Source organism: Lactuca sativa, chromosome 8, assembly GCF_002870075.4.
Source record: "Lactuca sativa cultivar Salinas chromosome 8, Lsat_Salinas_v11, whole genome shotgun sequence".
Classification (NCBI taxonomy): domain Eukaryota; kingdom Viridiplantae; phylum Streptophyta; class Magnoliopsida; order Asterales; family Asteraceae; genus Lactuca; species Lactuca sativa.
In genome coordinates this window covers 186,666,168-186,738,256 of record NC_056630.2, presented here as the reverse complement: position 1 = coordinate 186,738,256, position 72,089 = coordinate 186,666,168, and positions in this window count along the sequence as shown.

Genomic DNA, 72,089 nt, shown 5'->3' with positions numbered 1-72,089 from the left:
TAGAGTACTCCTTCCGACTTAATGCATCAGCTACCACGTTGGCCTTGCCTGGGTGGTACTTGATCTCGCATTCGTAGTCGTTTAGCAATTCCACCCATCTTCGTTGTCTCATGTTCAGCTCCTTCTGATTCAAGATGTGCTGGAGGCTCTTGTGATCCGTGAAGATGGTGCACTTTGTACCGTACAGGTAGTGCCTCCAAATTTTCAGAGTGAAGACCACGGCTCCCAGTTCTAGGTCATGGGTCATGTAATTTACTTCGTGCGTCTTTAGTTGGCGGGACGCATATGCTATCACTCTTCCACGTTGCATGAGAACGCAACCTAAGCCCTGATTCGACGCGTCACAGTAGACCACAAAATCTTCCGTTCCTTCAGGTAGAGATAGTACAGGAGCGCTACAGAGAGCTTGCTTCAAGGTTCGAAACGTAATCTCTTGTTGGTCCGTCCATTTGAATGGCACACCCTTTTGCGTAAGCGAGGTAAGCGACTTGGCAATCTTAGAGAAGTTTTGGATGAATCTCCTATAGTAGCATGCTAGGCCTAAGAACTGACGAATTTCTGTGGGCGTGGTCGGAGTTGCCCATCCTTCCACAGCTTTGACCTTAGAGGGATCCACATGAATTCTGTCTTGGCTAACTACGTGGCCTAGGAAATTCACACTCCGGAGCCAGAACTCACACTTTGAGAGTTTGGCGTACAGTTTTTCCGATTGTAGAGTGTCTAAGACTTGTCGGAGATGTTGGCCATGCTCCTCTTTGCTTCGAGAATAAACGAGGATGTCATCGATAAACACAATGACGAAGTTGTCAAGGAACGGTCGACAGATTCGATTCATTAGGTCCATAAATGCGGCAGGTGCATTTGTTAGACTGAAGGGCATTACGACGAATTCATAATGTCTGTAGCGGGTTCGGAAAGCGGTTTTAGGAATATCCTCTTCCCGGACTTTGAGTTGGTGGTATCCGGACCGTAGATCTATTTTAGAAAAATAACTAGCTCCTTGGAGCTGGTCGAATAGATCATCGATTCGTGGGAGTGGGTAGCGGTTTTTAACAGTGAGTTTATTTAACTCTCTGTAATCGATGCACATTCTGAAAGATCCGTCCTTCTTTTTGACAAAGAGCACCGGAGCTCCCCATGGCGAGTAGCTAGGTCAGATAAATCCCTTGTCCAGAAGCTTACTGAGTTGGCTGGACAATTCCTGCATTTCAGCAGGAGCCAACCGATATGGTGATTTAGCGAGAGGAGTTGCTTCTGGAACGAGGTCGATTCGGAACTCCACCTGTCTCTCTGGGGGTACTCCTGGAAGATCTTCAGGAAACACGTCCGGAAATTCACACGCTATCGGAATATCTTGAATGTTATTTTCTTCTTTGGTCTTGTCCACTATGTGAGCCAAGAACGCCAAATTGTTCTTTCGCAGATGTTTTTGTGCCTTGATGCACGAGATGAGACGAAGATTCGTACTGGGTTTGTCTCCGTAAATTACTAGGGTTTCGTGATTTGGGAGACGAAGGCGAACGACCTTCTCGTGGCACATAATCTCAGCATGGTGGGGGCTTAACCAATCCATGCCGATAATCACATCGAAACTCCTAATTGATACTGGCATTAGGTCTATTCGAAAGACGTGTTGGTTAAGGGTTAGGGTACATCCAATGTAGATCTCCCTAGTGGATTCGGTTTTCCCATTGGCCATTTCCACCGTATAGGTTTCATTTAGCTTCTGGGGTTGTTGTTTTAATAAATGTTTAAACTTCCCGCTTACGAAACTTCGCTCCGCTCCGGTGTCAAATAAGATGCATGCATAAGTGTGGTTTAGGAGAAACGTACCGGTCACAACTGTGGGGTCCTGAACTGCCTCACCCTGACCCATAGTCAGCATCCTTCCTGCTCCTCTGTTTCCTGAGTTGTTGTTAGGGCAATCTCGGCGGAAATGCCCCGTCCTTCCACACCCGAAGCAGGTGTGGCTAGGCCCTGCATTGTTGCCGCCGGCATTGGTGTTGTGGTCATTGCGGTGGTTGTTGTTGTGATTGTTTCCCTGACTTTGGTTCTGAGAAGGATAAGCCCTGCAGAACCTTGCAGTGTGTCCCCTTCGGTTGCAACTGGTGCAATGGAATTCCCTGCATTCGCCGTGATGGTGGAAACCGCACTTATTGTATTTGGGAAGATTACCGGAATAAGGTCTTGAAGCATTTGAAGCAGCTGAGGCTGGAGCATGTGGTGTGGCTGGAACCGGTGCGATGACAGCGTTAACTGCCACTGTCTGCTGCTTTTTAGAGGTCTTGGGGCCCTGACGTCCCTTCCTCTTGTTGTTCCTCCCTTTCTTGCCATCACCCTCCTTTTTCTTCTCAGCCTCCACTGGCTTCTCGCCCTTCTTGTTGTCATGATCATACAACCTCTTCGCCAATCTCTTCGCACTGTCAAACGTTTCAGGGTTCGCAGCTATCACATTCCCCTGAATGGGTGATGTTAGTCCCCAAATGAATCGTTCAATCTTCTTTCCTTCTGATGTGATCATACCCGGGCACAGCAGAGATAGTTCGCTAAATCTCGATATGTAGGCATCGATGTTCGCATTCTGCACAGTGAGATTCCATAGCTCTTGCTCCATCTTCTGTATTTCGCCTCGGGGGCAATACTCAGCCATTAACATTTCTTTCATTTCAGCCCATGGGATAGAGTTGGCGACAGGGAGCGTCATAGCTTCTACGTGTCCGTTCCACCAGGTGAGCGCTTGATCGACAAGAGTGCAGGCCGCGAACTTCACCTTCATCTGCTTGGGGCAATCGCATATCTCGAATACCGACTCTACCTTCTCGATCCATCGCTTCAGAGTGATCACCCCTCCAGTGCCGTTGAAAGTTCGTGGTTTAGCGTTTGTGAAGTCCTTGTAGGTGCACGTTTTAGTGGGTCCTTGATTTGTCCCGTTGTTCGAACTTCCGGATCCTTGCCCGTTGCCTCCTCCGTTGTTCCCTCGATGAAGCTGTGCCATAGCTGCTGTGACCGCAGCAGACACGGCTGCCTGGAAAGCAGTGGTGTCAACTTCAGGCGGGGTTGGTTCGGGATTTCTACGAGTAGCTCGACGAGGCATCTTTCTGTCATGAAACGGAAAGATGTTGAGTGTATGTGGTTTTTGTGAGGTTGTGATCCTACTAACTAGGTGTATGGTACGAACTTAGACATTACTACCATCGGGCATACAATCATAACGTCTCAACACATAACAACTTGTAATATCATAGCAAAACACACAGAGGTTCATTAATATTATCCGCATTTAATACAAGAAAATTTTGCTCGTAAGAGCATACATAAGTGACACTAATTCGACAGCATAACGGCTCTATGAGTAGTGTAGTCACTTTAAACATAGAGCCGGAGTACATAACATAGTTCCTAATGACCTATTATGATAAATCTATCCCTAACCGTGATGAGCTGCGTCTGGAGGTGGTGCCGAAGATGTGGATGCTCCCTGAAGACGAGCAACCAAGCGTTCTGCGTCCTGAAGTCGAGACTCCCACCTTACCTGCCTCATGTGAAACTCCCGAAGGACGTCACGCGTCTCCTGCTCCGCACGCTCAACCCTAGTCCACAACTGGTGTACTTGATCAACAGTGCCCTGAGCAAGGTCGCCGGTGTCCCGTAATCGTCTCACCATGACCGGTAGGGCTCGGTCGGCCGGTCCTCTATCCCTAAGGTCAAAGAACTCACGTGACATGCCAAATGGGGGTCGCTGTCCCTGATGTCTGCTCCATCTCCAAAGATCAATGCCCCAAGGAGGGGTAGGTCCAGTGGGGACCACACGATAAGCAGGCACCCTGATTGGGTAAGGGGGGTTGATGACCTCGGACTCTGCGTCTGAATCACTCCCTTCGCTGTCATCGAGCTCCTCTTCAAAATGCTCTTCGTCTTCTTCGGGTTCGGCAGGCTCGCTCTCGACTTCTGCCTCCGGGTCCCCGTTAGATTCCTCTTCAGGCTCTTCCTCAGGCTCCTCCTCCTCTAGCCACCCGTTGTTTCCCTGATTAGAGAAATAGGGGTCTCCAGGGTGATGAAAACCAGCCATGTTGTCTGCGCGAGTATGTAAATATGCTAACATTATTCCTAGGATGCTATGACTATTGTACAGACTAAGCAAACGTTCTCTTTTGGGTGATAAAGGGTATAGTTTTAGGTTCCCTAGCTATCCCGATCTCATCAAGACGTGTGTTAGTTTTACTTTGGAGAGAATGTAGTTGATCAGGCTACATTCACTCCTTGGTACCACTAAGAACAGTCCCGAATTAACTGAGATACCATCATTATTGTGTTTGATTCGGCGTTTGGTTCTTATTCCTAATGCAAGCAAGCGTGTTTTATTTACTTGTTTTGTTCAGAGTTATGTTAGTCCCTCTTTTTGGTTTATAGTTGCATATCAATGTGTGGCTCGACATGCTAGTTCACTATAAACAAAGCTCTGATACCAACCTGTCACACCCCCGAACCAGGCGGCGGAAACGTTCGGGAGCTGTCGTGACTCAATTGAATACCATAACATTGAATATATATGAAACGTAACAACATTCGTCACCATGCATTAATATAGTACAACCAGTAAAGTTTACATGAAGTACATTGTTTAAACATTACATTCCCAAAAATAAATTGTTCAGTTCGTTAATAAATAAACTGCAAGCCATCACTGAGTACGATTTCCTTTGATTCACTGGTTTCCTGAGAATACAAGTATTTTGAAAAACGTCAACATGTGAAATGTTGATGAGTTCATGAGCGGTATTTGAAAAAAACAATGTTTCGTATCGTTTGAAAACCATCAGAAAATCCGATATTTTCTGAAAAGAAAAGCTTTTGAAAACGTTTGTGAAGATCCATAGGTATGCTTGTTTGTTTCTATACTTGTAAAAATTGTTCATTAAAGTTGTATGCATTTCGAATCTGTATGTATTGAAAAACCCTAGGAAAACCCGATGTTTTCCTAATTCTTTGAATTCCATGAAGTTACATTGAAACCGTTGCAAAGCGTGTAGTGTCAGTCCCAGGCGACGTTGGATTATTTTTGAGCATGATTAATTACTACAAACACGCGTTACACAAACGACCAGTTTATAGCTATACTAATGATCCCATAGGCGTCGTCCGTACTAATCACGTTATCCAACCGCCCTGACTACGTGTAGTCCCACATCCGAGGAGAAAGAGGACACGAAGACCCCGATGACTCCATTAACCGGTTGGGGATAAAAAAATGTACGAGGGGTCCCTGACCCACCTCGCATGAAATGTCGACTTTACTAGCAATACCAAAGGACCCTTGGGGACCAGTAGTATACAAGCCATTGAAAGTCCTTTTACGTTGTGTTAGATCGGTAAAACCCAACACTTCGTAAGGTAGAGGTCTTCGGGCCTTAAGATCAGGTCATTGGGCTAGCTAGGCCCAACAAACAAGATTTTACACTTTTGGGGCCCAAAGATGGTGCATAGACGTCTGTGCACACTCGCATGTATATTGAATTCCCACGTTACTTGTATGAATCGTAGTATCGTCGTGTTAGTAGTTTCAGATTTTTATTGGTTCGAGACCGAACCAATTCGTTTAACAACGACTTTTGGTATTGTGGTGTATTGTATTTCGTCGATAGTCGCGGTGCCATTATTTGATCAATTTGCGTGTATTGAATTAGCCTTGAAAGTTTTTTGTTTTCAACCCCTCATTGTTTGTAAAATTTACCTTTTCAACCCTTTTAATTAAATACTTTCCGGTTTGGTCCTTAAATCAATTTTCTTGACATTTTAACACCAAAACTTATTGAAATTAATATTTTTCAGCATATTTTTCATAGAAAACAGTTTAAATCCCTGAAAATGCAGTTTTCTCGGTTATAACCCCTCTTTTTCGCAATTTTGACAATATTGGCCCAAATGGTAAATTTTTTGCAACTTTGGTCCTTTTTAAATTTAAAAGGCATTTTTAACCTTTGAAAAGGACTTGGAACACTAATAGTCCACTGTTTTACATAAAAACACAGTTTTGGCCCTCCAAAACAGAAAATCTCGCATAATGGGCCTTATTGGGCCGAAAATGTCATTTTTAGCCCATTAAGCTTGAAACTTATGTTTTTAATCCTCCAATTGAGTATATTTCCAGAAAATGTTTTATTGAAACTGTTTTGACACTCCTCATCCATCAGAATTCGTGATATGTCAATTTGGGCCCTTTAACTTTATATTTTTGACATTTTATGTCCAAAAATTGTGTTTTTAGCCCAAAGAAAATGTTACTAAGCCATTTAGCTATTTTTCTTGGAACACTTTGTATGTAGAAATATACTTGATGCTAGTATCATTTAACATAAGGTATATCTTGGTTTTGAGGGGTTTTATGGCTAGATCCAACATTATAACACAAAAAAACACACATATAAGCATGGAAATCATACAAGGCATACAAAACATATATAGATCTACACTTTCACTTGTATTCCCCCCCATAAAACTCATAAAAATAGAAAATAGGGGGTATGAAGTACACTTGTTTGAAGCTTTCTCTTTTGAAGAGAAGATGGAAGAAAAATGAAGTGATTTTCGGCTCTAGCACTTTTTCTTGATAGATCTCGAGTTTGGTGACTTCTAGGACACAAGTTTATGATTTCATGGGAGTTAAGAAAAGATTTTTGGAGATAAGAAGGAGTCCAAAGCATAGATCCAAGCATTAACTTACCTAGATAATGATTGTGATGATGGATTCTCCTTGTGAAGCTTCTTGATTCACGAAATTTTTGAAGGAGGAGGGAGGATTGTTCTTCAAGACTTAGAGAGTTTGGAAGAGATTTTTGTGGTGTGTGTGTGTGTTTCGGCCGAGAGTGAGGGAGAGGAGAGAAGAGAAGTGATCTTTGATGAGATAGGTGCTTGGAAGTATGAGTTCCATGCATGGATATCCTTTGGTTAATAGTGAGGTGGCATCCAAAGTCAACACTTCTCCATCTCTTCTTGGATTTGGGCCTTGGGCCGAGATTCTTGAAGGAAAAAGGAAAATTTTTGGTCTTTTTCCCTTAAGCCCAAAATTTGAGTTAGCTAGGGTGTGTTTTAACATAAAAGAAGATAATATGATTTTTACATTTTTGTTGGACTAGTTTGGGTTATTCATGGATCAAAGCTTTTAATTCATTTCATTCTAGGCCCAACATGGCCCAAAATGTTGAAATAAATTAATGTGGGTCCAATTAGAGCCCAATTAGGGTTCTAAGCCCATGATAGTCAAATTGGAAGCTTATGGGTCCATTTGGATCCAATGAGGAAGTTCTAGTCCAAGGTGGACCTAAATAAGAACTTCTAGAGTTTCCAATTGTTTGATGACTATTTGTAGCACTTGTATGATGTATTTGATTGAAGTTTTTGATGTTATAAACATAGGTGTCACACATGTTCTTAAGTTTTTGATTCACATTAACTTGAGTGTATAGATTACATGACACAAAATTTCCAGTTGTGACAACTTGCCAAAAGGGCTTGAGTGAGCTTGAACTATTCAAGCCTTCGAACTTATGGGTCAGGGAGAACAATAGGAGGAGGTGGAGGAAGTGAATAATGATCTCTTGTTCCTTGATCGAATCGTGGAATATCATCTTCATGTTAAAAGCTTGTTCCAAGGGATTTGGGAAGACCATAGTTAGAATCATACATCTACAAAACAGGAGAAAATTCAAGTCAGTTGATTAAGTCCTTAATAAAACACCCAAATGAGATATTAAGGCTAGGACCCAACACAATATTCTACAACTTGGAAGAATGATGCCATAATCCAAATTGCAGAACATTTGAAGTTAGGTAAATGACGATTTACCAATTTCCACCATGAAAAACGAAAAGGAAATTTTAGTTTTAAATGAATTAAAACTCCTAGATCCTTTGAGATTCATTGAACTTTTCAATGGCATGTTTAAATCTCTATTGTACCCTTCATTTGTGACTGGGATGTCGCGGATCACAAACAAGTTGTGGAGAACCATGCAAATTAGCTTGGTAATCTCGATGTTACGAATCAACTAATCAATGTGCCGGTTAACCACGCATGCTCCATTGATTTATGATAAACATCAAGCTACCCATTGCCATCCTTCATTGGTCCCATATTAGTGTGTCGGTTGACCACACACGCTCCACTAATCTACCAATAAGGATGCAGTGTGCAATTTCATGGATTTGCACCAATTCCACATTTTCCTAAAGTAACTAAGATTTGGGAATATATAAAAGTGTTTAGTTACTTCGTATTTCATTATACTTATAATGAAAAGTTGTGTCCTATCCTACCCATTCGGCTAACGACCCTCCACTAGTCAAGAGTGCGGTGGGTAAGAGTGGATACCCTTTCAATTGCCATTTTATAGGCAATTTCCTTAAACATCCCATAGAGAGCAGCTTCGTGAATGAGGCCTAATAACGGTAAGACTGACTCTTTACTTATACATATATAATATTAGACTTTTAATTTTATATATAGTATAAGGGTGTATTTTAAACTTTTAAAATACTAGGTGGTCTAATTTAATAAATTACACTTTTAATTTAATCAAATATAAACCATATCATTATGGATTTATTAACTATACTTTAATTATACATCTAATTAACTTAATAAAACCATAAGGGTGTAATTTGAACTTTTTCAAAAAAACTAGGGTTTTAGAATTTAATATTTCAAAATTGAACTTTTAAACAAAATTTTAAATTCCAAAACTTGAGGACAAGTTTTGAAGCCTTTTCAAAACATTAGGGTTTAGAATTTAAATATTTCAAAATTAACTTTTAATCAAAAAATTAAATTCCAAAACTTGAAGACAACTTTTGAAACTTTTTAAAACTATCTAGATCAAATTACAAATAATTAAATTAATCAAATAATTGGTAATTATCTAAATTTGACCTAATTCAATTTCTTACAAGATAATTCAAAATAAAATTACAAATAATTAATATTTATCTTATAAAACAAGTAATTATCTTAATTTTGACAATTATCTTCTATTTTGGTAAGGATAATCACCAAGTATTGATAAAATACAGATTTTATTAATGAAAAACATTGGTAATTAACCTTCAGCAAAAATAGCAAAAATCCCGATTTTCCCTCTATCTGACTCCCGGACTCGCCGAGTCACTGTCTGGACTCGCCGAGTCCAGCAAGTGACTCGCCGAGTTCAGTCGAGCAGAGGGCAGATATCGATTTTTCAAGCAATGGATGAACATGTAAACATCAAATACAACAGAAACCAATCAAGGCTCTAATACCACTGATGGGTGTTATACAAAAGAACATCCTATGTGCTCTTGCAAACCCTAAATCTTGGATCTAGGTTTCTCTATTGTACATGCAATTCATCCAAGACTTATGAACCCTAGATCTAGCATGCATATTTTGAAATTATCATATATAATAGATCTAGATGATTACCTCTATAAGAATGACTTGGATCTTCTTGTCTTGGAGCTTAGAGTCACAAATGCCACTCCTCTAATGGCTTACCAACACCATAAGCAAGAGAATGACTTATGAGAGGAGAAGAGGGCACCAAAAACGTCCATGAACCCTTAGGGATTCCTTCCGCACGTTTTTGGGGCCTTAGGGGTTCCTTATATAGTGAGGCTATTAGGGTTTTGAACTAGGAAACCCTAATCTGACTGCTTAGGCCCTAAGCAGCCCATAGACTCCCTCCTTAGAAGCCTTGGACGAATTCTAATAGGTTTCCCCATAGATTTCGTCCACTCCAACTTCGATGGAGTTCATTAGCCCAATATTCAACTATCACACAATTGACAGTTCTAGTCCCTTTTATTTAATTAATTTCTTTTAGCCACGTAATTAATTCTTAATTAATTCCTATCTAATACTAATTAAACAATATGATTTCTCCTTTAATATATTATTCATATAATATATTAATAAACCAAAATAATCTCTCTCTCTCTCTCTCTCTCTTCATAAATCATCCCATCAAGTTGCTTTGGTGAATGCAACCCAAAAGGACCATGCACAACTGGGTCAAGTACATATCAAATATAGTTACGGGCTTAGACACTAATCCAACAACAAGTTGGTATCAGAGCCTTGATTTGAGGGATTCAGACATACTTTCGGGTGTGTCTGAACTCAAACTGAGGATCTGTAAAGTTTCCAAAAAGAAAAATTGTAACACTCCATTTATTAAATAAATAAATAAGATTAAATTAACTAAACAAATGAACCACATGATGAGAAATGTATTTGTATATTATTTTATTCGAGCTCTAAATCCATAATAATTTAGGGATGTTAGGCATGGGAGTTAATTGTCATAATTTTTGGAATTGTAGGGTTAAGTGTAAATTTTGGAGCCACTTTTATGAGGGAATGGGCTAAATGGTAATTTTTAGACCTAAATGAATTGAAATTATGGAATCAGGGGCTACTTGGTAAAATTTGGATCTAATTTGTAAAGGACTTTTGGATGTAAGGTTTAAAAGGTAAATTATGGGTCAGTCTTGAAAAGAAAACGAGATGGAGGGACCAAAGGTGTTATTTGGACGCAAAGCTTGTGTGATCGGGTATTAAACCTGTTACCTTACTTCACCAATGCTAACCCTAACCCTAGAGCAAACCATCAACCGCCACCTTCACTACTCCCCTTCTCCAGCCGCCGCCACCATGCCACCTGTCTCTTCGCCATCGGAATTCCACTGCCACTGTCGGACGACATGCGTAACCGAGGAGGAACCACCGAGACTGGTCTAATGAAGTAGTACCGAGTGGAAATCGGAGATGCTGCTGCCTCCATCCTTCTTCTGTCTGACGTCTCTTAGTCGACATTACGTCTCAACCCCGTCGGCGTCGTTGTTGCCTGTATCCATCAAAGAAAAGGGTGTCATCGGGCTCTAGGCTTCGGTTGCTGCTATTAATCACCGTCAGCCATCGTTATGGCCGCTAGTACTGTCGTTTCCTTCACCGTCGCACGTCACCAGGTAGGGGTTTGTTTAGGATAGCGTGTGATGTTGCTATGATTATGTTTGTTGTGTGTGAGGGATAGCTTAGCCGAAGATCAAGAGAAAAACCCACCATGGAAGCCGACCATGGTGGTGTGCCTCATTTGTATTGTTACTCGTTTGGTATGCTTGGACAAAGTGGGCCCAATGAAACCCTAATGGGCCCAATAAAGCCCTAATTGACCTAAAAGCCCAAACATGTGACTAATGGGCCTAGTGAAACCCTAATGGGCCTAATGAACCCTGATTGATCAAAAGACCTAGCTATTGGGTCTATTAGGCTAAGATGGGGTTGGGAACCCTAATTAGGGTTTAAAAACCCTAATTAGGGTTTAGAAACCCTAATTTTGGATATATGGGCCTTAGACGTATCGGGACCCACATTTGGGCCATTGGAATGGAATTGTGAATTACACACAATCACACCATATGACTTATCTAGTAGAGTAATGGACTTAATGGATTAAGTCCTTAATGGGTTAAGTGAGAAACACTTAACCTTAATTGTCATTTTATGTGAAACCCTAATTTTGGGAATGTGATCGTGACCGCACTTGAATTATTCACTAAACTTAATATATTAATTAATAATCATTTGTAGTCAACCTAAGTCAATATTGGACTTAATGGATTAAGTCCTTAATGGGTTAAGTAGGAAAACTTAACCCTAATCATCATTTTATGTGAAAACCCTAATTTCACTTGGGCCTTGAGTTGGGCCATTCCATTGGGCTTTGGTAATTAGATAATTAATGGGCCATCCAAGAATAATCATATGGACTAGAATATGTTGATGGACTTAGGGTAAGGCCTATATGAGGGTTTGGGCCCAATTTGGAATATTGGGCCATAGATGGACCATAGTTTGGGCCTTAATGATTATATGATATTGGGCCATTAGAATGTCAAATGTTGGACTGGAATAAATGGTTGGGCCTTAGAGTGAGACCATGTAAAGGTTTGGGCCCAATTTGGAAAATTAGGCCATATGTTAGGCTTTGACTCATAGTTGACTATTGGGCCTTTGGATTGGGCCTTGGGCTTGGATCAAGCTAAGATTGGGGTAAAGTAGTCTTTTACCCTAATCATGGACTTATGGTTATGTGTTGGAACCCAATTATTAATTGGGTGTTATTTTGATGTTGATAGTTCGCGAACCAGTCATCCAACAGCTGGGGTTGGGTCTGCGGGAGTTCAGCAGTGTGAGGTGAGTTACCTTCCAGTAGAAGGGGTTGAGACGTGATAGTAGGGGGGAACAATCCCCGATAACTGGTCAAAAGGGCCGAAGGGGTAGTTTAGTACCCAACTATGCTAGACGGATTATGATATATGTGATATGATATTATGTGGTAGTAGTAAGGGTGAAATAGTCCCCGATTACCGGTCGACAGGACCGAAGTGGTAGGTTGGGCACCCAGATATGCCTGAAAGGGGTAGGTTGGGCACCCCGGTATGCTTAACGTGGGTAGGTTGAGCACCCCGGTATGCTCAGTAGGGTAGGTCGGACACCCAGATATGCTTGACATGGGGCAGGTCGGGCACCCCGATATGCCTGATAGTATGTGATTTGCATGATATGCGGTAGGATGGGGGAACTCACTAAGCTTTGTGCTTACGGTTTTCAGTTTTGGTTTTAGGTACTTTGTTTTCAAAGTAAAGGAGCCGACTCGATCGCAGCGCATCACACTATGGTTTTCTGCACATGAGATCTTTGGGATTTCACTCTGATATTGTTTTATAATAACGAGTTTTGATTATTTCTACTTTGGTTTTGACATGAGATGTTATTATGGATGTTTTATTACTTACGATTTTATAATAACTAATTTAAAAATGAAAATTTTGGTCTTGAATTTTGGGGATGTTACAAAAATGTTTTCAAGGGAAAAGTTTTATAAGACAAGAAAGGGTGTAGTGCATGAAATCGGCCGAGCTCAAGTAAGTTTCCCCAGAATACCCATATATGTTATCTGTTATGACTTGGTTTATGAATCTGAGAATCGCATGCTGGATAGGGCTAGGGGAGATGCCTTTATAAGTTGTATGAGCTGGTAGACTTGCATGCTAGTGTTGAGTAGTTAGCGATAGATTGGCCTGATATGTGGTGCTTGTAGCCTTAGGAATATTGGATGCCATGCTAGAATGAGAATGATTATTGGTAATAGTAACTGCTAAGTGTATGCTTTTAAAACTGTATACAGTTAGGATCTTATAGCCTCAGAATAACTAATTTAGCCTTATTTCTTGTTCCTTGTCTAGTTGTGGTCCTAGGATAGAGTCTATTATTCGACAGTTTATTAGATCCTCTTTTGTGTATAATTTGCATGCATAAGGCAGCCGACAGTGAAATGGATGTGGATAACACGAGTTGTGGTATGTAGGCTGAATGTTCTATGATAGTTCTTTGGATTGGAGTGCTACTGCACGGATGTTGCTTGCTTTGTGCTTTATGGAACTCTTGAGTGATGGGAGTCAGCTACTAAGTGGATATGACGATATCCAGGAGGTGGATGGTTAACATGATGGGAAGTTCTTCAGCAGATGATGGCAGGGTGAGGTTGGGAACCCAGGAAAACCTAGGATATGATCCAATGAGTTTAATGGGGTGGTTCGGTGAAGTTGGGAACCTAGAGGGAGCCTAGGAGTTGCTTTGGTGGGTGTTGTGTTGTTGTATAGTAGATATTTGCTGCACCAGTGGATTAGGTGACTTAGAGGATTCGAGAGGATTGCTGAGGAAAGTGTGGATAGGTGTGGAAGGTAGTATGGGTCTGTACTACTAAAAGCACAGGATCCATACTCGAATCGGTGAGAGTCTTGGAGAATCTAAGAAGTCAATAGGAAGGAGAATTTTTGTTTATGCTTGGATCATGGGAATAGTTGCCTTGCAGAATGAAGATGAACACGTATGGGAAGGACCAAGTTTGGTCTCGGCTCTGGTGGTGAGCGAGTTAGCGGAAGGAATGCAAGGATTTTGAGTTCCCCTTGGATCTCTTGTATCAGGCGGCAAGGATTAATTATGCGATCTATTGTGCTTTCGGATTGAGGATTGTGTCTTGGGAGTAGTTGTAGCCTGGTTTAGGGTAGAGGTTGCTTTAGCTGCTGTAGTTCAGCTGTGAACGATTGAGCTGGTGAATGTGTTAGGGTGCGAGACCCTGAACGATATGATTTCTAGAGCTTGAGAGCGGGAGACTAACTTGGAGAACATTTGGAGGAGGGGAACCGATTAGGTGTATATATTGGAGGGTCCTGAGAAGATACCCAAGATTTCGGATCAGGTTTCGAGAGTCCAGCAGGGCCGAATGCAGGGCAGCACGAGCGCAAAACCGTATGATGGAGTTATCGCTCCAGGACTATGGGTCGCTACAAGCGTAGCATAATTAATTGTGTCAGCAGGTGACATTACGAGTGGTTGCTCGATTTATGGTGTGTCTGATCCGATGGATCGGCGGTGAAGTTAGGACCGTTGTGATGAGGCGAGAGTGTTGTGAGACTGCGGAGTAGCTCGTAGCATTTACCGATCCATAGGCAACGGTAAGATGGTGGTAAATGTGTATTTGCCTTTGGAATTCTTTAGTAAAAGGGAGCCTTAGGAGGATCATCCGATTGGTTAAGAATACAAGAGTATTCTTCAAGATTTCAGAGCTGAGTGATCATTGTTTTTGGCTAACTATGGGGCGCTTATGTTGTTGCGTAGGATTTGGGCAGGTCACGCATATTGATGGAAATGGATCGGAAATCCATAATGCGTAAGAGGTGAAAGAGCATCGTCGAGTCCAAGTGCAGGAGAAATAAGTGGCTGGTTAGGCCTAGGTTATGATGGTGGGAGTTTAGGAAACTCCCAATCGCCTGTTGGCATTGCCTTGATTATGCATAGTGAGCAGTGGGAATCCATAGGTGCGACCCGAACCCCTGATGGGATATAGGATTTGGCTCAAGATGTGCGTCGATGTGTTAGTGGAGTGTGGAAAGGCCATGGGTGGTAAGCATGGTTGGATGGAAATAGTGTTAGACTGCGATAGGATCATAAGCATGCATCGGTCCGGATTAGAATATTTATGTGATGGTCACAAGCATGAAAAGGAGATAAGCTCATGCTTTGGGCACACCAGCCAGGGTTGGTAAGGAATTACTCTCTATTCTAGGATGAGGATCCTTAGGGTCTATAGGCGATCCCGGATGATTATGGGAATTCAGGATGAGAAGGGTTTGGATCTTGAGTTGCAGGATCATGTGGATAATCAGTATGTGACACAAAGGAGTCTAGGATGGGTAGCCTCGATATTGATCTCTAGGGAATCTGGTGTTTAGACCGGGTACAAGACTGGTAGTCTCGGGGAATGGATTAAGAGTATTTACTTATCAGTCAATTAAGGGATGTCGGGAAGTCGTTGTGCATTATGCAAGTCCGAGATTACGTATCAGTGATATGATATTTTGGGGCATCTATATGCCAAGGGCGTCAAATTCAGGATTCTAGGGTAATGAATGGGCTAGGTTCGATGGTAGCTTAAGCAGTTGTGATGTGTCTCGGGCTGGTTCTATCTGTAACAGAGCCACGACATGTTGTAATCAGGAAAAGATGGGTAGTTGGTGATCATATATGATATGAGGTATTTATGTATGCGTATTTTGGCTCAACAATCGGGTAGGTGTCCGGTGTTCCGGATAGTTAGCAAACGGGTTAGGACCAGGGAGATCCCGGTTGTTCTCAAGGAAAACAACTATAAGGCAACAAGATGAGTTAGATTGGTTTCAGTGATTTGGGGTTCGTGTGTGGAGTTGCTTGTCATTCGGGGCATATACTAAGTTATTTACAGTTGCATTAAATAATATCAGAAGTTGAATAGCCAGTTGGGAGATAATTGGAGTGGACTCGACCATGATTCGATATGGACAGTCTATTAGGGAATCAGACCATCTCAAGACTTCAGACTTCAGATTGAGTAAATGTGATCATGTTGTAAGGAATTCGTTCATCTTCGGGTTTTAGAACCCTGCAAGGGCTGGTTATGGTTGCCTTAGAAAAGGCTGGGATATGCTTGGGATTGTGGCCATGTCGTTCAAGTTGTCTTGCGTGTAAGGAATGGTAAGGAATGATTTCGAGGACAAAATCTAATTTAAGTGGGGGAGAGTTGTAACATCCCGTTTATTAAAATGTAATTTCTGGATTTATTTCTAAAGAATTTTGAAGTTTAAGGGCTGTTTGGTAAATTATGGATTTAATTTGAAAAGGATTTCAGAAGTCGGGGTGTGTTTGGTATCATTTGGACTTAATATGAAAGGATTTTGGATGACTGGGGATAAAAGGGTAAATTATGTACCTAAGTGGAAAAGGATTTGTCATGAAGGGGTTATATGGTAAATTCTAGGACTTGAATTGTTATGAATCTTGGATGTTGGGGGATGCTTTGTAAATTGTAGCCTTGAATTGAAAAAGATCTCATGAGGAGGGACTAAATGTGTCAAGTGTGCATAAGTTTTGAATGGGACGGGACTTAAAACCCGTCACCTTCACTCGTTGCCTAACCCTAACCCTAACTATTCATGGTCACCACCTTATCCCTCCATCTCTTCTTTAGATGATGTTTCTGATTCTTATAGAATTTGAATTGAGAAAATTGAAGAATATATCCAGTCTAAACAACATAAAAACATGTTGAAAGAAATTTTAATTGAAAAAAGATAAACAAGAAATCGAATTAAGTGTTATGTAGAAATATGACTTATTTATGCAAGCAATTGAATTTGGATAATACTCTTGATTTTGAGAATATTTCTAAATTTGATGAAAGTGAAATGAGTGAAATATTTGTAGAGGATGAAATTGATTATTTTGCTTTTGTACAAAATTTTGATGAACCAAAGAAAAATTTAAGTTATTAAAACTTAATCGAATTTGTTCGAATTATTGAAAACAAAGGTTCAAAAGTTTTGAAAGAAGAAGCCACAATTTTTCCAAAACTTCAAACAATTCCAAATCAAGTTTTTGTAAAGAAAGGACTGAATAAAAATGAAACTTATGAATTAACGTCAATGGTTGTTGACGATAATGTGAAAGGGTGTAATGAATTTTTCTGGTCAAAGCTAATAGACAATCTTTGATGAAACAAAAAGTCTCACGGAAATGACCTCTTGGAAAACAAAAGGGAAATATGTTTCAAAACCATTAAATCATGTGATAACAAATAGAGAATTCACAATTTTGAAGGTAGCTTATGTTGAAGGCTTGCAACACAATCTAATAAGTGTTTCTCAACTGGTTATAGATACAGGTCTAAAAGTGTTTTTTTTTTATGAAAAAGGTTCAAAAATCATAGAAAAGAAATCTAAAGTTGTTCTTCTAAAGTTAATAAGGAAAGGAGAAATGTATCCTCTGAATCTAAATCCAATCAAAGGGAAACCATCTATCTACTAGCTTACGAAAGCTTTTTCGGATGATAGTTGGTTATGGCACATAAGACTTTCTCATCTGAATTTCAAGGATATTAACAAGCTTATAATTGGTGATCTTGTACGTGGAATACCTCTTTTGGAATTTGAAAAGGAACATTTATGTGTTTCCTGTGAGCTTGGAAAACAAAGCAGAAAGAATCATTCATCCATCACAAATACCAAAATCATTGAGCCACTGGAATTATAGCATATTGATCTCTATGGTCCTTCAGCCGTCGAAAGTATTAATGGTAACAAATATATTTTGGTTATTGTTGATGATTTTTGTAGACTCACCTGGGTATTCTTTCTTAGACAGAAATCCAACGCAACTCAGAAGCTGATAAACTTCATCAAGCAGGTTGAACCAATTCTGAAAGTACCTCAACCATAGCCTTTTGATGCTCCAATCTTGGGAGAGAGTTCCACTCCAAACTTCAATACCAATGTTCCACTCCAGGGGGAGAATTCAATTTCGAATGTCGGGTCACACACAAATTTCCAAGGGGAGAATAATGAAAATAACGACTTGGATGCACAATCGGAATTTGAAGAAATCCTTGCTAAAATTGATCCAATCTACAATCAACACTATCCACCAATAACACAATAGACCAAAGATCATCATCATTCTTAAGTGTTCGAAGATTCTTCTTTAGGAGTTCTTACTCGTGATCAACAAAAAGCGAAGCAAACTTCATTATTTTCTAAATTGGAATTTTGCATGTTCAATTCTTTTATTTCAACAATTGAGCCTAAAATTGTTAAAATTGCTCTTGATCATGCAGATTGGGTTCAAGCTTTGCATGAAGAACTGAATGAGTTTGACCATAACAAAGTGTGGCGATTGGTTTCTACTATGTAAGGTGCATCTATGGTTGGTTTGAAATGGGTATTCAGAAATAAGATAGACAAAGAAGGGAATGCCATTCGCAATATGACACATTTGGTCGTTAAAGGTTACTGTCAAGAAGAAGGAACCGATTATGAAGAGACATTCGCACCTGCGGCTAGACTGGAATCAGTTCGCATTTTTCTCGCCTATGATGCTCACAAAAACTTTGAAGTATATCAAATGGATGTGAAATGTGCATTTCCGAATGGAGAACTTGAAGAAACAGTCTATGTTGAACAACCTCCAGGTTTTGTGAATGAAAAATTTCCGAATAATTGTTAAATTCTGGACAAAGCAGTATATGGTCTTAAACAAGATCTGAGGGCATGGTATGAAACTATGAATCGTTTTCTTAAACAATCTAAATTCAAACAAGGTTCTGTTGATCCTACCTTCTTTCAGAAGAAGTAGGATGACCATTTAATGACAGTTCAAATTTATGTTGATGACATTATTTTCGGATCAACTAATCCTATCTTAACTGCTGAATTCCGAAAATTAATGGAAACAAAATTGGAAATGAGTTCTATGTGTAAAATTAACGCTTTCCTTAGTTTAGATATAAGATAGAGTCCAGAAGGAATATTCATCAATAAAGAAGCCTCCACAAAGACATTATTTGCCAAATTCTAAATGGTGGGTGATTCACAAGTCAAAGTCCCTATATTGTTCGCAATGAAACTCATGTTGGATTAGGTGTCTAAGCGCATAACTATAATTAGTATGTACTTGACCTGAGAGTAGCATGTTCCATTTTAGGTTACATTCACCAGAACAATCTGATGGGATGGATGTTTGAGAAAGAGGTTATTTATGATTTATTAATATATTATAAGTATAATATATTAATTGTGGAATCATATTATTTAATTAGTATTGATCAAAAATTAACTTGGAATTAACTTAGTGATAAAAAGAGACTAATTAAATTTACAGGGGCTAATTGTGTAAATAAATGATATATATAGGTTGGGCTAATGATCCATGATTGATTAGTGATGGGCTAAGCTTATGTAAGTATCCATATATTGTTAGTTCATTACAAGTCCAAGTGTTAGAATTGGGGTTTACACATAACCCTTGGAATTCTACACCATATATATGTAACCCCTTGGCCTAGAATGGGGACATTAGTGATCTTAGAGATATTATAGCCGATTCTTGAGTGCCTCTAACCTCTCTCTCAAGTTCTCCAATTGTTGGTGGTGTTTTGTGAACCATTTGAGGCATCAAACTTAAGGTGCTAAGTTTTTAAAGGCCATATACAACAAGCTACAACAAAAGCATGGGCAAAGCTTTATTAGGATAAAGGGGGGCTGGGCCCCCCTGATTTTTTTTGGTTACAAATAGCCCCTATACTTTAAATTTATACATATTAGACCCAAAAATATAAAATTTTGGTTGTGCCCCCCTGCAGCGATTTTTATACATATTATATTTTGGGCCCCCCAAATCATATGTTGAAGCTTCGCCCCTACAAAAGGTAATCTTCTAACTAGTTTTTATGATTCATATATCAAGTTGTATCCTAGTTTAGGCTTCATGATTTAGAAAATTGTTTATTGCATGTATAACTAGAGAAAATTTAGATCCAAAGCATTAGGGTTGTATGTGCACCATAGAAGTGTTAAAGTGCTCAAAACCCATCAGTGGTATCAAAGCCTAGGGTAGTTTTCTTTTATATTGATGCATGGTTGTTTTTCAAAGCTAAAAAAATCACATTTCTGGCCCCTGACTGATGAACTCGACGAGTCAATGATTTGACTCGACGCGTTCACTCACATATTGGCAACTCAGCGAGTCTAGTTCATGCACTCGACGAGTAGAAACTTATGCTTGCAACTTTTCGAGCCTTTTGGCCAGAATTAGATTAGGATCATCACCACAAAGTATTTTGTATCATAAAATTCATTTTTTCTGATATGGTGATGTTTATCCTCATGCAATTAAAGGACAATTATCAAATTTTAAGATAATAAGTTGATTATTTGTATTATTTGATTTGAATTGCCTTGCTTTATGAGTTAGATTAGATCAATGATAAATTATAGGATAATTTTATTAATTAAAATTAATCTAAGTGTTTTTTAAAGAACTCCATAACTTATCCTCAAGTTATCAAACATCAAGAGCCTCATTCATTAAGATGCATTAACTCATAAGTTATGGAACCCAAAAGTTTTGAAGAGTTTCAAAACTTGCCCTCAAGTTTTGGAATTTGTAAAGTCTCACTTATGAAAAATTTAATTCCAAACCTTACAATTTTAAAAGTTTAAAATTCAACCCTTATACTATTATAATATTATAAGTTTAATTATTATATATATATATATATATATATATATATATATATATATATATATATATATATATATATATATATATATATATATATATATATATATAAGACAAGTCAATCTTATCATTAGTAGACCTCATTCACGAAGAGACCCGCCAATAGTCAAATAATTAGTGAATCTCGGAGAGATATTTCTATTATATAATTCGTTTCTTTCTCTTCTAGTTTTCTATCTCCCATCTATCTATTTTCTTTAGTTATTCACTAGAGCAATTATGATCTGGAAGTCGATTCGGGGCAAGTGTTCGGATCTATAATGACATAGCTATGAGGCGCTCAACGGACCTTTTGGATCTTATAAAACCCTTTCTGACTTTGAATTGATACAAAAACTACTTTTTGTGCAACCTAGTATATTTCAGATCTCAATTAGAAGTTATTAGATGGAACTGCTTCATGTTTTTTAGATGGTACTATTACTCTATTCCAAATCATGCGAGCAGCCATTAGCCATTACTAAGAAATTTTCATATATTCATTGATTCGAAGTATGGTCTATAAGGGGATATTAGGAAATTGCCTATAAAATGACGGTTGAATGGATGTCCACTCTCACCCACCGCTTCCTTGACTAGCGGAGGGTCGTTAGCCAAACGGGTAGGAAAGGACATTAATTCTCATTAAAAGTATAATGATAATTATAGAGTATCTAAACGTTTTTATAAAATTCTCAATCTTAGTTACTTTAGGAAAAATGTGAAAATGATGCTATTCCATAAAACTGCACTTTGCACCTTGCCAAGTCGTTAGTGGAATGTGTGTGGTTAACCGACACACTAGCTTGAACTAACAATGGTGGCAAAGGGTAGATTGATGTTTGTCATAGATCAATGGAGTGTGTGTGGTTAACCAGCACATTGATTAGGTGATAAATGACATCAAGAGTACCAAGCACATTTTCATGGTTATTCACAACTTGTTTGTGATCCTCGGTATCCCAGTCACGAACTTGAAGGGCATAATCGAGATTTAAACATGCCATTGAAAAGTTCAATGAATCTGAAAAGAAATCTAGGAATTTCAATCCAATTAAAACTTAATAATCAATTTCAATTTTCATGGTGGAAATTGGTAAATCATCATTTACCTACCTTTAAATATTTTGCAATTGGATTACGGCATCCATCTTCCGAATTGTAAAATATTGTGTTGGGTCCTAGCCTTAATATTTCATTAGGGTGTTATATTAATAATTATTATATAATCTAAACTTTGTCAATCTTTTTCAGATGTCTTCCAACACCGCTTCTGGCTCAAACCCTTCAGGCTCTTTCTCCCTCATGAACTTGTGTGGGAGAGTCATCTTTGATGGTTCGAACTTCAGTGACTGGATTCGAAACATTAGGATGGCCACTCATTATGAGGACAGAGAATATGTCCTTGAAAAAGAGCTTAAGGAGATTGATGAAGCCACTGCTACTCCTGAAGAGGTTGTTGAGTATAGGGCACATGAGAAGGATGCCACAAAGGTGTCTTGTATTTTGCTTGCCACTATGACAGCTGAACTTAAAAAGTCTTATGTGGACTACTACCCTTTCGAGATGCACCAAGACTTGATGGAAAAATACCATCAAAGTGCTCGCCAGGAAAGCTATGAAATCATTGCCTCCATGATTACAACAAAGATGAAGGATGGAGAGTCCATAACGGCCAACTTGCAGAAAATGCAAAGGTTTGTGGACCGCTTGCTAAAGTTGAATGTCAACTTCAATGAAGAGTTGGCCATTGACATTATTCCACACTCTTTGCCTCCTTATTATTATAAGTTTCGCATGACTTATCATATGAACAAGGAGGAGGTCACTCTTAGCAAGCTTCAAGGCCTTTTGAGACCTGCTGAAAGTAGTCTTAATGGTAAATCTGTTGTAACTACTCCTATTGTTGTTGCCCATGTTCTGGAAATTGGACATGGGAAAGGGAAGAAGAGGAAGGCTCCTTCTAAGAGCCACAAGGGAAATTCTAATGATGGATCCTCTTCTAGTGGGACCAAAGCTGGTTCTGCTAATCCCTCTACCAATCCAAAAGAAACGAAGTGCTTCTATTGTCATGATAAAGGGCACTGGAAGCGAAGCTGCCCCAAATACTTGCAGGATGTCAAAGATGGGAAGATAAACCCCACCTATGCATGTATTTACACTATTCTATCTAATAACTCGTCACATTATAGTTCTTGGGTCCTTGATACAGGTTGTGGTTTCCATATTTGTTCTGATTTGCAGGGTCTAAGAATAAGTAGGGATGTGGAGCACGAGAATATGAACTTGATCATGGGGAATAGGAAAATGTCGCTTGTCACCAAGATTGGAGTTTATTCTTTATTGCTTAGTAGTGGGTTAGAATTAGATTTGAATAATTATTGCTACTCGTCGGATATGGCGAGACATATTATTTCCTTTCATGGTTTGTATAAACAAGGTTTTAGATTTTCATTTGATAATGAAATTGGTTCTATTAATGCTTTTTATAATGGTGTATTTTATTTCAAAGCATTGCCTTGTAATAGTGTATATGAAACTGTGATGGTTGTAGACAACTTAGGAAATCATGTGTTGCACATTGATTCTTCCTATAATTTGGATAAGGCATCCTTGTGGCATTGTATTGGACATGTCAACAAGAAGCGCATAGCCCAACTAAAAAAGGATGGAGTATTGGAGTCATTCAACTTAAAGTCGGATGACACTTGCGAATCTTGTTTGCTTGGAAATACGACCAAGTGACCCTTCATTGGTACTTGTGAAAGGGGTGAGGTTCTTTTGGATCTCATTCACACCGATGTGTGTGGACCCTTCAGATCTGTCAAAAGGGATGCTAACTGTTTCTATGTGACTTTCACTGATGATTACAGCGGAGTTGGCTATGTCTACTTAATCAAGCATAATTCAGAAACCTTTGAAAAGTTCAAAGAGTTTAAACAAAAAGTGGAGAATTAGTTGGGCAGGAAGATAAAGATGCTCTGATCCGATTCAGGTGGTGAGTATTTTAGTATCGAGTTCCATGACTATCTTAAGGAATGTGGAATTGTTTCACAATTGATGCCACCTAGAACACCAAAGCTTAATGGTGTGGCTAAGAGGCGTAATCGAACCTTGTTGGACATGGTTCGTTCCATGATGAGTCGAGCTTCATTACCTATCTTATTCTAGGGGTATGCCTTAGAGAATGCTGCCCATATCCTTAATCTAGTCCCAACCAAAAAGGTTTCCAAAACACCTCACGAGATGTGAACAGGGAAGGTTCCCTCGTTAGCACACATCAAGGTTTGGGGTTGCGAAGCTTTCGTGAGGCGTGAGACTCACGACAAGCTCGAACCTTGTAGTGAGCGTTGTATTTTTATCGGCTACCCACAAAAGTCTTTTGGATATCTCTTCTATAGACTGAGTGAAAATGTTGTCTTTGTTGCGAGGATAGGGGTTTTTCGAGAGAGAGAACTCATACGCCAAGAGCAAAGTGGGAGGCAAATTGACCTTGAAGAGCTTCAAGAGTTAAGTGATGAAGGAACCTCAAACACCAACACTCAACCTGAGGAGGAAACTCATGTTGAACCAGTTGACGAGTCCTTACCTATTAGGAATTCCAGTAGAGTTAGTGTTCCATCTGTGTTATATGGTTTCCATATTACTACAAATGGTGATACATTTATCAGCGACAACACACTGGTAAATTTGGACGAACCTAATAACTACAAGAAAGACATGGTAGGCCCCGAGTCTGCTAAATGGAAAGAGGCGATGGACAACGAGATTCAGTCCATGTATTACAATCATGTTTGGAACTTGGTTGAAAATGGATCAGGTCGTAAGACAGTTGGGTGCAAATGGATCTTCAAGAAGAAGATCGACATGGATGGGAAATTACACACATATAAGACGCGATTGGTTACAAAGGGCTTTACTCAAACTCATGTAGTTGACTATGATGAGACCTTCTCTATAGGATCGAAGATTAAATCTATAAGGGTTATGCTTGCCATAGCTGCATTTCATGATTATTAAATATGGAAAATGGATGTCAAAACCACTTTCCTTAATGGGAAGTTAGCTGAAGATGTTTACATGAGTCAACCAGAGGGTTTTGTCAGTGAAAAGTGCCCTAATAGAGGGTGCAAGCTTGAGAAATCCATTTATGGATTGAAACAAGCATCTCACAGATGGAATCTTTGTTTCGATGGGAAAGTTAAAGAGTTTGGATTTTCGAGAAGCGAGGATGAGTCTCGTGTATATGTCAAAGCTAGTGGGAGTATAGTTAGCTTTCTGGTGTTGTATGTGGATGACATACTTCTCATAGGAAATGACATCCCAACCTTGCAGGAGGTTAAGTCCTGGCTTGGGAAGTGTTTCGCTATGAAGGAACTTGGGGAAGCTGCTTATATTCCACAGTCGGCTCGATCATGCATGCTATGACTTGTACTCGCCCTGATGCGGCCTTTTCTTTGAGCATGGTCAACAAATATCAAGTGAATCTTGGTAAAGCTCACTGGAATGCGGTAAAGAACATTCTTAAGTACCTATGGAGGACTAAGGATTGGGTCCTTACCCTCAGTGGGAGTGATGACTTGAGAGTGATACGCCAGCTTTCAGACCGACAGAGATAATTTCTGCTCTAAGTCAGGCTGGGTATTTACCCATAATAGAGGAGCAATAACTCGGAAAAGTTCCAAACAGGAGACTGTAGCTGATTCAATGTGCGAATAAGAGCACATAGCAGCAAATGAAGCGTTAAAGGAGGCGATATGGCTGAAGAACTTCATCGGATACCTTGGAGTTGTACCAACTATAAAGGAGCCTATGGAGATTTTCTGTGACAGCGAGAGTGTGGTCGCCTTAGCCAAGGAACCGAGGGATCATGGCAGATCCTGACACATCTACAGAAAACATCACTTCATAAGATATCGGATAGAAAAAGGACTCATCATAGAAAAGAGGGTATTGTCAGAGGAGAACCCAACATATCCCCTTACGAAGGGACTGAGTAGGTTTAAGCACTTGCAGCATGCGAGGAGCATATGGGCTGAAGGACGATACTAGTTTTAATGATTAGATAGTTGTTTAGAAACTTGTAATAGATAAAATGTAACTGACATTTGATGATTAAGTAAAAGGAGTTTTATTTGTGAGTAAAGTTACTATCTTGTGTCGATTGTTTACTATTATTTCATTTTGCATGTTTTGACTTCCAAAATAATAAGATTATTCATACTATCCGCAGACGATCATACTTTGGAAGTAGGTATTGAGGAAAGACTGTCATGAATTTGGCTTGTAGATTGTCTAAAGTGTTTAGACATAGCAATAGTTTGCTACAACATTCATGAGTGCTCATAAGGTCTGTGTATTGGATTAAACCTACGCTCACATGAATCACTTCATGGAATTTATCACGAGTGATTGTGAGACGATAATATCATATAGTCTTCAAACTGAGATGTATGAGTTGTTGACTATGAGTTGGTTGTACATTCATAGTGCGGAATCGCATCAGTAACTTGATGTTATCAAACGTGCTATCGTGTATGATTTAACGTGTAGTTAGTACAAGCATATAAGTTGAAGTTTATCTGTTCCTTTTAATCCTTGGAGGATTAAAAGTGATATCTTGGGCCCCATCGATCATTTTGTTTTGACTTATATGTCGGGCCCGGTCAGGACTCAATTGACGTGTTCAGTTAAGTTCTATTTCAAACAAATCGGAAATCGGGAAACTAACTGCTGGAAAATAAGTATGATTATGTTCCATGTATTTGTCTGCACGATATCTTGAAGAACAGATGATTATATGATACCTTATCTAAAATGGCGCGTCAAAGTTCGACATCGTCTTTTAAAATCTAAGATTGCTTGTCGGTTTTTAAATTGTACCTGCAATTATAATTATTAGACATATCCAAGTAAGAGATTGTTGGATTAGGTGTCTAAGCCCGTAACTATAATTGGTATGTACGTGACCCGAGAGTAGCATGGTCCATTTTGGGTTGCATTCACCTGAATAATCTGATAGGATGTATGCTTGAGAAAGAGGTTTTTTTATGATTTTTAGTATATTATAAGTATAATATATTAATTAAGGAATCATATTATTTAATTAGTATTGATCAAAAATTAATTTGGAATTAATTTAGTGATCAAAAGAGCCTAATTAAATTTACAGGGGATGACTGTGTAAATCAATGATATATATATATATATATATATATATATATATATATATATATATATATATATATATATATATATAGGTTGGGCTAATGATCCATGATTGATTAGTGATGGGCTAAGCTTACGTAAATATCCATATAGTGTTAGTTCATTATAAGCCCAATTGTTAGAATTAGGGTTTACACATAACCCTTGGAATTCTACACTATATATATATGTAACCCCTTGGCCTAGAATGGGGACACAAGTGATCTTAGAGATACTATAGCCGATTCTTGAGTGCCTCTAACCTCTATCTCAGGTTCTCTAATTGTTGGTGGTGTTTTGTGAACCATTTGAGGCATCACACTTGAGGTGCTAAGTTCTTAAAGGCCAAATATAACAAGCTACAATAAAAGGTAATCTTCTAACTAGTTTTTATGATTCATATATCAAGTTGTATGCTAGTTTAGGCTTCATGATTTGGAAAATTGTTTATTGCATGTATAACTAGAGAAACTTAGATTCAAAGCATTAGGGTTGTATGTGTACCATTGGAGTATTATAGTGCTCAAAACCCATCAACTCACTCCTTCATTAGACAAACCGGATGTGGATATCACATTGTTTTGTCAGATGATTGGATCTTTGTTGTATTTAACATCTAGTCATCCTGACATAGTGTTTGCTGTTTGTTACTGTGCCAGGTTTCAAGCGAATCCCAAAGAACCTCACATGTTGGCAGTTAAGAACATATTCCGGTATCTGAAGTGAACCACTTCTCTTGGTCTATGGTATCCATCGAATTTGGGATTCTTTGTTCAAGCTTACTCCAATGTTAACTTAGGGGGCTGTGGTCTTGATCGGAAAAGTACATCATGTGGATGTCAGTTTCTGGATGGCAAACTTGTTAGTCGGAAATCTAATAAGTAGACATGTGTATCCTTATCTACATAAAAAATAGAATACTTAGTAGCGACATCATGTACATCCCAACTGGTGTGGATTTAGAATTAGCTAAGAGATTATGGAATCAATATAAAACGAATTCAATTATATTGTGATTCCAAAAGTGCCATTAGAATCTACCACAATATAGTGCAACATTCCAAGACAAAACATATAGCATTGAGATACCATTTTTATAAAAGATCATGTTGAAAATGGGGGTGAAAATTCACTTTGTCAGATCATCAGATCAATTAGCAGATATCTTCACCAAGGCCTTAACAAAATCTCCATTCAATTGGATTTTATAAGGGTTGGGAATGATTGAAGCAGACTCTGTTCCAATATCCCCTTCGTAATCATCAGAATTACTGTAGAATTCTGATTGGTTTCGAGCTTAAGAATGGTTTGGAATTTACTGTTCCCTTCCGACTTGTTTCGATCTTCTGAATGGTTATGAACTTACTGTTTATCTGGATATCGTAATTCTCTTTTCCTCTTTATAATTCACTATTCACTTCTGACTTGTTCCAAGCCTCATAATTTTTCAGAAGTTACTGCTCATTTGGCTTTCGGAATTTTGTTATTCTTTTATCCCAAAAATATTTTATTTATGCGTGTTTTATTATTTTTAGTAATCAAAATTCCAAAAATATTTTATTTGTTTCTATATTTTCTTTTCAAAAATTCAAAAATCTCAAAAATATTTTCTTCTTTGTAAGTATTCTGAAAAATGAAAAACACCAAAAATACTTTATTTTCTAAGACTTGATAGTAAATTCATAAGTGAATTTTAGTCTGCAACAAGGAATTGACGGTTGACTTTATCACTTCTTTCTACCATATCTCATCTGACTCTCATGTAGTTTCCTTGACTATCGGAACAAAACCAGTTTCGATATAGGGGTAAAAAATTCTAGTTAATGATCGTAAAATGATTGTTAACTTGATTTTCGTGAAACTCCCAACCATTCAACTACCAATGTATTATTATGTATCATAACCCTTAAGACTCTCAACTTTTACCATTGAGGTTTAGATTATAAAACATACATGTTTATGATCACCATGATTCTGAGTGAAACCAAAAATTCTGAATACCTTTTCTGAATTGACAGTAAACACTTTGTTGTTCTAGGTATTTACCTAATGAATTGACGGATAAAACCTGTTGGTTTGTACATTTGAATATTCAAAATCTCAGTTTTCTTTTTGAGTGATCTTAATGAAATGTTCTCGACCTAAGACATTTCTTCCCAATAAGATCTAGTTTTTTTTTTGAGATTTCAGAATAGAGATTTTCCAAAATAACCAGTTGTCTTAAAAGAATATCCAAAGCTTACTTGTTTTTATGGCTACACTAGTCAAACTAGCACTTCTTTCAGATCCGCGGACTTATATTAAGTTTTGGAATTTGTTTGAAGTTGAAGCCACCCATTAAGAATAACAAAAGAAGCCTTTCATAATTTCTTAACAAACTATTGATCATAATTCAATGGGAAACCACACATTCACTTTAGAGTCTCTCTTGAATCAGAAGGAAGAGATCGTTGCCCGGGATCCACCAGCTTTTTATATCAAAATTATTTGATATCACAGAATCCCACATATTATATTTGCTTTATTTCTTTTTCTTTTTCACACTCTTGTACTAAAATCCTTGTGATTTTACCAAGTTTGGTTTCTTTTTCAAATGGATATTTACAAAGTTGGAAGTTTGAACAATAATTCCAAACAGGTTAATTTTGAAATTGTGATTCCGAAAAGTCTATTTCATGATTTTTGGATAACTTCAAATCTTGGCGCGACTTTTGAATTTCCCTGACACCGCGTGTTTATTGTAACGGTATCTAACAACCATTGAGAAGCTGGCACACTTTTATTGGCTAATTTTTTGGCATGCAGGAATGTTAAATAGCGGTTTCTCTCTCCACTTATCATCTCTCATATAAAAGGCTCTCACATGGTATGTTGTCTCTCACCACAAAAAAGCTCACGAATTTTCAAAGAAAAAAAATCCCTCTACTGTTCATCTTCTTCTTCACCTTCGATGCATTCCTCAGAGCAAGTTTTGTTTGCTGATCAATCTGCATCAGTAATTCTGTTGGCTTTTAAACCAAACCAAAACCTCATCATTGATCTTGATTCGTCTCGCTATAATGAATTGATCAAACCCTTGATCAAATTCTTGAAATTCTCGCCATTGTTGAAAGCTGTCACTATGTTTGAAGATGTTCCACTGGTTGATCTCTCTAAAGCTTTCTCAACAGCCATCTACAACAAAGTTGGAGACGTTATCAACTTTGAGGTGTCAAATCACAAAACATCAATCTCCAAGACCCGCTTCTGCAAACTTCTAGGGATTTTTATGCTAGAAGTTGGTGTCGATCTTGAGTCGATTCCAGGCACCTCTATGATGCTCTACCAGATGGGCTACAATGGTGATATCTCCTTGCTCTCCAAGTTCAAGAAACCCTTCTTACCTCCGTTGTGGAATGGGTTATTTACCTTGCTATTTAAAAGTTTATCAGAATGGGTCCCAGGTTCAGATACTGCCAGCAACTCAGCAAGCTATTTTATACCCTAATTTATGGGCTATACCATGGCATCAATCTCGACTAAGGGTATGTTATTTGGGCTCAACTTGTTAAGAGCACCAATTCTTCTACAAGACACATAGAAATTTCTTGTGCTCACTTCTGGTTGATTGTGGTAAATAGGGCTCTAATTACATTAAAGTCCATCTGATGCAAGACTCGCTCATGGCAGAAATTCCGACACTCCAAATGTCTACATTTACGATGTCGGATCCCAAAAACTTTAAAATTTTTGGTTCTATTCCAAATGCAATGTTAGAAAAAGTTTCCTTGGATAATGCTATCATTGGGGCTTATTGTAAAATGCCATCTTCTGGAGTTCATTCCATCCCAAAAGAATTACAAAAGATTATTGATGAAGGGGACAAACCAAAGTGTGGTGGTAAAAGGAAGGCATTTTAGGATCCTTCGGAAAGCATTAAAGTTCCTAAGAAAACAAAGAAGTTGGTAAAGAAACCGAGATCTCCTTCTCCGGTACTTCAAGAAGATTCCGATGAGAGAACTGTCACTGAAGTTCAAGAAGAAAACACTTCTAAAAATGATGAGGAAGACACTGCTCACACTTCCAAACCAGATCCTGTTGATCCAATTCCATAGGTATCCACTCCAATCCTTTCTATACCTATATATGATATGTTTCATAACATCATAGAGAATCCCTTTCTAAACCTTACTAGTTCTCAACCCCACCTCCATTTAATCCACCAGAAACTACATCCTCACCCATTACCTCCACAATTATAATCACTTCCATCCCTCCTCTACCTCAAACGAGTTGTTTTGGAACTTTACTTTCTCAGATCATTATCCCTCTATCCTCTACTATCTTCACTAATTCAACCCCTCCTATTACATCAGCAATATCAACTCCACCAGAAGTTCCAATCGTTAAATCTGTTTTGGAGGAGACTAAGATTTCAGGCATCCCTAACGACACATCAGATATGGGGCCAAATGCTAATACTATTGACGATGATCCGGACATCATGTTCGAAGATGATTTTGAATCAATTTTCGATTTTGTATTCCATCCTTTCACTGTGAATGTAAATACTGATGATGACGAGGCACCAATGAATAAAGCTCAGTTCAAGCAACTGAATGAGAAGCTAGATTCGTTTTTGGAGTATTCTTAGGCCTTCTCTTCCACTAAATGGGAGAACATGCTCACAACCCATCTAGCAACAGTGGAAATGTTAACAACTACGAATGCCAAAGTCCCTGAAGAATAATCAAAGGCAGTTCAAGCTTCAAAACGGAAAAGATATCAGAAGCTATAGAGAAGGTACAACAACTACAAAAAGAAGTCAAGGAATTTATGGCTGACTTTAGGACCTCTTTTGACAAGAGTATTTCAGATATGAACAAGGTAATAGAAGGTTTTAGATCTTCTTTGAAAGCTGAAAAAGAAACACTCTCAACTCTTCATGCAGACATCAAGCTTGATAATGTTGATCTAAACACAACCATTATGAAACAACTCACCAAGTTACAAAATCTCTTGGCTGCTGAAAAATAAAATTATGGATTTTCTGGCTGAACAAATGCAGAAAACCAAGGTTCTAATTGAGAAGCTGAAAAATGCAACGAATAATAATGGCAATCTTGAAGAAGAGAAGAGTGTAGTTAAAAGTTGCATTTCTGAGGTTAATTGATGGTTATTGCAAATCGTTGAATCTATAGATTCTTTACTCACTGGATCTGTTAGAAAAAATCTCTCCGAAAAACTTCGTCCTGTATACGCAATGCTAAATCAACTACATGGTGTTTTTGGAAGTGGGGCTTCTTGGAAACAAGGGGGAGAAAAGGAAGAACAATTGAAAATTGAATCTGATTGGAAGGATAATGAAGCTTCTAGATCTGAAAAAGCCAAAGGCAAATATGTTTTAGAAGATGCACAAATGACTGAGTCTAAGATAGCATAAAGAAAGAAAAGAGACAAAGAGTGTAACGCCCATTCCTGGTACGTATTAATTCATTAAATGTCTTTTATAAAGAGGTACTCAGCAAGTAGTAGCCCTAACTCGTCGAGTAGATGCCAAGTTGGACGCGGGTTTTAAGTGATCTACTCGGCGAGTCCGCACCTGGACTCGACGAGTAGGCCAGTCTGAAGGAAACCCTAATCTTTAGGGTTTGTACCCTATTTAGACGTCCTTATATCCACTATCCCATCCTCCAGCACCCTTAGAGCGTTTCCCTCTCAAAACCTTAGCCCTCCATTGGTGAGCTTGAGTGATTCCTTCTTGATTTTGAGTGTCTTGGTGTATTCTTGAAAGTGTAGAAGAGAAGAAAAGAGAGAAGGTGAAAAGGAGAAGAAGGAGATCCAGAAGCTAGCTTCCATTTGCTACTTCATCTGGTAATAAAGCCTCTACCTTGTTCATTTTCCTAGTAGATCTTCATATATGCTTGTTTTGCCACTTTTGGGACATTTCAAGGTCCAAACTCGAGATTGGAGCTCCCTTAGGGTAGTGAGCTATAGATCTTGACATCATTAAGCCCCAGGAGCTCAAAGTAGCTACCTTTATGCAAAGCAAGGCCTTGTTTCAAACCTTAGGTTCCCATTGCTAGCTTATTTTGGTGTTTTAGCTTTATACATTAATGCATGTACGTAAAGTTGGCAACTTTACGTGTTATATTGGCCCTAGAAGCTCAGATTTATGAATTGGATGCACTAGAATCAATTAGAATCAACTATTTAGTAAGGACATGTATATTACTCGACGAGTTGTTCTTGGACTCGGCGAGTCGGAGCGCAAACCCTCCTGATATCTCTGATTTTAGAGTTGTGAGTTGAATCAATGAGTGGAAGAGTACCCAGTAAGTTAGAACAAGGATCCGGAAGTAGAGGGACTCGGCGAGTCTACGTCCCGACTCGGCGAGTCGAGTCGCGAGTTAGAGAAGTGTGAGTCCGGGAACTCGGTGAGTTCATAATAGGACTCGGCGATTATAGTCAACCAAGAAGTTGACTTTGACCAAGGATAAATTAGTCAATTTACCCTGAGATTAGTTATCAGTATTTGATTTAGTGTTTATGGGATTTGTAGTCGGGGAGTTCCAGAGCAGCAGTCGGACAGTCTCAGATTTAGCACCTCAGCAGCCAGTGTTATGAGGTGAATTTCCTTCCAGTAGGAAAGGGTCTACGGCCACAATGTTGGCCCGTTTAGTTAGCAGTAGTTCCGGACCTCGGTTCGATGCAATAGTTAGATTGCTTGATGTCTTTGTGATTCAAGCATGTTTTGTGTTATGTGTTCTGGACTTCGGTCCGATGTAGTATGCAGTATATGTGCTTATGCTAGTTGATATATTTATGCTATGCTATGTTATGCTTAGTCAGTTTCCGGACTTCGGTCCGATGTAGGGGACAAGGTCCCAGTCAGTTCCGGATTTCGGTCCGATGTAGTTAGTTCCGGAATTCTGTCCGATACAGGGGACAAGGTCCCAATCAGTTCCGGACATCAGTCCGATGTAGTTTCCGGACTTCGGTCCGATGCAGAGGGCAAGGCCCTGGTTAGTTCCGGACTTCGGTCCGATGCAGTTTCCGGATTTTGGTTCGATGCAGTGGGCAAGGCCCAGTATGTGCTTTATATGTTATTGTATGGTATGTGGTAGTTTGGGGGAGCTCACTAAGCTTCGTGCTTACAGTTTCAATTTTGGTTTCAGGTACTTCCACAAGTAAAGGGAAGAGCTCGGGATGATGGCATCGCATACACCACCGCTTCAGTTTTTGTCCTGGGAGTCGATTCAGCTTTTCGTAGTTATGATTTGATATAGTTTTCTCATGATACTTTATTATGGTTTTGAGATATTGACGTATGGGTTTTTATTTTATGATATTGATATAATGATTTAGTCATGATTAAACAAAAATTTTTGGGTCGTATTTTGGGATGTTACAAGTTGGTACCAGAGCCTTGGTTTGAGGGATTCGAGCGCACTTATGGGTGTGACTGAACTCAAACTAAGGGAAATAGTAAAAAGATTTTTGAAAGAAAAATGTTTTCAAAAGAATTTTTGAGGAAAAGACTTAAAAAGAAAAGAGTTTTGAAAACGAGAAAAGGGTGTGGTGCATGCGATCAGCCGAGCTCAAGTATGTACTCCCAAATTACCCATACAAGATTATGTTATGATTATCTGTTCCAGTTTCAGTAGAACAACATGCTAGAATAGGACTAAGGATCTAGGAAGATGCCTTATGTGCCTACTATTTGTGTTCCAGCTTTATGAGAATTGCATGCTAGTATTGAGTAGACAACAGTAGGATAGCCTGTTAGGTTATGCCTGATAGTATGAGCTTAGCATTGTATGCTAGTACAGTTTCTCGTTATGAGGATATAATTACTTGAGTAGTTTCTTTTGTCTGAATGCTGCTTGCTTTGTGCGTTGTGGGACTACGAATAATGGGAGTTATCCATTAGGTGAATACGTCACATCGCATGTGATCAGGGTTGAATAATCTCAGAGTGTTGGATTTAGCCCCACTGCACAACTCTTATTTGAGTCTAACCGTTTAAGGGACGAGTCTTTTACTCGAAGGATTATTCGAGCCTCGTCACATGTGATGGTATTCAGGTGATGACTAATTGGCATTACAAGGAGGCCTTCAGCAGCTGAGGATAGGTTTTGGTTGAGTCAGAGATTTCCCTAGGGCAAGCCTAGGATGAGAGTAGCAGAGATCAGCATCAGTGGTAGTGGTTTGGTGGAGTCGAGGCGGTCCTTATGGAAGGTACGGATAGATGTGGAAGGTAGTCGGGGCCCATACTACTGGAAGCAGAGGATCCGTACTTGAATCGAGGAAGGCCGAGACAAGACCGGAAAGCCATTAGTAGTAGTGATCCCTCGAGATATATCTGTGTTTCTGACGTTTATCATAATGTGTTTCAGAATGGTGGTTTTACGCCCTAGACCAGCAGGCGGCAGTTCAGGTGCCGGGGAGGGATCAGGATCAGGCTCGGAGGCCGAACAGTTGGATGAGCAGACCAAAGAGTTCTTCACTTCAGAGGTTACTCGTATCATTTTTGAGCAGACTCCAATGATCTTTGGTTCGATCAAGGAGGGTATACTAGAGTTGATGGAGGAAAAGCTAGGCACATTTCGTGCTGAGGTGGCGGTCATGATGGGGTCGCGCACGCTTACTTTTAGGGAGTTCCGGGAATGTGGAGCTCCAAATTATCATGGGGCGTGGGACCCCATAGCGAGTACCAGATGGTTGACGGATGTGGCCAACGCATTCCGCACTAGCAGGTGTCCCGAGGGGGACAAGGTCAGATTAGCGTCCCGTCTCCTGAAGGACAAGGCACGAGATTGGTGGGAGGAGGTTAGACATGTCATTGGAGATGACGCATCTTTGGATGCTATGACCTGGGCTGACTTTACAGCTAGGTTCAAAGCTGAGTTCGCACCGGTTATTGAGGTACAACAGTTAGCCAGGGAGTTTTAGGATCTCACCCAGACTACAAAGACAGTGGCAGAGATTACCACCAAGTTCAGGGAAAGGGCACTTCTCGTTCCTCAGTACGCAGCTGATGAGGAAATGAAGAAGGCCTGTTATCATGGGATGCTACGGAGTGACATCCGCTAGTTTGTGAGCCGGTCCAGCTGTAAAACGCTGGATGACATGATTGCTAGGGCTCGGGAAAGAGAGATTGACCTTGAGATCGAGAGAAAAAGGAAGTCGAAGGCGGCTTCGGGTTCAGGGAGTTCAGGCAAAAAGCCTAAAGTTTCAGATCACAGATCCAGGAGTCAGCAGAGCCACTGTTAGTGTGGAAAGTGTGGGAGATTGCACGATGGGGCGTGCAAGGTAGGGAGTGCCAGCTGCTATAAGTACGGTCGGACTGGGCACATGAGCAGCGATTGTACAGCTACTACTATCACCACCGTGGCATCCGATTTGATTTGCTTCCATTGCAATCAGAGGGGACATAAGAAGTCCCAGTGTCCGAGTTTAGCTGCAGCAGGGAAGGTGTCAGCATCTGCCCCTGCTACCTTGAGGATTACAGATGGCCGCCAGGGCCGAGCTGAGACGCCAGTGGCGAAGTGTAGGGCGTTTCAGCTGACAGCAGAAGAGGCGCGAGTGACTCCTGATGTGGTGACCGGTATGTCTTTTTCCTTATCTCTGCATTTATTATTGATTGTTTCTTATGAATATATGTTTTGTATAGGCTCGTTCCTAGTGAACAACATTTCAGCCACAATTTTGTTTGATTCGGGGGCTACCCGATCATTCATTTCACTTACGCTTAGCAAAAGGTTTAGCAGAGCTCCAGGGGAGCTGGATTGTCCACTTGAGGTCGAGATTGTAGATGATAGGACCGTTAGGGTTGCGAGAGTGCAAAGAGGATGTTCCCTTCAGTTATTCGGGGAGTAGTTTTCGGTGGACTTGGTCCCTTTCCACTGCGAGGGAATAAGGTCATAATAGGCATGGATTAGCTGAGCCCCAATGGGGCGATGATTGATTGTGAGCTGCAGTTAGTGAGGGTTTGCACACCCAGTGGGGGAGAGTTAGTGATTTAGGGCGAGAGGCCACAATGCAGACCAGTTCTTTGTTCAGCAGTGACAGCGAGGCACTACTTCTAGCAGGGTTGCGCCGACTACATTGCCTATGTTCTAGATGCTCGGGAGAAGGGCAAGATGACAGTTGACGATGTTTCGGTAGTGCGAGACTACCCAGATGTATTTCTAGAGGATTTGCCGGGAGTACCCCCGGAGAGGCAGGTTGAGTTCAGGAATGACTTGATTCCTTGTGCGGCTCCAATAGCCAAGGCACCATATCGGTCAGCTCCTCCAGAGATGTAGGATTTGTCTATGCAGCTGCAAGGGCTGCTGGACAAGGGTTTTAACAGGCCGAGCAGTTCGCCCTGGGGAGCGCCTATTTTGTTCGTAAAGAAGAAGGACGGGTCGCACCGTATGTGTATAGATTACCGGGAGTTGAATAAGGTAACGGTGAAGAACCGTTACCCACTCCCGAGGATAGATGACTTGTTTGATCAACTTCAGGGAACATCTTGGTTTTCCAAGGTTGATTTGCGCTTCGGGTATCATCAGATGCGGGTTAGGGATGAGGATGTGCAAATGACAGCTTTCAGGACTCGCTATGGTCATTATGAGTTTGTGGTGATGCCGTTTTGGCTCACAAACGCTCCAGCCGCGTTCATGGACCTCATGAACCGCGTATGCAGGCCGATGCTGGATCGGTCTGTGATAGTATTCATAGACGACATCTTGGTTTATTCCAAGATGCAGGAGCAGCATGAGGAGCACCTAAGGGAGGTGCTAGAGACCTTGAGGAGGGAGAGGCTTTTCGCAAAGTTCTCCAAGTGCGAGTTCTGGTTGCACGAGGTGCATTTCCTTGGGCATTTCGTCAACCAGAATGGTATACTGGTAGATCCGGCTAAGATAGAGGCCATGATGCAGTGGGAGGTACCGAAGTCTCCATCCGAGATTCAGAGCTTCCTAGGTTTGGCAGGGTACTACAGGAGATTCATCCAAGATTTTCTCCATGATAGGTGTACCGCTCACCCGACTAACTAAGAAGTCGGTGGTGTTTCGCTGTGGGCCTGAGTAACAGGCAGCATTCGAGACCCTCAGGCAGAGATTGTGCGAGGCACCGATTCATACCCTTCCAGAAGGAGTAGAGGATTTTATAGTCTACTGTGATGATTCGATCACAGGTATGGGAGTAGTGTTGATGTAGCGAGGCCATGTGATAGCTTACGCCTCTAGATAGTTGAAGCCTCACGATGCTCACTATCCTACGCATGATTTAGAGTTGTGGGCAGTGGTGTTTGCTCTCAAGATTTGGAGGCATTACCTCAATGGGGTCCGTTGCACCATCTACACGGATCATAAGAGTCTGAGGTACATCATGGATCAGCCGAATCTTAACATGAGGCAGCGGCGGTAGTTAGATGTGGTAAATGATTACGACTGTGAGATCCTTTATCACCCAGGGAAGGCTAACGTGGTGGCCGACGCCCTGAGCCGCAAGGCGGCAGCAGCTCCGATTAGGGATATATGTCTGAGGATGACAGTGATTACTCCATTGTTGGAGCAGCTCAGAGAGGCACATGTGACATCCCCAAATTCACGGCCAGAAAAGACCGATTTGTTTATGCTCTATTTGAAAATCAGAGTAAATTTTTAAAGAAATATAATGTGGAATTTGTTCCCAAAAAAAATGAAAAAGAATTTATCAAAGCATTTCTATAGAAATGTATTATATTAAAAACTTTGGGATATCATTGTTAATACAGATCAAAAGCATAATCATAAACAACATAGGCATTATAATATCTATTTATTCTAGTAGCCTATAATCCATTGATCTCTCATTAGATCATCACTCCTATGCTCTCTTTCCATTACCTGTATATGAGAAAACTGAGTGGGTTAGGCTAGGGAGCCTGGTGAGCACATAGGGTTTTCAAACCACAATAAATAAGTTTATTAATTTCATCAACCAACAAAAACCCGATTACCCATTCCCATTATCCTCACTTTACGTCCCTAAAACACCTATCGTAAGGGATCTAGCCTAAGGATTATCATCAGGATGGACACTACTGCTAAGGGGTTTCCTCAAAAATAAATGTCCGTAAGGCAACCATGAGGGGGATAGAGTACACCAGTGAACACATCGTTCACAAACACCTACAGGTTGCGGGCCTGCTAGCGTTCCACTTGACTGTCTCGAATAGTCTGTGGTTGTCATCTATACTCTGCTAGATGACTGGATCAACAACAACATCGACGCCTCTCATCATTTTATTTCATCACACACCAACTATTTCATCTACCCATGTTTTACCCCAACATAATTGTAAATATAAAATACATATACAGTTTAAATCATTTAAAACATGTATAATAGTGTTCGTCTAACATAGATAACAAGTATACCGAAAATATGCACACATAGCATGTAATTATGTAAAATACTTCATATCTATGCGTAAGATGAAAATAAATATGCACTCACTTTAGTAGAGGGAGTAGATAGAATCTAAAAACGGTCAACGGCTCATGATCGCCGGGCTCGGGACGCGGAATGGATTCAGAAAACGAGAGAGAGAATAAAGATTTGGTGTAAGAATAGAATGAGGTCAAACTTGCTATTTATAGGCTGATTTAGTCCATTCACGTCGTGAGAATTCATTGCTCATGTCGTGAGCCATGGCTGAATCACCTCGTAGCTTCGACATCTGCGTTCTAGGCTTGAATAGTGTCTGTTTGATTCCTCACGTTGTGAGAATTCATTACTCACGTCGTGAGCTTTTGAGTTATCGTTTCCATAGACTTCTAACTTCGATATGTGATATTTTGAATCCTCACATCTTGAGAAAAGAGGCTCGCGTCGTGAGTCCAGTCAAATTAGGGTTTCTGACACGTGTCATGCTCTTAGACAGTTGTATCTTCGGAAGGTCATAACTTTTGCATACGAACTCCGTTTTTTACGTTCTTTATATCCACGCGTAGGTGGAGACATACTCTACAACTTTCATTTAGACCCCTAACGATAAAAAGTAGTTTATCATAAACTCACTTTTTACGATTCCCAGTATCGTGCCGGTTTTTGACGCGAAACTTCGACAGGTCATATCTTCTTTGTTATAACTTGGATTTTGGTGTTCTTTATATCTCCGGAATCCTTGTCCCGACCACTAAAGCTTTCTTAATAGATATTGGACCAATAAATTATTTTATTTTTGACGCTTATTTTTATTCTTAACTTATTATATCTTATAATTAAGTAAAAGGCACATAAAATCACATAATATTCAAATAATTCCTATTTATTATTTCAAATTAGGTTATAAGTGTTGAACCTAAATATTACACCATTAAATTAATGCTTACTTGATTAGCCTAGAAACACGGGTGTTACATTTGTAGACCTGTTCCTACTGGAAGGAAACTCACCTTGTAATGTTGGTTGCTGAGGTGCTAAATCTGAGACTGTCTGACTGCTGCTCCAAAACTCCCCGACTACAAATCCCAAAAACACTAAATCAAATACTGATAACTAATCTCAGGGTAAAATGACTATTTTACCCTTGGTCAAAGTCAACTTCCTGGTTGACTCTACTCGTCGAGTCCTACTATGAACTCACCGAGTTCCCGGACTCACACTTCTCTAACTCGCGACTCGACTCGCCGAGTCCCTCTACTTCCAGATCCTTGTTCTAACTCACTGAGTCCTCTTCCACTCGCTGATTCAACTCACAACTCTAAAATCGGAGATATCAGGAGGGTTTACGCTCCGACTTGCCGAGTCCAAGAACAACTGGTCGAGTCATATGCACGTCCTCACTAAATAGTTGATTCTAATCGATTCCAGTGCATCCAATTCATAGATCTGAGCTTCTAGGGCTGATATAACACGTAAAGGTGCCAACTTTACGTACATGCATTGAGGTATGAAGCTAAAACACCAAAATAAGCTAGAAATGGGTTAGGCTTGGGAGCCTGGTGAGCACATAGGGTTTTCAAACCGCAATAAATAAGTTTATTAATTTCATCAACCAACAATAACCCGATTACCCATTCCCGTTATCCTTACTTTACATCCCTAAAACACCTATAGTAAGGGATCTAGCCTAAGGATTATCATCGGGATGGACACTACTGCTAAGGGGTTTCCTCACACACCAACTATTTCATCTACCCATGTTTTACCCCAACATATTTGTAAATATAAAATACATATACAGTTTAAATCATTTAAAACATGTATAATAGTGTTCGTCTAACATAGATAACAAGCATATCGAAAATATGCACACATAGCATGTAATTTATATAAAATACTTCATATCTATGCGTAAGATGAAAATATATATGCTCTCACTTTAGTAGAGGGAGTAGATAGAATCTAAAAATGGTCAACGGCTCGTGATCGTCGGGCTCGGGACTCGGAATGGCTTCAGAAAACGAGAGAGAGAATAAAGATTTTGTGTAAGAATAGAATGAGGTCGAACTTGCTATTTATAGGCTAATTTCAGCCCATTCACGTCGTGAGAATTCATTGCTCACGTCGTGAGCCATGGCTGAATCACTTCGTAGCTTCGACATTTGCGTTCCAGGCTTGAATAGTGCCTGTTTGACTCCTCACGTCGTGAGAATTCATTACTCACGTCGTGAGCTTTTGAGTTATCGTTTCCGTAGACTTCTAGCTTCAAAATGTGGCGTTTTGACTCCTCATGTCGTGAGAAAAGAGGCTCACATCGTGAGTCTAGTCAAATTAGGGTTTCTAACACGTGTCATGCTCTTAGACAGCTGTATCTTCGGAAGGTCATAACTTTTGCGTACAAACTCTGTTTTTGACGTTCTTTATATCCACACGTAGGTGGAGACATACTCTACAACTTTCATTTAGACCCCTAAGGATAAAAAGTAGTTTATCATAAACTCACTTTTTACGATTCCCAGTGTCATGTCGGTTTTTGATGTGAAACTTCGACATGTCATATCTTCTTCGTTATAACTTGGATTTCGGCGTTCTTTATATCTCCGAAATCCTTGTCCCGACCACTAAAACATTATTCATAGATATTGGACCTATCTATTATTTTATTTTTGACACTTATTTTTATTCTTAACTTATTATATCTTATAATTAAGTATAAGGCACATAAAATCACATAATATTCAAATAATTCCTATTTAATATTTCAAAGTAGGTTATAAGTGTTGACCCTAACTATTACACCACTAAATTAATGCTTAGCCTAGAAACACGGGCGTCACAATTCTCTCCTCCTTAGGATGATTCCGTCTCGGAATCATGCATCAGCAAACAGATGTGGGTAGCGAATCATCATGTCACTCTCTATTTCCCAGGTTTGGTTCGGCCCATTCGTATGTTTCCAGCGCACAAGCACTAAGTCAACCATCTTGCGGCACAACTTCTTAGTCTTACGGTCAATAATCACCTCAGGCTCTTCAATTAGCCTCTTATTTTCATCCATCCTTAACTCTGAAATTGGAATTATATCGGGAATTTCTCCTATAAACTTCCTCAAGTAACACATATGGAAAGTGTTATGAATACCATCTAGTTCTTCCGGTAACTCTAGCTTGTAAGCTTGGTTCCTAATCCTATGAAGAACTTTGAATGGTCCTATAAACCTTGGACTCAACTTTCCTCTCTTTCCAAAACGTATAAGTCCCTTCCACGGTGAGACTTTGAGCTAAACCGAATCTCCAACTTCAAATGTCAGCGGTCGTCTTTTCTTGTCAGCATAACTCTTTTGACGATCCTGAGCTGCTAACATCCTTTCCCTGATCACTTTTAGCTTTTCAGCAGTCTGATGGACTATCTCGGGGCCCATAAACTGCTTTTCTCCAGCTTCAAGCCAACAAGATGGCGTACGAAACTTCTGTCCATACAACACATCATAAGGTGCCATCTTAATGCTCGAATGATAACTATTGTTGTAGGAAAACTCTGCCAGAGGTAAGTGCTCATCCCAGTTACCTTGGAATTCTAGGGTACATGCTCTCAGCATATCTTCTAGTGTTTGAATCGTTCTTTTGCTCTGACCATCAGTCTGTGGATGGTAAGCTGTACTTAAACACAACTTCGTACCCATTTCTTCCTGTAGACTTTTCCAAAACCTTGACGTGAAACGACTATCACGATTTGATACAATCGTTAATGGTACACCATGAAGTCTTTCCACTTCCTTCACGTAAGCATTTGCAAGCTTATCCATGGACCATTTCTCATTGGCTGCTATGAAGTGTGCACTCTTTGTGAAACAATCCACGACTACCCAAATCATGTCGTGGCCGTTCTCCGTTCTGGGCAGTTTAGTCACAAAATCCATGGTGATATCTTCCCATTTACCCATGGGTATAGGTAAAGGTTCTAAACTCCCATACGGTTTCTAATGTTGTGCCTTAACCCTTGCACATGTTCCATATTCAGCCACATACTTTGCAATATCGAGCTTCATCGTCGGCCACCAGTAGTAGGGTTTCAAATCCCTATACATTTTAGTGCTACCTGGATGAATCAAGTACATGGTTTTGTGAGCTTCTTCCATCAGAAGATCCCTTATTCCTCCCATCTTAGGTACCCAAATTCTATCTTGGAATACCTTCAATACTTGTTTATCTGTACCGAATACCAATGTTTTGCCTAAAAGTTCTTCCTTTCGGTCATTTTTCTCCAAAGCTTCTTCCTGAGTTTTCTTGATACTTTCCACAATCGTCGAGACAACTTCAATTCGTAACGATCTTGGCCTTTTTCTTTCAAAGTTTGCTTTTCGACTTAGAGCATCAGCTACAACATTTGCTTTACCAGGGTGGTAAAGTATTTCATAGTCAAAATCTTTGAGTAACTCTAGTCAACATCTTTGTCTCATGTTCAAAACCTTCTGATTAAAGAGATACTGGAGACTCTTATGATCAGTGAAGAGTTTTCACTTCGTGCCATATAGGTAAAGCCTCCATATCTTTAGGGAAAAAACTACCACTGCCAACTCCAGATCATGAGTGGGGTAGTTCTTTTCATGCTCCTTTTATTGTCGAGATACATATGCTATCACCTTTTCTCTTTAAGTTAAAACACATCCTAACCCGACTCCTGACACATCACTATACACTTCAAAATCTTCAACTCCATCTGGTAGAGAAAGAATTGGTGCTTCACACAATTTCTTCTTTAGCTTCTCGAATGCCTCATATTGTTTCTCACTCCATGCATATGTGGCTCCTTTGTGGGTCAAAGCTTTCAATGGAGCAGCTATCAAAGAAAAGCCTTGGATAAATCTTTGGTAATATCCAGCTAATCCCATAAAGCTTCGAATCTCTGTGGTACTTTTTGGTCGTTCCCACTTCATTACAGCTTCTATCTTTGCTGGGTCAACCATTATTCCCTCTTGGTTAACCACGTGACCCAAAAAAGAGACTTATCGAATCCAAAAATCACATTTGGAGAACTTAGCATACAACTTCTCCTTCTTCAGAACTTCTAATACTTGTCTCAGGTGCTTGCCATGCACCTGCTGACTCTTTGAGTATATTAGAATGTCATCTATGAACACTATTACATATTTATCGAGTAATGGTTTATAAACCCTATTCATCAAATCCATAAACGCTGCTGGAGCATTGGTCAGTCCAAATGACATAACTAAGAACTCGTAGTGTCTATATCTTGTTCTGAATGCAGTCTTCTCAATATCCGACTCTCTCACCTTTAGCTGATGATATCCTGACCTAAGATCGATCTTTGAGAAATAGTTCAAACTTTGCAACTGATCGAATAGGTCATCAATCCTTGGCAATGGATACTTGTTCTTCACCGTTTCCTTGTTCAGCTCTCGGTAGTCTATACACATCCTCATGCTTCCGTCCTTCTTCTTTACAAATAGCACCGGAGCTCCCCAGGGTGATGAACTAGGTCTAATAAAACCTTTGTTCAATAACCCCTGAAGTTGCGTCATAAGCTCCTTCATCTCCGTCGGTGCTAGTCGGTATGGTGCTTTCCCTATTGGTGTTGATCCTGGCGACAAATCTATTCGAAACTCCACTTGTCTATCAGGGGGCAATCAAGGAAGATCTTCGGGAAAAACTTCCAGATAGTCACACACCACGGGTATACTTTGTATCTCCTTCTTCTCCTTCTTAGTATCAATCACAAATGCCAAGTATGATGTGTATCCTTTGGACAAACATCTTCTGGCTTTCATCATGGAAATGATTCCAGAATTTACTTTGTGTTTGTCCCCGTACACCATAAATGACTCTTTTCCAGATGGGTTTACTCTTACCATCTTCTTCTTACATAGTATCTCAACATCGTACGTACTAAGCCAATCCATTCCTAGCACGATATCGAAACCATTCAACTCAATGGGCAGTAATTCCTCGTGGAATTTATTCCCGTTCAAGTCGATGACGATATTTTTAATGCACTTACTAATAGGTATGAACTTGCCACTGGCAAGTTATACAACTATAGTATTATTAAGTGTATCTATAGGCAATGCTAGTCTTTTACCAAAATTATGTGATACAAATGAGTAGTTTGCTCCTGAATCAAATAATATATTGGCAGGCAATCCATTTACGAGAAAGGTACCTGAAGCGACATCTGCTTCATCCCTTGTTGCTTCCAGTGTCATCTGGAAAGCTCTGGCTTTCGGTTTCGGTGGGACATTAGGCCTTGCTGCCTCTTTCTTCTTCGGGCAGTCCTTCAAGATGTGCCCTTCTTCATTACACCCATAACAAACTTTCTTGTCGAGGGTGCATTCATTGGCATAGTGCCTAGGCTTTCCACACTTAAAACAAGTGACTCCTCCTTCACATTTCCCTAAGTGCTTTTTCTTGCACTTCTCACACCATTTTGCTTCACCTTCTATTCCTCCAAACTTCTTCGTATCAGACTTCAAAAATTTGCTTTTCTTGTTGGACCCTAAAGATCCATCGAACTTCTTTTTATCACCAACTTCAACCTTGCTGGCGGCTCTTCCCTTGACCATCTCCTCAACAGACTTAGCAGCCCAGATAGTTGCCTCCAGAGTAGGTGCCTGACGTACTGGCACAACGTACTCCCATGGAAGTCCCTTTGCGAACTTGTCGACTTTTGTCAACTCATATGGGACGATGCGCTAAGCAAACTCCATTTTGCATGTAAAGGCATTGGTGTATTCATCAATGGACATGATGTCCTTCTTTAACGTCAGGAATTGGTTCTCTAGCTCTAGCAGATTTTGGGCTGAGCAAAACTTACATTTGAAGTATACTAAGAACTCTACCCATGTCAGTTGTAGTGGCTCGATGGGGCTTATGGTCTTCCCCAGAGTGTTCCACCAGCGAATAGTGCCACCTCTAAACTGACGTACTGCATATGTGGTTTGTAGTTTGCCCTTGCAATCACATGTTATGAAATCCAACTCCATCTCCGAGATCCAATCCATAACTCTAATTGGATCTTCTTTCCCAGTGAAATTCGATGGCTTGCAAGTTGTGAAGTCCTTATACTTGCATCCATTACTCTCGACTCTTTCATCTTGGTTGTTCCTCCTAACCACTGGCGGTTCAGCTTGACTAACATTCCTACTATAATTCCATTCTTCTGACTGTCCATCATTCAGCTCAGGCTATTCAACAGGTATTGTAGGTTCATCCCTATTTTGTTGAAGTAAATGCCTTGTCTCCTCCATCTGGCGATCCAACATCATCTGGATCATAGCTTGTACCCCAGCCATCGTCATTGGCTCAGGTGCAGCTGCTACAACTGGTACTTGTTCAATCACTTGGGGTTGAGGCTGTTGATTGTCATTTACATTGGCATTTTTGACACCACTTCGGGTTCTTGCCATGATGGTCTATACACCAAATCAGACGTTCAGTGTGTAGTGACAAGAATTAAGATAGGAAAACTTATTTACGATATACGTATTGAATCCTCCTTATTACTCCAAAACGTTTACATGCTAGTTCTAATATAGTAGTCGAACATTTAGAATCCTAAACACATAAGGTTTTTAGATTCGGTTGGCAACAGACCATAGACCCGAACAAATAATAGCATATAAGGCATATTTATAGTTATAGCTATAACACAAAGCATTTAGCACATCAAATCATTTTTAGGCATCATTCCTAAAATAAACTAGTGCTCGTGTCTAAAATATAGCATGTACTCATCTCACAATCATCACTTAGCATCCTAAGTTTAAGTCTAGCAATCCTAAGTTTCACGACGATATGGGTACTCGTCTCCATTTCAGCACCGCTTTCCACGCTCAGACGGACGGGCAGAGCGAGAGGACGATTCAGACTCTCGAGGACATGCTTCGAGCATGTGCTCTAGACTTTGGTGGCAGTTGGGATACGTATCTTCCGTTAGTTGAATTCTCATATAACAACAGTTACCATGCGAGTATTGACCGCCCTCCCTTCGAGATGCTTTATGGGAGGAAGTGCAGGACCCCAATTTGCTAGGGTGAGGTTGGTCAGCGAGTCATCGGGAGCATCGAAGTGGTGCTCATGACCATGGAGTTGATCCAGCAGGTTCGTAGTAGACTTCAGACTGCGCAAATTTGACAGAAGAGTTATGCCGATAGGAGGCGTTCAGACTTGGAGTTTCAGGTGGGCGATATGGTCCTCCTGAAGGTGTCACCCTGGAAGGGTGTTATCAGGTTCCATAAGGGGGGGCAAGCTGGGCCCCCGGTTCATCGGTCCTTTTAGGGTTTTGGCCCGGGTGGGTCGGGTTGCTTATCGGTTGGATCTTCCGACAGAGCTTAGCAAGATCCACAACACTTTCCATGTTTCCCAGTTGAGGAAGTGTTTGGTGGACGAGTCAGCAGTTGTACCTTTGGAGCATATTTAGGTTGATAGAAGCCTGAATTATATTGAGAGACCGGTTGCGATCTTGGATCAAAAGACAAAGACCTTGAGGAACAAGGTGGTGCAGTTGGTAAAGGTGCAGTGGCAGTACCAGAAGGGGTCTGAGTGGACGTGGGAGGCAAAGGAGGAGATGAGGGAGCACTACCCAGAGTTATTTCCAGATGCAGCAACAACAGACTTCGAGGACGAAGTCTGAGACAAGTGGGGGAGTGTTGTAATGCCCATTCCTGGTACGTCTTAATTCATTAAATGTCTTTTATAAAGAGCTACTCGGCGATTAGTAGCCCTAACTCGTCGAGTAGATGCCAAATTAGACGCGGGTTTTAAGTGATCTACTCGGCGAGTCCGCACCTGGACTCGACGAGTAGGCCAGTCTGGAGGAAACCCTAATCTTTAGGGTTTGTACCATATTTAAACATCCTTATAGCCCCCATCCCAGTCTCCAGCACCCTTAGAGTGTTTCCCTCTCAAAACCCTAGCACTCCATTTGTGAACTTGAGTGATTCCTTCTTGATTTTGAGTGTTTTGGTGTATTCTTGGAAGTGTTGAAGAGAAGAAAAGAGAGAAGGTGCAAAGGAGAAGAAGGAGATCCAGAATCTAGCTTCTATTTGCTACTTCATCTAGTAATAAAGCCTCTACCTTGTTCATTTACCTAGTAGATCTTCATATATGCTTGTTTTGCCACTTTTGGACATTTCAAGGTCCAAACTCGAGATTGGAGCTCCCTTAGGGTAGTGAGCTATAGATCTTGACATCATTAAGCCCTAGGAGCTCAAAGTAGCTACCTTTACGCAAAGCAAGGCCTTGTTCCAAACCTTAGATTCCCATTTCTAGCTTATTTTGGTGTTTTAGCTTCATACCTCAATGCATGTACGTAAAGTTGGCAACTTTACGTGTTATATCGGCCATAGAAGGTCAGATCTATGAATTGGATGCACTGGAATCGATTAGAATCAACTGTTTAGTGAGGACATGCATATGACTCAACGAGTTGTTCTTGGACTCGGCGAGTCGGAGCGTAAACCCTCCTGATATCTCCGATTTTAGAGTTGTGAGTTGAATCAGCGAGTGGAAGAGGACTAAGTGAGTTAGAACAAGGATCCGGAAGTAGAGGGACTCGGCGAGTCGAGTCGCGAGTTAGAGAAGTGTGAGTCTGGGAACTCGGTGAGTTCATAGTAGAACTCGATGAGTAGAGTCAACCAGGAAGTTGACTTTGACCAAGGGTAAAATAGTCATTTTACCCTGAGATTAGTTATCAGTATTTGATTTAGTGTTTTTGGGATTTGTAGTCGGGGAGTTTTGGAGCAGCAGTCAGACAGTCTCAGATTTAGCACCTCAGCAACCAACGTTACAAGGTGAGTTTCCTTCCAGTAGGAACGGGTCTACAGATGTAACACCCGTGTTTCTAGGCTAAGCAAGTAAGCATTAATTTAATGGTGTAATATTTAGGTTCAACACTTATAACCTACTTTGAAATAATAAATAGGAATTATTTGAATATTATGTGATTTTATGTGCCTTATACTTAATTATAAGATATAATAAGTTAAGAATAAAAATAAGCGTCAAAAATAAAATAATATATTGGTCCAATATCTATTAAGAAAGTTTTAGTGGTCGGGAGAAGGATTCCGGAGATATAAAGAACACCGAAATCTGAGTTATAACGAAGAAGATATGACCTGTCGAAGTTTCGCGTCAAAAACCGGCACGACACCGGGAATCGTAAAAAGTGAGTTTATGATAAACTTCTTTTTATCCCTAGGGGTCTAAATGAAAGTTGTAGAGTATGTCTCCACCTACGCGTGGATATAAAGAACGTCAAAAACGGAGTTCGTATGCAAAAGTTATGACCTTCCGAAGATACAACTGTCTAAGAGCATAACACGTGTCAGAAACCCTGATTTGAGTGGACTCACGACGCGAGCCTCTTTTCTCAAGATGTGAGGATTCAAAATGCCACATATCAAAGTTAGAAGTCTATGGAAACGATAACTCAAAAGCTCACGACGTGAGTAATGAATTCTCAGGACGTGAGGAGTCAAACAGACACTATTCAAGCCTAGAACGCAGATGTCAAAGCTACGAGGTGATTCAGCCATGGCTCAGGACATGAGCAATGAATTCTCACGATGTGAATGGGCCGAAATCAGCCTATAAATAGCAAGTTCGACCTCATTCTTTTCTTACTCCAAATCTTCCTTCTCTCTCTCGTTTTCCGAAGCCGTTCTGCGTCCCGAGCCCGACGATCACGAGCCGTTGACCGTTTTTAGATTCTATCTACTCCCTATAATAAAGTGAGTGCATACTTATTTTCATCTTACGCATAGATATAAAGTATTTTATATAAATTACATGCTAGGTGTGCATATTGTCTGTATACTTGTTATCTATGTTAGACGAACACTATTATACATGTTTTAAATGATTTAAACTGTATATGTATTTTATATTTACAAATATGTTGGGGTAAAACATGGGTAGATGAAATAGTTGGTGTGTTATGAAATAAAATGATGAGAGGCGTCGATGTTGTTGTTGATCCAATCATCTAGCAGAGTATAGATGACAACCACGGACTATTCTAGACAGTCAAGTAGAACGCTAGCAAGCCCGCAACCTGTAGGTGTTTGTGAACGATGTGTTCACTGGTATACTCTATCCCCCTCATGGTTGCCTTAAGGACATTTATTGTTGAGGAAACCCCTTAGCAATAGTGTCCATCCCGATGATAATCTTTAGGCTAGATCCCTTACGATAGGTGTTTTAGGGATGTAAAGTGAGGATAACGGGAATGGGTAATCGGGTTACTGTTGGTTGATGAAATTAATAAACTTATTTATTGCCGTTTGAAAACCCTATGTGCTCAGTAGGCTCCCAAGCCTGACTCACTCAGTTTTCTCATATACAGGTAGTGGAAAGAGACCACATGAGTGATGATCTGATGAGAGATCAATGGATTATAGGCTACTAGAATAAATAGATATTATAATGCCTATGTTGTTTATGTTTATGCTTTTGATCTGTATTAACAATGATATCCCAAAGTGTTTAATATAATAGATTTCTACAGAAATGCTTTGATAAATTCTTTTTCATATTTTTTTTGGGAACAAATTCCGCATTATATTTCTTTAAAAATATACTATGTTTTTCAAATAAAGCATACACAAATCGGTCTTTTCTGGTCGTGAATTTAGGGATGTCACAACGGCCACAATGTCAGCCCGTTTAGTTAGCAGTAGTTCCGGAAAATGTGAATAAGGTGCTAACGCATGAAATTACACTTGGCACTTTGCTTAAGTCGGTTGGTGGAGCGTGTGTGGTTTACCGGCACACTAGCTTGATTTAACAAGGTAGGCAAAGGGTTTCTTAAAGTTTAATCATAGGCCGGTGGAGCGTGTGTGCTTTACCGGCGCATCGGTTGGGTGATACACATTTAAGAGTACCAAGTAATTTGCATGGTTACTTCACACCTTGTTTTGTGATCCTCGACATCCTAGTCACAAAACCTGAAGGGCACACTCGAGATTGAAACATGCCATTGAAAAGTTCCATGAATCTCAAAAGATCTAGGAGTTTCAAATCAAATTAAAACTTAATTATGTTTCGTTTTTTATGGTGGAAATTGGTAAATCGTCATTTACCTACCTTCAACTATCTTATAACTTGGATTACGGCATCCCTCTTCCAGTTATACATAGGTTGTTGGGTCCTAGCCTTAATATTTCATATTGGGTGTTATATTAAGGACTTAAATCAACTAAACTTGAATATCTCCCAAAAGATGTCTAAGTTCAGACATCTATGATCTTCCCAAATCTCTTGGAACTTTACTTCTTTCACCTCCTCCAATTATTCTCCCTAACCCACAAGTTCTTGAAAAGTTTAAGGTCACTCAAGCCCTATTGGCAAGGCAAGGTCTAGGTGTGATCACATCTTGGAGATGAAGTCACATATTGACCAGCCGGGAGAGTTGGGTGTCAAAGTCTTGAGAAAGTTGGTGGCACAATCACTTTCTAAGTCACATAGTGAGTTCCTTTGGGACTCCTATGAAACAGACTATGACAAGACCCTTAATGATCTTATCTATTTGCTAAGATCAACTTCCTAGAACTTTTTGGACATTGACAATGAAGACACAGGAAATCCAGAAAAGCATTCTCTTCCCAATGGAAAGGGATTGGCCATGGTCAACTCGGTTGACCAAATGGTAAAGAGAAATGCTAAGTCTGTGATAGTCCCATGTATCATTATCAAAGAGCCCATATGTTAAATTGCTAAAGGAAGAGGCTTTGGTTACGAAGCTGCCAAACTTACCTAAGGATGGTAGTCAATGGGTTTGACTTTATTTAAGGTAAAGTCCATTTGTCTAACTCTGTTAAGTTTCTACTCTGAGATTCTTATTACATGATGTGACTGGGTTATATAGTGGTGTTTTAAGAATCAAAGAAAAGGTGGAGAAGGAAGTATATGCTGATTCTGATCGCGAAGATGGATTTCGATCACATGGTTAAGGATTAGAATTTTGAGCAGGTGCTTAAGAGTTATGATAAATTGCTTAGGAATAGATAACAACAAAGTTTTCATATACATTTGCATTGTAAGGATTAGTTTTTCCGAAAAGTTTTAAAATAAACGAAAAGTTTTTAATTTTATTTATTTTAAGTATCCTTACAATGGCATTTGTGAAAGAAATTGTTGTTTATATGATTCCATTGATGGCAATAATGGAAAATGGTTTTGATTCTTTCATTTGTGGTAATGTCTAAATTTACCAAATAAGGAAAGATTCTCATCACCCAAGTTTCAATTGGACTGAAACTTGGAATCATACAAGTTGTATAGTATGATGAATGAGAACTTTCAAGCATTGGAAAATTAAGACTAATTACTTGTTCACATGGATGTGTGAGTCAAGTAAAGGACTAAGGGATCGAGTACACATTCATGTGCACTTGTCAAAGTCCACCACAAAAGATCGATAAGACTATTCGTCATGATTTATTAAAGTTTAGTAAATATGGTTATACTTACAGGCTTAAGTGTAATTCTGATACATTGGAAAAATTTCGATGTATGGCAAAACGAATAAGAAGAATCAAATTAGGCAGAAGGATAAAAGTTTCTCAAATCTGAAAAGACGGGAGAGTACTTTAGTATCATGTTATATGATCATCTTAATGATTAAGAGACCTTATCACAGTTCATCCTCTAAGTGATTCTGATAGCTAAGAAGAGGAGCTATTTGAAGTGGTCAAATCAAGAAGATGAGTCATACTTCGTTCCAAAACAATTCTTAGAGTCATACTCCAAGATTGTAACTTGAGTGACATATCTTAAAGAAGGTTTATTAACACTAGTCAAATGTAAGAGTAAAAGGTTATCTACTCTTGTACATTTGAAATTGGTAAGTTGTGATGTTTTGGATAAAACAGAGACTAACTTAGACCAATTGTGTGAAGTGTTTGTCTTGATAAAGAATCCACACTATCCCTTGAATATGTGACAAGAGAGTCTTATATGTCAAGAGGATAGTGGGAGTCTTAAAGGTCTTGAAAGTCTCAAGAACTAATCAAGAATAAAACCTGAGGTTCTTCACTAGAACACGACTTGAGGTTAATAACCTATAGTGTTGACATTTCTGTGCCCATTCTAGTTAAAGTTGGCTTTTCATATGAGTTCTTAGAGTTCTCAATTGGTTGCATAACAACTTGGAAGCAATGGCAGGCCCTGTGCTGCCAAATGGCAAGAACTTAAGATTGCACAAGTTCAATCCGTATGAGTTTGGATTTGTCACTAATCATGTCTTGAGATTATGGTTTTGACAAATTCATATGGGTAGGAACTCATACACCATACAAATCTAAGTGTCATAAGGTTTCTCTCCGATTCATGAAAATGATGGTGAGGAAACACTTCCAGTAAGTAGATTTGTAAGTAGATAGTAATCTTTGTTTTCTCAAAGTTGTTAGTAGGCACACTAACATGGACTTATGAGAAATAGCAAAGGTCTAAACAATTAAGACTATGATTACGGAATCCCTTTTCATAGTTCTGAAATTGTTTAGACACACCGGTGAGCTATATAAGATAAGATGTATGATTTTGATAAAGTCTTATCAAAGCAATCTAGTATTAGAAATCTGAACTTTGGTAAAAAAGTCAATAGCTGATTTCTGAGTACATGTCAAAGCTAGTGGCAGCATAAGTGTTATGCTAATAAATCTTCATGTAAGTGGGAGCATGATAATTATGATAAGTATTCCAAGTTAGCAATGTTAATTATAGAAAACAAAATTTTCAATTCGTGAGGTTGCAGGGGTTGAAAAAGTTGTTTTGCTATAATTAAGGGAGAGGAAATTATACTTCATTTCAATTATGAAAAGCTTAGATTGAGTTTATAATCATTCTAAAGAGCTTATATTGAGATTTTAATCACCTTTAGTCAAGTATATATATATATATATATATATATATATGAATTTCATGTTGGATTGGTTCAACTTAAGAAAATTCTATATATTGCGTTCTCAAAATTCGATTATGATTACGACATCCCTTTTCATAGTAAAATTTTGAGAATATGGCAAACAAAAATTATTATGGAAAAAGAATGGTCTAGAACCATGTCTTTATGTGAAACATCATGAATCGTGTCCCATTTACTTTGGGTACAAGATCGATTCTTGTGCTATAATATTTATTCTTTCTGAATTTTCCAAATACCTTGGGGCATTAAGGAGGAAAATGTTTAGAATTGGATATGACTAAAGTGATTAAGCAATTGTCGAGGACAATCTAAGGTTTACCAAAGATTGGTTGCTCAAGGACAGTTGGAAGTATACTGTTAATATTGAAAGGACCATATTGACATAGTCTGAAAAGAGGCAACTCATGTTCAGAAGTGGTAGTCAAAATGGGAATATAGAGTTGTCTCTATAGATGGAAGCAATCTGTGTAAGATTAGAAAAAAAAGTTAGTGCAAGAAGCATGTTCAAAGCAATGCATACTTTGAACATAAGGTTTTGTGTCCATGGAGTAGGCCTTCATTGGAATACTCTGTTTGTTGTCAAGTCTTTGTGACTTTGTGCATAATCATTACAAGAGAATCATTGCATATAAGTTTAGAATCTAACACATTTCGGTAAAATGGCATGAATTTGGAATTCCTGCATTAAGAATTCGGGAGTGTGAAATTAGAATCATTGAAAGTTTGGTCAATTGGTTTATTTCACAAAGTAAGGATCATAGAGTGCATACTTGGTGTATGACAAAGCTATTATTTAGAAAAAACATAGTCTACATGCTTGGAGCATGGAACAACTAGTGTGTTTAATTCAAGTATAAAGTTGATAAAACCAAAACAATGAATAATGAGTAATCAGTATGGTGATAAATAGAAGTGGTCTATTTATATTCATAGGGTTTGATACCATATTTGATTCATTTATTCTTGTGTTTCACTTTGCATGTTTTGACTTCCATAACAACTAGGTTATTCTTCCGGAATGACTAAGTTATTTAAACCATCCACAGTCAGTCATATGTTGGAAGTGGATATGAATCAAGACTGTCATGGGTTGGCTTGTAGAGGTCCAAGTTGGTGGACAAAGTTGTGCTACAATGCTCATGAGTGCTCATAAGTTCTGAGTATTGGATTCAACCCGCGCTCATTGGAATCACTTCATGGATTTTATCACGAGTGATCATGAGACTATAATATCTTATATTCTTCAAACCTAGAGATATGAGTTGTTACTATGAGTTGGTTATACATTGATTGCACGAAACCGCATTGGTAACTCGATGTTATAAAACGTGTCTTTGTGTATAATTCAACAAGTAGCAGAACAAGCCATATGAGTCGAATTTTATCCATTCCTTTTACCTTGATATCTATGGGCCCCTCGATGATTTAACGATGACACATGTGAGTGCTTGGCCAAGCCAGGACTGATTTGATTTGTTCAATCAGTCAGTCGTCATAAATCAAAAATCGGGAATCAACAAATGGACAGAGAGAATGATTTATAATCCATGTCTCAGTCCATATGATATCTAGAATGGAGGAATATATGATCCCTTATCTAATGGACAAGTCACTGACAAAGGTCAGAGATCATCGGCAAGGTCAGGGTTCTACGGAAGCTTTTGAGAGCTACGATTGCCAGTTGGTTCTTGAAGTCATACGCAATAATAGTTTTAGACTTATCCAAGTGGGAGGCTGTTGGATTAATGTCTAAGTCCATAACTATAATTGGTAAGACTTGACCCGACCCGGCATGGTCCATTTGGGTTGCATGGCATCATGCATTTGGATAGACTATAATGAGAGAAATAACACTTAAGGTTTTTTAATATATTATATAAGTTCTAATATATTAATAAGTTTATTTAATTAGTATTGATCAAGATTTAATCTCATATTAATTATGTGATCAAAAGGAGACTAATTAAATATATGGGTTGGTTGTGTAAATCAGCCATACTTGTATTGTGGGCTAATGCTCCATGGATTATCAAGTTGGGCTAAAACCCATAGGATGCTCCATGGTGTGTTTGAACCCATGGATACAAGGAAATGGAAAGTCATGACAATTAGGGTTTACCCTAATTGTAACACTATATAAAGATCATACTCTTGGAAAAATCGGTCACTAAGTGAGGAAGAAAAGGGCTAGCTGATTTTAGAGGTGTGGTGTTTCTCTCTAAGTCTTCCAAGTGCATATGATGTTGTGTAAACAATTTGAGGTGTCACACTTGGGGCACTAGGCACTCAAGCTTCATGAAGACATTCTACATCAAAGAGGTATGTATTCTATCTTCTTATATTCATTGTTTTGTATGCTAGATTAGGATAATACCTTGGATGTTCATATTTGTATGTATCATAGATCCAAGGTATTTAGGGTTGCATGTACACTTAGAAGTGTTAGAATGCTCAAAACCCAACATCAGGTACTTCCACAAGTAAAGGGAAGAGCTCAGGATGATGGCATCGCATACACCACCGCTTTAGTTTTTTTCCTGGGAGTTTATTCATCTTTTCGTAGATATGATTTGATACAATCTTGATACAGTTTTCTCATGATACTTTATTATGGTTTTGAGATATTGACGTATGGGTTTTTATTTTATGATATTGATATAATGATTTAGTCATGATTAAACAAAAATTTTTGGGTCGTATTTTGGGATGTTACAAAGTGCTTGACGAACTCAATGCTCTCAGACGAAAGTTAGACACTAATATGTTGATGTTAAAAACTCTGCATTGATTCTTGAGAATTAAAATACTTTGTTCCCTGCCTAGTCCATTGAGAGGATTTAGAACGAAGCAATTGACGAACCAAATATCTACCGGTTGGAGCCAACCACTTCTTTTGAAACAAATAATGATGTAGAGTGTCAGTTGGACTTCCCCATGACTCCAAGGGAATTTCATTTCTGATGCTTCGAAAAGATTGAGAAAGCCTTAATATCAAGCGCTACTGTAAATCAGAAGTTGTTCACTTTTTATCCGAAGTATGCCAAACAACAATATGAGTCGTGGAATCTGAAGTGAATTATGGGGTTAAAGGTTTGCTTGCTTGTCCAAACTGAAGATTTTATGAATATCCAATTCAAGGGATTCCGAGGTGCAAATCATGTGCTTCATGAATTCACTTTGGCTGACCTACCTTTTAGGAATCCTAATGATTGGATCTCAATGTTTAACATTGTGGCAAAGGATGTGAAAAACATGAGCCCATCTCCGAACACCTATCAAGTGTTATATCATAGAATTTGGGAAGACGAATATTGAAATTGCGTCTGTTCTAAAGAAGAAACCTATTATGAAGCCATCTGATCAACCAGGAGATATTCAACATCTAAAGGGAAGACTTATTTTCAAAAATCATTAGAGTATAGTATACAAGGTGAAGAAAGGTGATGAAATTAAGAACTGTATGTTCTATTTGAGGGATAAGCATTTGTACTCTACAAGTGCTCTGAACTCCATTCTATCAAGGGCTGAAGTAAACAAGATAAATACAGCTGCAAATGTTAAATGTATGTCGGATATGATTCGTTGGTATATAACTGTCCATACATCCCTTCTAAAGATAATGCCCAATATTTTTGATTATGAAAAACAACCATGAAGACCTCCTTCCATTTTGACACAAAGGGGGAGATTGGTAAGTATATTTTAGTGTTGTGTCAAATGTTTAGTTTTGGATTTATTGCGTTAATTCCGATTCCGAATTGGGCCTGTCCATGTTAGGAATTGATGTATTATTTTGTCTATATATAGCGTGCATGTAACTTCTAGGGTTACAACTTTTGAAGCAAGTAGATAATAGTTTCGCCACAAGAACTGTTCTGTTGTTGTGATTAATAATCATTCGACATCCTTTTGATCAATATTGTTTCTTGTAATTGCTTTATTTCATAATATAGAATCTATCGATCTTTTATTGTTTCTCACACCCTTGATGTGACTTATTTTGTCTTTTCTCCTCACTCTAGGAGTAAAAGTGGCAAAAATTATTATTTGTTCCAGGTTTGGGGGATGGACCTCCCTTCTTGAGCTTACAATACATACAATCCATTCTTGTGCGTCTCTACTATTTTGTATGGACCTTCCTACGTGACACTTATCTTTCCATGAGGTTGAGCATGGCTTGACTCATTTTTACTCAATATCCATTCTCCAACTTTGAAGTTTTTCTCACGCACACACCGATTATAGTAATTCTTGGTGTTGTGTAGGCAGCTTGGCAGAGCTAGGCGATCTCATGCTTCTTGTTAAGCATGTCTAAGTCTTGACGTCGTCCAACTTCATTGTTAAAAGCCCGTCACCCGTAATGATCCGGCTAAGATTTCAGACGGGAGCACTACCTCTGTGCTATATGTTAGGCTAAAGGGTGTTTCTCTAGTACTGGATCTTGAGGTTGTGCGATACGACCAAAGCACTGTGGGTAGTTCTTCTACCCATGCCCCCTTAGACCTCATTAGGCGCCTTTTAAGGCTATTGACGATAATCTTGTTTGGTGCCTATTTTTGGCCGTTAGTTTGCGGGTGTGCCACTATGGTGAACCGGCGATGGATTCGCTTTTCTTCACACAACTCCTTGAAAGGGATGCCTTCAAATTGGGTGCCAATATCATTAACTAGCACCCTTAGGTTCCAAAACATGTGAGAATGTTTTTCTACATGAATTTTATCATCGGTCTTCCTATGAAAGTGGTTAGGGGATCGACCATGATCCAATTAATAAAGTAATAAAAAATGACCGAAAAGAATTTAGCTTCACCTGAGGCGGTTGGAAATGGTCCAAAAATGTCTATGCCCTATTGGTGAAAAGGACAGGGACTGTTGATGCTGGTGAGTGGCAAGGAGGGTTGGTTTTAGAAAGGGATGAAAGCTTGTGACTCCAGGACTATTTTAATGAGCTTGGCTGCATCCTTCTAGATGTCAGGCTAATATACCCCTAGGCGGAGTACCTTCCCAGTGAGTGCATATGCACCTGTATACGCTTCGGCTTCCCATGCATGGCTTTCTTCTAAAACTGATTACCCTTTTGAGTGGGTGATACACTTTAGCCATGGTTCTAGGTATCCACTCTTATATAATTATATGTCCCTTACATCAAACTGCGGGCCTTGACCTTGACCTTCCTAGCCTCTGTGGGGTCATCTGGGAGGAACCCATGCAGTAGATAATCCATGAGGGGTTTGGTCCAAACTGGAGCTGTTACAATAACGTCAACTTTCCTGTTGTCGATGCTTCTCCTGGGAGAATCTCCACTAGGGCCTTCTCAGTTAGATGATCGAAAGATGTTGAGGCCAATTTGTTGAGAGCATCAACCCTCTCATTTTCTCCCTGGGGGATTTGCTTGACTGAGAAGCTTTTTAATGCTCATTCCAACTCTCACTTTATATCCAGGTACCTTGGCATCCTTTAGTACTCAACTTCATACCTGCCCTTAATCTAATTGATGATGATGAGGGAATTACTGTGGGTTGCGGGGCATTTTGCTCCGACGTCTCAGGCTAATTGGAGGCATGCTAGAAATGCCTTGTACTTGGCCTCATTACTGGAGACTTGGAAGTTAAATTTCAAAACATACGTAATTCCATCATCATTGGGGTTTTTGAGAATTGGTCTTGCTCTAGACCCTTCCTTGCTTGTAGCTCCGTCAGTGTGTAGTTCCCAAAATTCTTGATTCACCTCCAGCTCTGAGGGATCTATTGGCAAGACTGTTGGCACAATCTGGAGTGCGTCAGGAATCTCGACCAAGAAGTCTGCCAAATTGAAACATCCCAAATCTAGAACCCAAAAATTTCATTTTTAAATCATCAAATAACCCATAGTTAATGAAAATCATTTATCAAAATAGGAACCATAATATTTCAAAACATCAAAATCAGTATATCAATAATCAAAATGCATGTCAAACATATATTAAAGTAAGAATCCCAAGCTGACATCATGGTGTGTGCCATGCAGTTATCCCGAGCTCTTCCCCTTGCTACCGGAAGTACCTGAAACCAAAACTAATAATTGTAAGCACAAAGCTTAGTGGCCCTCCCCAAACTACCACATATCATACACATATTCACATAATCACATAATAACATACAATGGGCATCGACCACTTTATCGGGCCTTTCCTGACATCGGGTAGAGTCCGACATCGGGGCTTGCTCGGCATCGAGCAAAGATCGGTATTGTAGCACCTGATTCCTGGTACGTAAATCTTATTTGAGTATTTCTCTTCTTTTAGCCTTGGACTCGGCGAGTCACAGGTCCGACTCGGCGAGTAGATGCGGGACCTGGGACACGTTTAAGTTGTTGACTCGGCGAGTCCATATCCTGGACACGGCAAGTCACAGCTGTTGGATGAAACCCTAAGTTTCAGGGGTTTGCACCCTATTTAAGCAACACCTCCGCCCCAGGCCAGCCCCCATTCTCTCCCCAGAGCTCCTAACCCTCGTTTATGCTTGTTCTTTAAAGAATCGAAGCTTTGTTGTGTGTTTTTGAAGGTTTTAAAGGAGGAAGGAAGTAGATCCAGAAGAAGGGAAGCCATCCAGGCATTATTGTGTTCTTCCAGCAGTCCCTTTGAGGTATAGCCCGTTTCCCCCATGATTCTATGCTTAGTACTTCATTTAGGTCTTTCTTGGACAAATCCCCAAGCTTGTATGTGCATTATATGTCGTAATAAGTCGATTGGCCTCTAGATCTAGGCAAGATTGAGCTCCAGGAGCTCAGATCTGTTAGCTTTATGGCCCCATGTTGCTTGTTCACCCTAGATCTACCTTTTTGAGGCATTTTGAGCCCTAAAATCCATATTGGTGAATATCCACACGTAAAGTTGGAAACTTTACGTGTGATTCGTGTGCTAGAAGTCTAGATCTGTGAATGGCATGGACTGGAATCGAGCAAATCTATGTATTTAGTGGGTGCATGGCAACGACTCGGCGAGTCATTCATGTAACTCGGCGAGTCTGTTCGCGAGTCTCCGAGTTTGTCCCCTTTTCGTAGTGTCGAGTGAGCAGTAAGTCACGGGGTGTGACTCAGTGAGTCGGAAGCTGAACTCATCTATGGAGGTACTCGGCGAGTCAATGCCCTGACTCGGCGAGTTCAAGGCAATCTCCTTAGATCAAGAACAGACTCGACGAGTTGTTCATACAACTCGGCGAGTCTTAGCATAAGTGTTCATCGGATGAAGATGAACTTGACGAGTTGTTCATACAACTCGGCGAGTAGGATGAAGGACTTGAATACCAGTTTAGAAGGAGAACTTGTCGAGTCGTCGCCTAACTCGACGAGTAGGAACGGGATCCAGGACAATCGTTTGGGTGGTGACTCGTCGAGTTGGAAAGCCAACTCGGCGAGTTCAACTGAAAGTTGACTCTGACGTTGACTTAGGGCATGGTCAGGGGTAAAAGGGTCATTTTACCCAAAGGTTAGTGAGCAGTGTTTGATTGAGTATGTTGTGGGAATTGCAGCCGGAGGATTTTTGGAGCAGCAGTAGGCAGTCAGTTCCCGATCAGATCAGCAGCTACTTCGAGGTGAGTTACCTTCCAGTAGCGGTGGGTCTACGGCCACAATGCCGGCCCACCAGTAGGAGTTGTATGTTAGATGATTGTCTTTGTGATATCATCTAGGTTTGCTACTACCTGATATGTTGTATGCTGGCATGATATGTATATGTGATAGTTGTAGAGTTCGGTTGTTAGGACCGAAGGGTAGGTCGGACACCCCAGATACGTCTGACAGTATGTGATGATACGTTTGCATGATAGCTTGTTATGTTATATAAGATAAAGGTAGTAAGAGGGGACTAGTCCCCGAGAATCGGTTGTTAGGACCGATGGGTAGTCAGCACCCCAGAATGGCTTGACATGGGTAGTCAGCACCCCAGAATGGCTTGACACGGGTAGTCAGCACCCCAGAATGGCTTGACACGGGTAGTCAGCACCCCAGAATGGATTGACACGGGTAGGGCGGCACCCCAGAACGGCCGTACCGGGTAGTCAGGCACCCCAGAATAGCCTGGCAGTAAGTATGTTATGTGTTTGTATGGTATGTGGTACGATGGGGGAACTCACTAAGCTTTGTGCTTACAGTTTTTTAGTTTTGGTTTCAGGTACCTCCTTAGCTAGGAGAAAGGAGCCGACGCAGTAGCAGCATGTCACACACACACACACACTCCGGTTTCCGCATTTACGAGCTTCACTGGGATTTGTACTCTGATATTTTGATTGGGTGTATGAATTGGCTTTTAGACATGGTTCACTTTGTGTTATAGTTTGATCAAACAATGTTTTTAGTTATTAATATTTTCTAAAGTAACGTTTTAAAACAAAATTTTTGGTCGTGAAAATTGGGTCGTTACAAGTTGGTATCAGAGCCCTGGTTTGAGGGATTCGGACACGCCTTCGGGAGTGTCTGAACTCAAATCGAGAGATTAAAAGATTTTCTAAAAGAAAATGCTTTCTAAAATTGAGAAAAGAGTTTTGATAAAGAACGAAGTGTGTGATGTGCATGACCGGCCGAGCTCAAGTAAGTATTCCCCAAAGTACCCATACAAGTTTATGTTATGTTTATCAACTTTTGTATAACAGCATGTTAGAATAGGACTAAGGATCTAGGAGTGATGCCTTATGTGCCTGCTTTATGTGTTTCAGTTGTATGAGAATTGCATGCTAGATATTGAGTAGACAGTACGTAGGATAGCCTGATTAGGTTATGCCTGGTAGTATGAGCTTAGCACTAAATGCTAGCTCAGTTCCTGAAAGTAGATAGAGTTAATTGAGATTGTTACCCTTATCTGAATGCTGCTTGCTTCGTGCTACGTGGGACTCTGAATAATGGGTGTTAGCCATTAGGCGAATGCGTCACGTCACATGTGATCAGAGTTGAATAATCTTAGAGTGTCGGATTTGATCCTACTGCACAGCTCTTGTTTGAGTCCAACCGTTGTAGGGACGAGTCGGTTACTCGAAGGATTATCTGAGCCTAGTCACATGTGATGGTATTCGGGTAATGGCTAATTGGCATTACAAGGAGGCCTGCAGCAGCTGAGGACTGGTTAGAGTGGAATTAGAGATTTCCCTAGGGCAAGCCTAGGATGAGTATAGCAGTGATCAGCAGAAGTGAAAGGGATCTGGTGGAGTCGAGGCATTCCTTGAAGAAGGTACGGATAGATGTGGAAGGTAGTATGGGCCCGTACTACTGAAAGCAGAGGATCCGTACCGGAACTAAGGAAGGCTAAGATAAGACCAGGGAACTTGTAAGTAGTTGTGATCCCTCAGGAAGTATCAGTATCACTAATGATTGTTGTGATGTATTGCAGAATGGTGGTACTTCGATCGAGGTCGGTAGATGGCGGTTCAGGAGAGGGGTCAGGTTCGGGATCAGGTTCCGAGCCGGTTGATGAGGGACTACGCGAGTTCATCGCGTCAGAGATCACCAGAGGCATCCTTGAGTCGACCCCCATTCTCTTTGGGTCGATCAAGGAAGGGATCATGGAGTTGATGGAGGATCGCTTTCGGGCATTCAGGAGTGATATGGCATCTAGCCAGTCAGGGTCTCGCACACTGTCCTTCAAGGACTTCAGGGGCAGTGGTGCGCCGGATTTCCATGGGGTGAAAGACCCCATTGCTGCCAGGCGATGGATTGCAGACATCGAGTCTGCCTAGTTGACTAGCTTCTGCCCCGAGGGGTCGAAGGTGAGGTATGCAACAGGATGTTTACGGGACCGAGCCTGGGATTGGTGGGAGTCAGTGGGTGACTCGTTGGGAGCCTCAGCTATCGAGGCGATGACCTGGTCGGACTTTGTGACCAGGTTCAGGGCAGAGTTTGCGCCGGCTGTCGAGCTTCAACAGCTGGCCAGGGAGTTTCTAGACATGAGGCAGACGACGGAGACTGTGGCGGAGATCACCGGCAAGTTCCGGGAGAGGGCTTTATTGGTGCCCCAGTATGCTGGTGACGAGGACATGAGGAGGACTCGTTATCATGATATGCTACAAGCTGACATCTGGGAGCATGTTAGCTTTTCGGCTTGCCTACCTTGGATTCTATGATTGCCAGGGCAAGGGAGAGGGAGATAGATTTGGAGCACATCCGGAAACAGAAATTAGAGGAGGGTCAGGCAGGAGGGGCTTCGGGGAAGAAGCCCGAGGGATCAGATGGTAGGCCGAAAGGCCAGTCAGGACCGAGCCGCTGCAGGAAATGCGGCAGGCCGCACGAGGGGGCGTGCAGGATGGGATCATCAAGCTGCTACAAGTGCGGCAAGACTGGGCACATCAGCAGGGATTGCACTGCTCCGACAGCAGTCATTCAGACATCAGAGTTGCTGTGTTTCCACTGCAACCCGAGGGGCCACAAGAAGGCTAATTGCCCCCAGTTGACAGTCTCAACGCCGGTGAAGGTGCCAGCTCCAGCGACCCTGCGGATCACGGATGGCCGACAGGGCAAGGAAGAGGCTCCAGTGGTGAGGAGCCGAGCATTTCAGCTGACTACCGAGGAGGCACGCGCCGCACCCGATGTGGTGACGGGATCGTTCCATGTGAACGGCCTCCCAGTTCAGGTGTTATTTGATTCGGGTGCATCCCGATCATTCGTTTCCCTTGCGCTTAGCAAGCAGTTTCATGAGTCATCAGGCGAGTTAGATTGCCCTTTGGAGGTGGAGATGGCTGATGATCGATCGGTGCGAGCATCGATGGTATTTCGAGATTGCGTGCTGCGTTTGTTCGAGGAGCGCTATTTGGTAGATTTGGTTCCCATTCCGTTGCGTGGGAACAAGGTGATTATAGGCATGGATTGGCTGAGCCCTAATGGGGCAGTGATAGATTGCGCGCAATAGCTAGTGCGGGTCAGGACCCCAAGCGGGGGAGAGTTAGTGATTCATGGTGAGAGGCCTCAGTATGGACCCGCTGTATGTTCAGCAACGAGGGCTAGGCGCTACCTTCAGCAGGGATGCGCAGGATATGTCGCGTATGTGATGGATACCCGGGAGGCGGGTAAGGCGACAGTGAGCGAGGTTTCGGTGGTCCGAGACTTTGCAGATGTTTTCCCAGAGGAGCTTCCTGGGATACCTCCGGAGCGACAGGTGGAGTTCAGGATTGACCTTGTTCCTGGTGCGGCTCCGATAGCCAAGGCACCGTATCGGTTGGCTCCTCCCAAGATGCAGGAGTTGTCTACGCAGCTGCAGGAGCTGCTAGACAAGGGATTTATTCGTCCGAGCAGTTCACCCTGGGGAGCCCCGATTCTGTTTGTGAGGAAGAAGGACGGGTCACATCGGATGTGTATAGATTATCGGGAGCTGAACAAGGTAACGGTGAAGAACCGTTACCCGCTTCCGAGGATTGATGACCTCTTTGACCAGCTTCAAGGAGCATCTTGGTTCTCCAAGATTGATTTGCGTTCGGGTTATCATCAGATGAGGGTCAGGGAGGAGGATATGCAGAAGACCGCGTTTCGGACGTGCTATGGCCATTATGAGTTCGTGGTGATGCCGTTTGGGATCACCAATGCTCCTGCCGCGTTCATGGACCTCATGAACCGCGTGTGCAGACCGATGCTGGATCGGTCTGTGATAGTCTTTATCGATGACATCTTGGTTTATTCCAAGACTTGGGAGGAACATGAGGAGCATCTGAGGGAGGTGTTGGATACCCTGAGGAGGGAGAGCTTGTATGCCAAGTTCTCCAAGTGTGAGTTTTGGTTGCGCGAGGTGCAATTTCTTGGACACCTCGTCAACCAGAACGGGATTCTGGTCGATCCGGCCAAGGTCGAGGCCGTGATGAGATGGGAGGTTCTGAAGTCTCCATCTGAGATTCGGAGTTTCCTGGGATTGGCAGGCTACTATCGGAGTTTTATCCAGGATTTCTCCAAGATAGCCGTGCCCCTGACGCGGCTGACGAAGAAAGCCGTGGTCTTTCGGTGGGGACCTGAGCAGCAGGCTGCATTTGAGACGCTGAGACAGAAATTGTGCGAGGCGCCGATCTTAGCCCTGCCAGAGGGCGTAGAGGATTTCGTGGTTTATTGTGATGCGTCCATTTCTGGGTTGGGCGCGGTACTGATGCAGAGGGGGCATGTGATTGCCTACGCTTCGAGGTAGCTCAAGCCTCACGAGGCGAACTACCCGACGCACGATTTGGAGTTGGGGGCAGTGGTTTTTGCCCTCAAGATTTGGCGGCATTACCTCTACGGGGTTCGATGTACCATCTACACGGACCACAAGAGTTTGAGGTACCTCATGGATCAGCCGAATCTGAACATGAGGCAGCGTCGATGGTTGGACGTGGTGAAGGATTATGATTGTGAGATCCTTTACCACCCGGGGAAGGACAATGTGGTGGCCGATGCGCTTAGCCGCAAGGCGGCGCCGATCAGGGACGTTTGCATGAGGATGACCGTGGTGACTCCCCTTTTGGAGCAGATTCGGGAGGCTCAACAGGAGGCTATCAAGGAGGAGCATCGGAAGAGCAAGCGTGTGGTGGGTCAGGTTTCCTCCTTTGATTATGATAGCCAAGGACTATTGACACTACACCGTAGGGTGTGGGTGCCGTATCACGGAGGCGTGCGCCAGATTTTGATGGAGGAGGTGCACAAGTCCCGATTCTCTATTCATCCCGGGGTGACGAAGATGTATGGGGATCTTCGTCTAGACTATTGGTGGCCCTGCATGAAGCGGGATGTGGCATGGTACGTCGAGCGATGTCTGACCTGCAGGAAGGTCAAGGCCGAACATCAGAGACCGCATGGCAAGATGCAGCCGTTGGATATTCCACTGTGGGAATGGGAAGATATCATGATGGATTTGATCACGAAGCTTCCCAGGACCGCACGTGGAGTGGATTCGATTTGGGTCATCGTGGATAGATTGACCAAGAGTGCTCACTTTATTCCGATTCAGGAGAGCATATCGGCCGAGAAATTGGCCGACATCTATATCAGGGAGATTGTGGCGCGGCGTGGGGTGCCAGTATCGGTGATCTCGGACAGGGATGTGCGTTTTACTTCCAGATTTTGGAAGAGATTCCATGACGAGTTGGGCACTCGTCTGCATTTTAGCACTGCCTTTCACCCGCATACGGATGGTCAGAGCGAGCAGACCATCCAGACTCTGGAGGATATGCTGCGGGCGTGCGTGCTAGACTTCGATGGTAGCTGGGATACCTATCTTCCCCTGGCCGAGTTCTCCTACAACAACAGCTATCACGCGAGTATCGACCGCCCTCCCTTCGAGATGTTGTATGGACGGAGGTGCAGGACCCCGATATGCTAGGGTGAAGTTGGCCAGAGGGTCATGGGGAGCACCGAAGTGGTGCTCAAGACGACCGACAGGATCCAGCAGGTCCGGAGCAGGCTTCAGACTGCTCAGAGTCGGCAGAAAAGTTATGCCGACACGCGTCGATCCGACTTGGAGTTCCAAGTCGGGGATATGGTTCTCCTGAAGGTGTCGCCCTAGAAAGGCGTCATTCGATTCAGGGAGCGGGGCAAGTTGGGCCCGCGATTCATCGGACCATTCAGGGTCGTAGCCCGGGTGGGCAAGGTAGCGTATAGGTTGGATCTGCCAGCCGAGCTCAGCCAGATCCACAACACTTTCCATGTTTCTCAGTTGCGGAAGTGCTTAATGGACGATTCTGTAGTAGTGCCTTTGGAGGATATTCAGGTTGATGACAGCCTGAATTACATTGAGCGCCCAGTCGCAATCCTCGACAGGAAGTCGAAGGATTTGAGGAACAAGAGGGTGGAATTAGTGAAGGTGCAATGGCAGCACCGCAAGGGTTCGGAATGGACTTGGGAGCCGGTGGACGAGATGATGGAGCATTATCCCGAGCTGTTTCGGGATCGAGCAGCAGACTTCAAGGACGAAGTCTAAAATAAGTGGGGAAGATTTGTAGCACCTGATTCCTGGTACGTAAATCTTATTTGAGTATTTCTCTTCTTTTACCCTTGGACTCGGCGAGTCACAGGTCCGACTCGCCGAGTAGATGCGGGACCCGGGACACGTTTAAGTTGTCGACTCGGCGAGTCCATATCCTGGACTCGGCGAGTCACAGCTGTTGGATGAAACCCTAAGTTTCAGGGGTTTGCACCCTATTTAAGCAACACCTCCGCCCCAGGCCAGCCCCCATTCTCTCCCCAGAGCTCCCAACCCTCGTTTATGCTTGTTCTTTGAAGAATTGAAGCTTTGTTTTGTGTTTTTGAAGGTTTTGAAGGAGGAAGGAAGTAGATCCAGAAGAAGGGAAGCCATCCAGGCATTATTGTGTTCTTCCAGCAGTCCCTTTGAGGTATAGCCCGTTTCCCCCATGATTCTATGCTTAGTACTTCATTTAGGTCTTTCTTGGACAAATCCCCAAGCTTGTATGTGCATTATATGTCGTAATAAGTCGATTGGCCTCTAGATCTAGGCAAGATTGAGCTCCAGGAGCTCAGATCTGTTAGCTTTATGGCCCCATGTTGCTTGTTCACCCTAGATCTACCCTTTTGAGGCATTTTGAGCCCTAAAATCCATATTGGTGAATATCCACACGTAAAGTTGGAAACTTTACGTGTGACTCTTGTGCTAGAAGTCCAGATCTGTGAATGGCATGGACTGGAATCGAGCAAATATGTGTATTTAGTGGGTGCATGGCAACGACTCGGCGAGTCGTTCATGTAACTCGGCGAGTCTGTTTGCGAGTCTCCGAGTTTGTCCCCTTTTCGTAGTGTCGAGTGAGCAGTGAGTCACGGGGTGTCACTCAGTGAGTCGGAAGCTGAACTCATCTATGGAGGTACTCGGCGAGTCAATTCCCTGACTCGGCGAGTTCAAGGCAATCTCCTTAGATCAAGAACAGACTCGACGAGTTGTTCATACAACTCGGCGAGTCTTAGCATAAGTGTTCATCGGATGAAGATGAACTCGACGAGTTGTTCATACAACTCGGCGAGTAGGATGAAGGACTTGAATACCAATTTAGAAGGAGAACTTGTCGAGTCGTCGCCTAACTCGACGAGTAGGAACGGGATCCAGGACAATCGTTTGGGTGGTGACTCGGCGAGTTGGAAAGCCAACTCGGCGAGTTCAACTGAAAGTTGACTCTGACGTTGACTTAGGGCATGGTCAGGGGTAAAAGGGTCATTTTACCCAAAGGTTAGTGAGCAGTGTTTGATTGAGTATGTTGTGGGAATTGCAGCCGGAGGATTTTCGGAGCAGCAGCAGCAGCAATAGGCAGTCAGTTCCCGATCAGATCAGCAACTACTTCGAGGTGAGTTACCTTCCAGTAGCGGTGGGTCTACGGCCATAATGTCGGCCCACCAGTAGGAGTGTATGTTAGATGATTGTCTTTGTGATATCATCTAGGTTTGCTACTACCTGATATGTTGTATGCTGGCATGATATGTATACGTGATAGTTGTAGAGTTCGGTTGTTAGGACCGAAGGGTAGGTCGGACACCCTAGATACGTTTGACAGTATGTGATGATACGTTTGCATGCTAGCTTGTTATGTTATATGAGATAAAGGTAGTAAGAGGGGACTAGTCTCCGAGGATCGGTTGTTAGGACCGATGGGTAGTCAGCACCCCAAAATGGATTGACATGGGTAGTCAGCACCCCAGAATGGCTTGACACGGGTAGTCAGCACCCCAGAATGGCTTGACACGGGTAGTCAGCACCCCAGAATGGCTTGACACGGGTAGTCAGCAACCCAGAATGGCTTGACACGGGTAGGGCGGAACCCCAGAACGGCCGTACCGGGTAGTCAGGCACCCCAGAATAGCCTGGCAGTAAGTATGTTATGTGTTTGTATGGTATGTGGTACGATGGGGGAACTCACTAAGCTTTGTGCTTACAGTTTTCAGTTTTGGTTTCAAGTACCTCCTCAGCTAAGGGAAAGGAGCCGGCGCGGTAGCAGCATGTCACACACACACACACACTCTCCGGTTTCCGCATTTACGAGCTTCACTGGGATTTGTACTCTGATATTTTGATTGGGTGTATGAATTGGCTTTTAGACATGGTTCACTTTGTGTTATGGTTTGATCAAACAATGTTTTTAGTTATTAATATTTTCTAAAGTAATGTTTTAAAACAAAATTTTTGGTCTTGAAAATTGGGTCGTTACAGGTATACATATAAACATATTAACAAGTAAACATAAATAATCACATAACATAAACATATAAACATTCATTGGGCCTCGCCCGGATTTGACTGAAATCCGAAAGCATACAAACATTCCTCAGGCATTGCCTCTCATTGGACTGAAATCCGGAAGCATATAAAACATATACATGCAAGAATCACGATGACATCAAGCATATATACATTCCTCGATCATTTCCCAACTTTGGACCGAAATCCAAAAACATATAAACCTACATCGGGCATTTCCCGACATTAGACCTTAGCCCGAAACATACTAGCATACATATACGGGCTGACATTGGTGCCTTCGACCCGTTCATACAGGAGGAAAACTCACCTCTCAAAGCTGGATGCATAATGTCACGGTACGAATTCTCTAACGGCTGCTCTGACGATTCCCTGAGCTAACAGTGCAAAATAACACTTAGCCAAAACTCAATAATCCTTCTTAGGGTAAAATGATCATTTTACCCCTGATCTAAATCGGACCATAACATAGGCCCAAATTCATAGCATCAATGGTCCAATTCTATAAAGCCACTAATGGCCCACTTAGGGTAAAATAGGCCTTCCCTTAAGCCCAAAACATGTCCTTAGCCCAATAACTGACTTCTGATGGTCCACTAAGGCCCAATAGCTAAGAAGTCCAAAGATCGGCCCATACCGAGGCCCAAATGATGAATACCCACATCTAGTGAGTACGCGGGGCGTACTCCTCTGTATGCTAAGCATACAGCTTGCATGGCCTATACCAGGGATGAGCATAACCGGGTACCCGCCTATTTTTGCCTGAACCCGAACCGCTCCCAGAACCGGCAGTTCTTAGTTTTTGGGTATTAGAACTGGAACCGTCTACACCGGTTCCTAGAATTGGAACCGCTCCCGGAACCGGTTCTGGCTACCCGACTTCTTGATAATTTACACCTTTTATTGTATACGTTTCATTGAAATAAACTTTTGTAAACAATACGAGACTAGTACTAAAATATATAAAATTAAATAATCACAAAAACTTGATCTCAAAATACAATGCCAACACAATTGGAATTTAGCAACTAATATAAGAAAATGACAATTTTCAGCAATGACAAAAGTCAAAACAGCAACAACAAAACAACAAAATAGCAAACAATTTTTAGTAAGTTTCAAAACAGCACAAAAACAATAAAACAGCCACAACAAAACAACATCAACAGGAAACAACAAATAGCCAAACAACAACAGCAAAACAGCACCAGCAACAAGCAAAAAACAACAAACAACAAGCAAAACAGCAAACAACAACAACATCAAATAATAAGCAGCAAAAACAACAACATCCCAACATAAAAAACAACTACTAATTCCCTCCATGTGTATCTTCCATATTGCGACTGATTTTTGCAATGAAATTAAACATAAAAATTCAAATTAGAATATTAAATATTATACAAGAAACATAAAATAAAAGTGTATCTTCCATATTACCTTCCTCATATTTTTCCACATCTTCTAATAACTGTTCAAGGTCAATACAAACATTTGATGCCATCAACCAATCTTGAGTACAAATCAAAGCTTCCACCGTCTTTGGAAGAAAATTACTACGAAAGTCATCCACCACACGACTGGATGTACTAAAAGTGGACTCACTAGCAACCGTAGAAACCAGAATGGCTAGAATGTCCTTTGACATTGATGCAAACATTATGTCTACCCAAAGGTGATGTAC